Consider the following 72,089-nt stretch of genomic DNA (forward strand, 5'->3'; position numbering starts at 1 on the left):
CCTATTGGCATTGAACCAGGGTCAGGATTCTGCAGAGTTATACTGTCAAAAATTCCAAAAGTGGGCGGTCCTTACTGCATGGATTGACGGTACCTTAGCAGCGCTCTTTCGGAAGGGTTCGGCAGAAACCGTAAAATATGTTATGGTGGGATTTCCTGTTTCCTCTGGTCTTGATGATTCTATGAAATTAGCCATTCAAGTTGATTGGTGTTTACGTGAACATAAAACTACACAAGAGGCGTTGCCTCCTTTTGAATGAACGTCTGAACCCATGCAATATGATAGGGTTTTGTCTAGGGCGCAATGTCAGGAGTTTTGAAGGCGTAGTAAGCTGTGTTTTTCTGTGGAGATGCCTCTCATACTATTTCTGTCAGCCTTAAACGAGAAAAACATTTTGTGCACATTTGCTGTGGGAAGTGTACAACCTAAGTTCCTTTTGGCAATTACTCTGATCTGCTCCTTGTCTACATTTTCTGCTAAGGCTTTTGTAGATTCAGGAGGAGCTTTGAATCTGATGGATTTAGACTTTGCTAAACGTTGTGGTATTCCCATGATACCCCTGTGGACTCCTATCCCTTTGAGGGGTATTGATGCTACTCCATTGGCGGAGAATAAACCCCAGTTTTGGACCCAGGTGATGATGCGGGTCGCCCCGGACCACCAAGAAAATTGTAAATTTTTGGTGTTGCACAATTTGCATGATACTATTGTTCTGAGTTTTCCCTGGTTGCAAACTCATAATCCTGTTTTGGATTGGAAATCTGTGTCTGTGATGAGTTGGGGTTGTCAGTGTGTTCTTAGTGACACTCCGGTTTTCTCCACCTTTCCCCAGTCTCATGATATTCCTGATTATTTGGCTGATTTTTCTGATGTATTTAGTGAGAGTAAGTCTGCGTCTCCTCATAGGAGTTATGACTGTGCAATTGAGTTGATGCCTAGGTGTAAATTTCCCAAGGGTCGGCTTTTCAACTTATCAGTATCCGAACATGATGCTATGTGATCCTATATTAAGGAGTCGTTGGAGAAGGGTCATATTAGACCATCCTCTTCACCTTTAGGTGCTGGGTTTTTTGTGGCCAAGAAAGTTGGTTCATTATGGCCTTGTATTGACTATCGTTCCCTTAACAAAATCACTGTTAAATATCAGTAGTACCCGTTACCCCTGATTTCTGATTCATTTTCCAGAGTTAAAAGTGCCTGCTGGTTTACCAAGCTTGACCTCAGGGGGGCGTATAATCTTATTCGCATCAAGCACGGCGATGAATGGAAGACGGCGTTTAATACTCCGGAGGGACATTTTGAGTACCTGGTGATGCCTTTTGGGCTCACTAATGCCCCTTTTGTCTTCCAATCTTTTATGAACGATATTTTCCGGGACTTTGTGGATACGTTTTTGATCATTTATCTGGATGATATTTTGATCTTTTTCAGTGATTGGTAATCTCATGTGGAACATGTCCGGACTGTGTTCCGGATTTTGAGGGAAAATTCCCTGTATGTTAAGGGATCGAAGTGCCTCTTTGGTGTACAGAGGATTTCATTTTTGGGATTTATTTTGTCCCCTCAGCTATTGAAATGGACCCGGACAAGGTACAGGCCATTTATGATTGGGTTCAGTCAACTTCTTTGAAGGCTCTCCAAAAGTTTTTGGGTTTTGCTAATTTCTATCGTAAATTTATAAGTAATTTTTCTGGTATTGTCAAACCACTGATCAACAAAAGAAGAAAAAAAAAGGGCCCAGCATATAAAGCGCACACCCAAGGCAATAAAGTATGTGATCAATACATATAAATTTTATTGAGAGACAAACAGGTATACAGAATAAAAACATGTAAAAAGGAAGGCACACCCCCAGATGTCCCAAACAGATCTAATAATAAATGCTGATAGGCAAAGACCACTTATGGAAAATTACACAAAATTCACCAAAATGTACATAATATTACATAGGGCATGACCCAACAACCCTGAATCTGGGCGTCCCCAGAGAAATGTATCTATTTACTCAAAATATTTATATTTATAGATAGACTAAAAGGTACTATAAGCAAGGTGACCATCCATTATAAGAATAGAGGGGATATCATACCGACACTCACTCCGGAAGACCCCATAAGATCTGAGGAGCCCTGCCAATAGCCCTGATATAGGAGGAAGCAGGGAACCATCCAATATGAGGATGGTTAGGAGATCTAGACCCAAATAGAATATTGAGGGCAAGAAAAAAAAGAATTTGGAGATAAATGCCACCGTATATAGTAGAAAGTAAAGAAATGGTCATCATAAAGAGTAGTCCAAAATGGAACATCGGGGGTCAGGTTATCAAGAAAAGATGGTCCTAGGACAGGGGAGGTGTGGGGAGCCCCACGCGTATCGCTGCTGGGTGTAGCTTCATCAGGGGACTCCCCTTCTTTACTTTCTACTATATACTGTGGCATTTATCTCCATTTTTTTTTATTTTTGTTCTTGCCCTCAATATTCTAATTGGGTCTAGATCTCCTAACCATGCAGTCTTGGCATTTCAGGAGCTTAAGCGGAGATTCACTTCTGCTCTGGTTCTACGGCAGCCTGATGTCTCACTCCCATTTCAGGTGGAGGTAGATGCTTCTGAGATTGGTGCAGGAGCCGTTTTGTCCCAAAAATATCCGGTGACTTCTAAAATGAATCCCTGTGCCTTCTTTTCTCGAAAATTCTCCCCATCTGAACGTAACTATGACGTGGGGAACCGGGAATTGTTGGCCATGAAATGGGCATTTGAAGAGTGGAGACATTGGTTGGAGGGAGCTAGACATCAAGTTGTGGTCCTCACCGACCACAAGAATTTGATTTATCTTGAATCAGCCAAACGCATGAATCCTAGACAGGCTAGGTGGGCCTTGTTTTTCACGCGTTTTAATTTTGTGGTCTCTTTTCTTTCGGGCGCTAAGAATGTTAAGGCGGACGCCATTTCTAGGAGTTTCTTTGCGGATTCTCTTGATGTGACCGAGTCTACTACCATTCTAAATGAGGGGGTAGTTCTTTCCGCCATCTGACCCGATTTTGAGATGTGCCCTGGAGGAATTTCAGGAGGACAAACCTGAACCTTGCCCTATGGGAAAATTGTATGCTCCTGACCAGTGGAGGAAGACAGTAATGTCTGAAATTCATTGCTCCGTGTTGGCTGGTCATCCAGGTATTTTTGGTACCAGAGATTTGGTGAGTTGGTCTTTTTGGTGGCCTGCCTTGTCTCGTGATGTCAAGAATTTTGTGCAGTCCTGTGGGACTTGTTCTCGGTCTAAACCCTGTTCTCGTTCTAGAGGCCATGGACCCATATCTCAATGGATTTTATTTCTGATCTTCCTGTCTCTCAGAGAATGCTTGTTATCTGGGTGATTTGTGATAGATTTTCTAAGATGATCCATCTTGTACCACTCCCAAAGTTGCCATCTTCTTCAGAGTTGGTGCCCTTGTTTTTACAACAGGTGGTTCAGTTGCATGGGATTCCTGAGAACATTGTGTCGGACAGAGGAGTCCAGTTTGTTTCCAGATTTTGGAGAGCTTTTTGTTCCAAACTGGGAAGTCAGTTATCTTTCTCCTCTGCATTTCATCCACAGACCAATGGGCAGACTGAGAGAACAAACCAGACTTTGGAGTCCTATTTGAGATGTTTTATATCTGCTGATCAGGATGACTGGGTCTCATTTTTGCTCTTGGCCGAATTTGCGCTAAATAATAGAGCTAGTTCTGCCACTTTGATGTCGCCCTTTTTCTGTAACTTTGGGTTTCAGCCTCAATTTTCTTCAGGGCAAGTGGAATCTTCGACCTGCCCAAGTGTGGACACTGTGGTAGAGAGAATGCAGCAGATTTGGGACCAAGTGGTGGATAAGTTGTCCCTCTCTCAGGAAAAAGCCCAACGGTTTTCCAACCGGCATTGGACCATTGGTCCCCGGTTTAAAGTGGGTGATATGGTTTGGTTGTCATCAAAGAATATTCCTATGAAGGTTGTGTCTCCAAAGTTCAAGCCAAGATTCATTGGACCTAAGATTTTGGAGATTCTTAATCTTGTTTCTTTTTGATTGGCTCTTCCAGTTACGTTTAAGATCCATAACGTGTTTCATAAATCTCTGTTGAAGAGGTTTGTGGAGCCAGTAGTTCCTATGGCGGCGCATCCTGACCCTGTATTGGTTAAAGGCAATGTGGATTATGAGGCAGAGAAAATATTAGATTCTCGTTTGGCTAGACGGAGACTCCAGTACTTGGTCAAATGGAAGGGTTATGGCCAGGAGGATAATTCTTGGGTCTCGGCTTCTGACATTCATGCCGATAGATTGGTTTGTGCTTTTCACCGGGCCCATCGTGATCGACCTGGCGGCATGGATGAGGGTTCGGTGACCCCTCCTCAAGGGGGGGGTACTGTTGTGAATTCGCTTTCTGTCCTACCTCTGGTTACTAGTGAAGGTAGTGGAGCTGGCTATATTGACAGAGGGGTCGTGAGTTCTCTTTCCGGGCTCCCTCTGGTGGTTACTGGAGGTAATGGAGCTTATCTAATTAACAGAGGCCTGCTGTCATGATCTCAGTGCGGGTTTGACTCGCACACGTGGGGTTAATGTTTGGAACCAGTGCTGATGACTGGCATTTCTGGGGTTAAAGGTTGTGATCCCGGTGCAGGCTTACCTGCACACCTGGGGCTATGATTGTGGCCTCTCCCTGGTTCTGGGGGAGGCTTCTTATAGCCTCAGGACGTTCCCATCCCTGTCAGTTATACTTTCGCCCTTGGCATTGTGTGGTGACCCCTGAGTGTGTTTGTGCTGTGTTCTGGTTACTTGATTCTCTGTGTATGACTCGGTCTGTTCCCTGGATATCGCTTTGGATTCTGCCTGGTACCTCCTATGTCTGTTTGGTTTTGATCTCTGCTTGGCCCTGATTATCCGCTCTGTCTCCTCCCTGGTACTGTACTGTGATCCTGTGTATGACCTTTGGCTTTGTCTGACCTCCCATCTGTTTATCTCTCCTGTACCTCGCTGGTCTGTACTGTGCATAACCTCTGCTTTGCTTGGACTCTGAGTTCTCTTCCTTCTCTGTGTGCAGGATGATAAGCCCCGCCCCCTTGCAGTCACATGACCATTCACATGACCATAGGTCCTATGCTGGCTTCCTAAACTTCAGCATCCACAGGTCCTGTGCATCGGTACTTTCTGGCTGTACCTGACCCCGGTACCCCTACATTGCGGGTGAGTCACTGCTCAGCGGAGGCTGCACGCCGGCGCTGACACTCAGGACACGCGCACTGGCTCAGTGAGCAAGTACAGTGCGGTGTTCCTGACATTTGCCACCTGATAATGAGGAGTATGATTGGAGATCTGGAGTCTCTGACTGGATTTAAGACAGCCGACTCCCTCTATCCCTGCTGGTGATTTTTTCCTGCCTCCTGAGGTCTTGGTTTCCAGCTCAGTCCCTGCATGTTCAGCTAAGTGTTCTTTTGCTATTGTTCACATTTGATCCGGTTTTGTCTATTTCAGTTTTGTGTGGTCAGCCAGCTCCGGATGGGGCTGTGCTGAATTTACATCCTTATGTTACTGCTTGTGCCAGTTTGTTTTTGTCCCTTATTAGATTGGCCTCTCTTTGCTCTGCTTTCAGAATATACCAGAGTGCTGATATAGTGGGCAAAGTCGAGTGACTTCAGTATTTTTCTATCAGATGAGTTGGACATTTTTTGCAGGGTTTTGTGCATGATTGCAGAGAGTGTCTTTCCTTTCCTGTCCTGTCTAGTTAGTGTGGGCCCCATCGTTTGCTCAATCTATTTTCCTACCTGCGTTTGTATTTTCATCTTTTCTCACCGACAATATATGTTTGAGGGCTACCTATTCCTTTGGGGTCTGCTCTGGGCAGTTTAGATTTACCCTTTCTTGCTTTATGCTTATTTAGTTCTCCGCCTGTGTCGAGGCATCTAGGATCTAGACTAGGGTAAGCTAGTGCATCCTTTGTAGTCATTAGAGGAGGGCAATATTAATATAGAGTTCATAGATATGGGTAAGTGTAGTTGGTAGTGTGCCACTAGATGGGGGTATACAAGTGGGCCTTGTTAGGTACAGCTGATAGGAAATTCATATAGGGTTAATTGTAGGAGGCGCTGCTATGGGTTAAGTAAGTGTAGGAGATAGAAACAGGTCAGAAGGAAAGCACGTTTGACAAGTCCACAAGGGCTCTAGGCCCAGGACACCATAGTAGCTATGCAACGGTTTGAAGAAAAGCATGGGCACAGTCAGATGGGTGCTGGATAAGACCGGAGCACCCGAGAAATTGCAGATTATGACAGCAGCAGGAGCGGAAAGGACACGTGGTCCAAAAGTCATGCAGGGCGCAGAATATTCACCATGTGGCAGCTCTTAAATAGGGATGAGGCTTATAAGTCCAAGGCAAAACGGATGAACGGGATCCCCTATGTCCTGAGGTCCTACAGAAGTGATGCTGCGGTACTGCCAAGGGCGCTACTACCCTGTAATGTGTGTGAGGACAAAGAAAGCAGGAAAGGGAAAGTGCAGGAGGAATGCTGTGTGGACTGTAATGTTACTGATGTGCCCGGGACCATTGAAGAGAAAAGTAAAATCGTTGGTTTGGCATCTGAACAGGTATCTGTGTCCGTTCATTCAAGCCTATGCACCGAAACTGAGTGTACAGGAGCTGTGCAACACTGCTGTAGAATCCCTGATGGTGAACTAGGACCGCAAACAGGTATGCCAGTAGAAGCTGACAATTTTTCTGTGGGAGGAGTTCAGGATGACAAGGCCCTGGTGTCCTCGACCACAACTACCGTCCTGGCCCCCTCTTACAGCAGTCTAAAGAAATGCCCCTAGGAAATATGAGAGACACATCCCTTTGGTAACAAAATCATAAAAAATAGCCCTGGATAGAAAAAGGCCTCTTTAATGGAAAGGTGGAAAAAAATTTAAAACAAACATAAAAAACAGCATGCTCAGCGGGGATAAAACAAGAGAAAAAAATTGTCACTTTTGACCTGGTCACAGGTCCTCTTTAGTGTTGAGTCCTTACAAATGTAAAAAGACAAACCTGACATCTTCATTTTTTTGTAATTACATGCATATACATTTGAATATATTTAGAATTATTAAATTTGTTAGTTTATGCAAATATATCACAATATCAGCAGGGAGGACAGATAAAATGTGTACCCTCTAATGTTGACAATTATTCAAACTTATTCTATTATGACATGTAAATAGAAAAACGGTTCTCATGTGTAAAATCCATTTTATTTCAGTATTCAATCAGTGTCATAATAGAGAAACCTTTTAAACTGAATTATTTGAGCAGCAAGCAACCTTATTATCTTTGCTTCTGTAGTTCTTTAAAAAGACTACAAAACAAAACTGTTGGTTGTGAGATTTTCTGGGAGATAAGCTCTCTTGTTTTGTGATCAATATTTACCTGTGTAAAATGAAATTAAATGTCAGTTTAATATGTAAGACATTTACAATTACATTTTATGAAGGAGAGAATCATAATCTCACACAATAGCAGTTACATGTGGAGAAGTTTAAAAAAGGCAAGTAAATTGCCAAGAATTCTGAAGAAAACATGGGGTTACCAAGAACAGCTGAAGTTAGATTGAATGATAAATAGTTTGTTTAGTATAGCAAAAAAATAAATGCATTTCAGCCATGTATGCTATTAATATAAAAACATGTGGCATACTCAGCTTCCAATGCCCATTCAGGTCTGGAGTGGCTCCTGAAGTGGTGTATGCTCTATTCAGACATCAGACCATGTGAATAGCTGCAGCAGTCAGATAACTAGGAAACCACTCCATAAGATGTTTTCAGATGGTGTGCTCAAAGTTACCACTGCAATCACTGTGAGATGGATACAAACATAGCAGGGTTGAGTTGAATAAATTTACTCAAAGTGAGGCAGAGAAGCAAGTGGTTAAAGTCTTTTGACAAGGGCACAAGTGCAGTTCTTGGTGGTTACACCTTTCAGTATGTAACACTTGGAGCTGATGCAGATCAGAGACTTAGGCCGGGGTCACACTAGCAGACGCAAAATACGGTCAGTAGTTTACATGCGTAATATGGATGAATGACCCCTAAATAGTGCTCCGTATGTCATCTGTAAGCATGGTGTGGTCGCGTATTTTGCGCATGTCAGCATCCGTTTGTAATCCGTATGGCATCCGTATGCAATCCGTATGATGAGATTTTCTCGCAGCCTTGCAAAATGGACATTTAACGGTTTTGAGGCCTGCTATTTAAATCATTAGCCTGCACCCTATTTATTGCCTCAGTAACAGGTGGCTGCCTTCATTCTGTCCATTTGTGACCTTGCCTTCACTAGGTGTGTTGCTGTTGTCAGGGCTGCCACTAGGAATTTCGGGGCCCCATACTGGCAATTTTTCGGGGCCCCCTTGAGACTCCGCCCAGGCTCCACCCCAGCCCCGCCTCCACCCCTCAAACTCTCCACAGTCCCACTGCCCTCTCTTGGAAAAACTCTTCTTCTCACCAATCACACATTAACAGTTCCAATCACCAGATCCCACATATAGCCAGCAGCTTTTGTTTTGGCCAAAAGATTTTTTAAGCCGCCACCATAACACGGTAGATACTTTTGGACGAGCTCTACTCTACTGTAACCTATAAAATATTTGTTAAAACATACAATACAATTTAGGTATATTTTTATTTATTTTTACATTTTTAAAATGACCAATAATATCACATACAAGGCACAAATACCATCGCACCATGACCAGACCACATATTACCACCACGGTGATCGAATAATATCACATACAAGGAACAAATACCACCGCACCATCAGGGCCGCCATTAGGGCATGACAGGCATTACAGCTGTATGGGGACCCGTCATTAGGGGGGCCTGCCCAGGCCTGGCGGCGCCTGAGCACGCTGGGCGCGCCGCTGGCAACCCGGTCTGCGCTCGCCACTCGGGTCCCAGCCGGCCGGGCCCCCCCTACAATTTGTTAAGCGTCCCGGGCCCGCCCAGACCCCCCTCAGCCTGCCCTGGCTTCTTCTTCACTGTCAGGGAAGGACATCGGCATAGTGCCTGGCTCCTCCTCCTCTCTCCCTCCCCCCCAGTGCACCATGGTCCAGCACCGCCCCCTGGCTCACGTGACATCACACGCTGCTCTTCACTTCCTCATTCCTGAGCAAGAAGGAGAGCGGTGTGCACGTGGAGTCGGTCTGACGGTGCGGTGGACAGCGAGGCTGCGCCCGGTGAGCGAGCAGGTAAGGTGAGCATTCTTTTTATGTCTCTGTCTGTCGGGGGGCCTGGCGGCTGATCATGGGGAATCTGGGGGCCCGGGGCCCGGTTGTCATCTGGTCTGATCATGGGGGTGGGGGAGCCAAGGGCCTGGCTGTGGGGATGGGGGGTCCTGTGGGGAGCCAGGGGCCCAGCTGGCATGTTCATGGGGCTCCTGTGGGGGATCCAGGGCCTGGCTGTTCATGGGGTTCCTGTGGGGACACAGGGGCCCAGCTGTTGGTGGGGGACCCAGGGGCCCGGCTGTTGGTGTGGGACCGAGGGGCCTGGCTGTTGGTGGGGGACCCAGGGGCCCGGCTGTTCATGGGGGACCCAGGGGCCCGGCTGTTTGTGGGGGTCCTGTGGGGAGCCAGGGGCCTGGCTGTTTGTTGGGGACCCAGGGGCCCGGCTGTTCATGGGGGACCCAGGGGCCAGGCTGTTCATGGGGGACCCAGGGGCCAGGCTGTTCGTGGGGGTCCTGTGGGGACCCAGGAGCCCGGCTGTTCATGGGGGTCCTGTGGGGACCCAGGGGCCCGGCTGTTGGTGGGGGACCCAGGGGCCCGGCTGTTGGTGGGGAATCCAGGGGTCCAGCTGTTGGTGGGGGACCCAGGGGCCTGGCTGTTGGTGGGGGTCCTGTGGGGACCCAAGGGCCCAGCTGTTCGTTGGATAAAATGAAAACCTGGCACTCAACTTAATGCTTGGTGAGGCAGTTTATTGTAGTACCAGAAAACGTTTCGGTCGATATAGACCTTCATCAGTTACTACAGTGTGAAAAGAAATAAATAAATAAACAAAAATAAATAAAGTATGTACAAAAATCACATAAAATGCAATTCGGTCGATATATACAATATTATACAAGAAATACTACAACAGAGACCAAAAAATATATCTTGGGTGCTCAGATTGAAGGAGGATAGGATCTCGAAACATAAATCCACCATTCGGTGCAAGAACCTTCTGCTTCCCATTCCTTCTCATTTTATCACCTTTGGCCATAATATCTCCCAGTTACAGTTCCAGGTCATTGAACACGTCCCTCAACCCAGACGAGGTGGCAATAGGATCACCACTCTAAAACGCCGTGAGGCCTTTTGGATACACACCCTCGAGACACTTGAACCTAAAGGTTTAAACCGAGATTATGATTTATTATCTTTTGTATAATAATTTTGTACCATTATCTCATAAGAATGTTGATTATGATTACGTTTCAAGCATGACTAACTTTTATCTCTTTTTTATAGAGTCACTTATATCAGGGTTTCCCAACTCCAGTCCTCAAGGCACACCAACAGATCATGTTTTCAGGATTTCCTTTGTATTGCACAGGTGAAGCAATTATCACCTGAGCAATACTAAGGAAATCCTGAAAACATGATCTGTTGGTGTGCCTTGAGGACTGGAGTTGGGAAACCCTGACTTATATTGATGTGATCTGCACCTATGGTACTGTTGGACTGCACCCATCCTATACTATATGCTTTCCAAGGAAAATGTCATCTCTATTCTTGGATCCATCCTCAGTTTCCTTGTTTGGTGTATTTATTTATTCATCCTCTTTCCCACTTGTTTCCATATGTAATAATGTCTCTCATGTATTCATGTACATATATTTTCTTTCCCCACATAGTGATACATAATCACCCATCATATGGATAAAAACAGTGTCACATAATTAATATATTCTTATGTATGCACATTCCTCATAGTCTCCCCACCTATACCACTATGAATTTCACACAGAAAAACAGTGCATCCTGACTCTATAACCCTTTATTACACTACAATGCATCCTATTTTGCTTCTGAGTGCGCAGCCATCTTAGTTCAGCTGACGTCACCACCCAGCTCTCTCCCATTGGCCCTACACTTCTGTCCGTCAAGGCCATAGACCCGCCCTTCCTCCACTTAAGCTCAGCTCGCCTCTGTCTCCACTGACAAGTGGTGTTTATCACGTCCAGGAGGAACAGGCTGCGCTGATATTTTCAACTATTAAGGTAACTACCGCGCCATTTATAGCGACACTCACAACTTTGATATACTGCATACTTTACCGCTGTCTTATGTCATCCTACATGACGTTTACCTTAGGCTACTTTCACACATCAGGTTTTCGGCGTCAGGCGCGATCCGGCGTCGTGCCGGAATGCCGGATCCGGCAAATGTTTTGTAAAACCTGATGTGCCGGATCCGGTTTTCTGCCGGATCCATCTTGTTCTTGACAGACAAAACCGGATCCGTCTCATCCGGTTCATCCGTTTTTCTATCCGTTTTTCGACGGATTACGCCGGATCCGGTTTTTAAAATTGACCCTTGTGGCCTTCCGAACGGGATTGGCTACTGGAAAACTATATATAGCGTGTTCCTACAGCCCTTCTTTGACAGGTTGTAGAGGAGAAAGTGCAGGTTGGAGAGAAGAGCAAGTTACTGGCGAAGATGGATGTTGTCATTGGAAATATTACCACTAGAAGTTCTGTGACGGTTTCAGTAATGAGGGACAATTTTGCACTATACTTTATGTCACCTCAAGGCAGAGTACACTGGCAGGATGACAGAGTGTGAAAGATTTGTGCCCTAACCAAACTTGTGTACCTTCTGGACCAACAGTATATACCTTTTCCAACCAAAGTTGGCTATCTTGTCATGGTCTTACTATTTTTAGCTTTAGGCCACAGGTGTGTACCTGGTTGTGTTTTATGCAAAGTATTTCACCTTTTAACAAAAGTTGTGTACATTGTTAGGAAATCACCAACAATAAACACAACTTTTCAGGTGAAATACTTTGCTTCAAACACAACCAGGAACACAACTGTGGCAAAAAGCTAAAATTTACCCACAGTTATATATCTGGTTTTGAAAACCTTTTTACCTTTTAAATACCCTGTATTTAACCTTTTTTTTAAACATATTTCGCCACAGAAAGAAATGACAGACAACCAGTGTAAACAATAATTTAACTTTTATTTAAAATATTTTTTTTGTGTAAACTGTTTTTAAAGTTAAAAAAACTTTTTTAATAAAGGTTTGAAACCAACCAAATGGGCATTTTTATTACAAAAAAAACATTATAACTCGGTGTAGTGTGGGGTGGAAATACTGCTGGAGGGGCTGCGGGACACTTCGACAATGGGAGTGTGGAGAGAGGACTGGGATCGTGGTGGGGAAGGAACAGTTAGAGGTGATGGTGTGGAAAAAGCTACAGAATGGACATGTAGTCCCCGCAGGTGTACTCTAGTACCCGCAGGTGTACTAGAGGTGGCAGGGGCAGAAGGGTGGGGTAAAGGGAAAGCGATCTCCTCACCAAGAGGACATGTGGGAGGCAGAAGAGGTGGTGGGCGGTGGAGTGGAGGGTTGGGCAGGGACTGTAGGAGCAGATGATGTTGATGGAAAGTTGTACGGGGAAGGAGTTTGGTACGGGGAAGGAGTTTGGTACGGGGCAGGTTGCTGGAAGTGGGGAGATGTCTGGTACTGGGGAGGTTGCTGGTACTGGGAAGGTTGCTGGTACTGGTGAGGTTGCTGGTATGTAATAGGAGGGGGAGGATGGAAAGTGGCTGGAGGGGGTGCAGATGTAATAGGAGGGGGAGGATGGAAAGTGGCTGGAGGGGGTGCAGATGTAATAGGAGGGGGAGGATGGAAAGTGGCTGGAGGGGGTGCAGGTGGAGGAACTACAGTGGTGGGAGGTGGAGGTTGGGAGGTAACCTGCTGTAGAGCACCGTGGCATGAATGCATTACATGCATCTGCTGGGTAGGAGATAGTGTTGCCATGCGCTCCACAACAGACCTGAAAAAGGTGTGGTTTGGCGAAGATCTTGCTTCTGAATGCATGGTTTGCAGAAGTGTCTTCACCTCCAGAATGCTGGAGTTGATCTGCTGAAAGCCTGCGGAGATTTGCTCTGACAAGACTTTTAGACAGTTCTGGAAAGATGCATTCAGATGCAAGAACTCTGGCGCATAACTCTTTTCCTGACCCCTCTGCCGCTGCCGCCCAGTACCCGCAGGTGTACTAGAGGTGGCAGGGGCAGAAGGGTGGGGTAAAGGGAAAGCGATCTCCTCACCAGCAGCTTCATGTAATGTAGGCGGCCACGATGCTCCTGTGCTGGTGGATGGGACAGATGGGTCGAATGTGTGGGAAGGCTGGGAAGGTGCAGATGTACCGGGGCGGTCGAAGTGTCCCTCGGTGCCGGTCTCCTCAGGGATCGCCTCAGAAGGGTCCAATCGTGCAGGCTCCCGAGTGCTGCTCACCGTGCTGTGGAATAAAGAGAAAAAAAAACAATTAAAATACTGACATGGTATGGCCCTGGCTGAAAAAAAAAAGTTACATCTAACATTTTTTTTCACATGTGGTGTGTAATATTTACCTTCTAGTGACCATTGTTTCCCGGAGGAACGACAGGGCTTGTGCGTACTTGTACTTGCTCCTGCGTCCTCCAGATCCACTCGGGGCCCGCATCTCTTTATTGAACTCCTTCTTGAAACGATCCCTCACAGACCGCCACCGATTCACAATTCTGTTCCCTGAAACGAGAAAGGAGTGGTTAGTATACAACATCAGTGTTTCACAAACTCCAGTCCTCATGGTCCCCAGGGGTCATGTTTTCAGGATTTCCATAGTAAATAGAAATCCTGAACACATGATCCGTGGGGACCACGAGGACTGGAGTTCGGGAAACACTGGTTTACATCAAGCAACCGGTACTGTATATACTTACGCTCTTTAATCTGGGCCCGAACATCGAGGTCCTCCCAGCGGCCCACAAGGAGCGAACAGATTTCCTCCCAGAGTCGTCGGGTAATGATAAGGTCAGCGTGGCGGCGGTCATCCATATTCCAGAGCGGCTCCCTTTCTCTGACGAGATCGATGAGGTGGTCCACATCGAGTCCTCCATCCTCACCGTCAGAGTCGGGAGCACGCTGTGAAGGCTGTTAAAGAAAAAGACAAAAATAACATAATTAGCCTCCACAAAAGAAATGAAATAAAAAGTGCAAAAAAACAAAGCAAAAATATTTATACTTACACGCTGGTGACCGCCGCGTTGCTGTCGCCGACGACCCTGGGAGGCACTGCGAGGACCTCTTGGCCGAGCACCAGATTGGGAAGACTAGAGAAGAAAACAAAAAATGTTATGTCTTTGGATGTAGGCATTTGTTTGCTGTGTGTGGTCTGCAGAACATTGTTTTCTATGTGTTGTGTGTAGTGTGATGTTGTGTTTCTGCGTTTGATGCAAAAAACTTACCAATTGTGAGCCCACTCCAAGTGTCTGTCCACCCCTTCCTTCTTCTTCTGGGAGCTCCTCTTCATCTTGTGAATCCTGTTTTGAAATAAAAGGCAATGAATAGACATATATTACAGAGATGATGGATTTTGGGAATAAAAACTTACCGTCAAACGCTGACGATGCGAGGGAGGGCTCCCAGAAGATGATGTGCTGTCTTCCTGGTGTCCACACTCCATGCCTGTGGGTGGTGTTCCAGCTGCTGCCATTGCTGCTGCTGCTGCATCTATTGGGTGGCTGTTGAATAAAGAGAAACAAAGGGCCAATGAATATCTTGATATTCAATAGCCCTAGTTTGGAGGAATGGGGGATTTGATAATTACCGTCTCTCATCTGCTGCTGGCCTCCCCTCCTCAGCATGTTCCATTTGCTGCTCCATTTGGGGTGGTGGTGGTGCTGATGGTGCTGCAGTGGTCTCCTGCCTTCTCCTGCTGCGCTTGGTTGCTTTCTTGGGTGGCATGTTGGGTGTGGCTGTGGGTCCCACTGTCTTGCTTTTATATATGTCTTGTGGGCAGAGCTACTGAGCATGCTCAGACCAAAAAAAACGGATCCGGCCACCGGATCCGGCTTTCGCCGGATCAGACGCATTGCGGCGCTCATAGGCTTTCATTGTGTGAAAAAGCCGGACGCGCCAGATCCGGCGTGTCCGGCTTTTTCGCTGGAGACAAAAAACGTTACAGTAGCCGTTTTTTCCAGACGCCGGATCGCGACACATTGCCGGATCCGGCGAAAACCCGATGAAATGCATGGCCATCCGGCGAGATCCGGCGCAAATGGAAGTCAATGGGGGGGAAACCGGATCCGGCATTGCATTTCGGCGGATACGGTTTCTGTCAAAAGCGCCGGATCGCGCCTGACGGCGAAAACCTGATGTGTGAAAGAGGCCTTACAGATTATCCTGCGTTACAGCAGCTTTCTGACCATTTGATTACTGGTATGTACCATCCTGTAACACCACCTCATTGACCTTATGTATACACTTTAACAGCGCTAATCACTTCTTTTTAGGCGTTAGCAGTGAATAACATAAAAAGCGCCCTCCTTCAAGCTACTTTCAAACATACTAGCACGGTATGTCTTATCCTTTTCTCCTTCAATCTGAGCACCCAAGATATATTTTTTGGTCTCTGTTGTAGTATTTCTTGTATAATATTGTATATATCGACCGAATTGCATTTTATGTGATTTTTGTACATACTTTATTTATTTTTGTTTATTTATTTATTTCTTTTCACACTGTAGTAACTGATGAAGGTCTATATCGACCGAAACGTTTTCTGGTACTACAATAAACTGCCTCACCAAGCATTAAGTTGAGTGCCAGGTTTTCATTTTATCTTATATGGTTTGGGAACCTAACTTGGCACCACTACAGTAGTGCACATGGTGTTTTCTACTTAACGTATCTCCTTTACGTGTTTGCACACTGCCTGGTCATGACCACTTCCTCTACCTTCTCTTACAACGTTGATGAGACCTCCAATATCTTGGCTCAATCCAAATTTTCTAGTGAATTTCTTAAGGTACCAACTCGCGAAACACGGGGTAGAAACCTGGAGCGAGAGCTACGTCACCACACCAACTTAGAACTGCGCTACTCTTTCTGAGTACCTTCGGGTACAAAGAATCCCACGGGGCCTACGAGTTTCTCTCCGGCCAACACTATTTCGGGACACCCCTGAATATTGCACCAGATATGAGCAGATTCTTAATAAATGTTCGTTTGATTTAATGACCCTCACCATAGAACATCTACAGAAGAACATTGAAACCAGCACAGAAAAAATCAAGAAAATTGAATCACAGCTATCTACTCTTGGCACTCCCGACGAACTGAGTTCCCTGAAAGCTCAGATCAAAACTCACGTGGACCAACATCGCAAAGAAACAGAGAATAGAAAACGCATCAGATTTACCAGAGACACTGAGGACTACCAATCCAACAGAGTTTACAGATGGCAAGATTCCTTCTCCTCCCGCCGAACCACTGGTCGCCCAAACACACGTACCTCCACAGACTACTCCACGTCGGGGTCCGACCAGGATCAAGGACTTTTCCCTTCCAGTTCTACGAATTTTTTATCACAGAGACGTCGCTTCCCCCACAGAAGAGGACTAGACGGGGGCAGGGGCGAACAACAAAAGAACCGAGATCCAGGACGAGTAACGAGATCACAGGTACTTACCCATTGGTGATCAACATTTCTTCTAGACCATTGGGTATTTCTGAATACCACGTACTTCAAAAAGGACTCTCCTTTTGTCCTACATACCGGTGCCGCACCTTTGATCTTGAAATGGATTTGCAATGTTTTTTTCGCTCCTTAAGATTGAAAGTTCATTTCTCTAAGATTCCTCCCCCGATAGTGTCTAATCCCTCTGCTTGTGACCAGTCTAAATTGTTGTCATCTCAGAGTTTAGGCCTACGCACTAAAAGCCACTTTCGACCGCCTCATGCATCACATGCAGTGGAGACGTTCATAGATTTTGTGCAAGACTCTTTCCAGACCCTAAGGACTGACATTGATAAAGGTAGATTACATTATCCACCGAACCTGTCTTCTACTGAACGCCAAGCCCTACAGTCCCTTCAGGACGATAAGAATATAATTATAAAACCAGCGGACAAAGGTGGTGCTATTGTAGTTATGGATAAATCCGACTACCTTTCTGAGATTCTACGCCAACTTAACGACAATACCATCTATCAATCACTGACCAGGGACCCCACTAGTTCCATAAGAAACAAGATTTCTGATGTACTCCATAAATACTCACTTCTAGGTGTTCTTGATACTAAAACTTGTGACTATCTCACCAATACCAACCCAGTCACACCAGTTTTTTATACATTACCAAAAGTTCACAAAAATTTACAACATCCACCCGGGAGACCAATTGTAGCTTCAAGCGACTCTATCCTGTCACCTATTGCCATCTTTCTAGAAAAAAAATTTTTTGACTCCATTAATCCGCAAAGCCAAATCTTTCATACTAGATACAGGAGCTTTCCTAAATACTTTAAAGGAATTGGGCACCATCCCTACAGACGCCATTTTGGTTTCACTAGATGTGAAGGACCTATATACTTCTATTCCACATATTGAAGGCATCAACTCCATCCACCGTCTACTATCCAATTCTGACATGGACCCAGACCAAGTGAACCTCTGTATAGAACTTTTAACACTTGTTCTAACTACTAACCATTTTTTATTCCAGGACACCTTTTACTTACAGATCCGTGGCAACGCGATGGGCTCGAACGTAGCACCCCCGTATGCAAATTGTTACATGGCAGATTTCGAAGAAAACATCATCTACAAAAATGACTTATTCAAATCCAACACTCTTCTGTGGAAACGCTATATCGATGATGTATTTTGCATATGGGGGGGCACGTTGGAGTCCCTTCTCTCCTTCTTTGATATACTCAATTCCTCCTGGCCAGGTATTTCTTTTACAATTAGTCACGATTCACACAAGATGAATTTTCTGGACACCATGATCATCAAGGATCCTAACGGCATACTGTCCTCTGACCTATATACTAAATCCACAGACCGTAACAGTTTGTTACATTATCAGAGTCTACACCCTTCATCCACAAAAAATGCGATTCCAAGATCACAATTTCATAGGGTGTCTAGGATTGTCTCTGATAATACTAATCGTTCAGTACGGCTTAATGAGATGTCTGCACGATTTTCAGAAAGGGGTTATCCCCCTTCAGTACTAGATGAAGCAAGGTCTGAAAGAACCTCCTTCCAAAATAGACCCACCAACCGGATCCCGTTTGTCCATTCCTTTCATCCTTTCTCATATATCATCCACAAGTCTATCAGGAAAAATTGGCATCTTCTCTCTACCGCCCACCCTGACATACCAGAATTCCAGCATCCTTTTCTACCCTGTTTTCGGAGAGCACCAAACATCAGAGACAGCCTAGTCAAAGCTGACATAGGCACTACTATTCATAACACACAGCGTTTTCTACAGAGACCAAAGACAGGTACTTTCCCCTGTCTGCATTGTATGCAGTGCAGCAACGTGCTTAAAGGCAATAAATTCCATCATCCCCTTACAGGAAAAAGCTTCCCTATAAATGGATTTTTCACATGCGACACCTCATTTGTCGTGTACCTTATAAAGTGTCCGTGCGGACGACTATGTTGGCGAGACTACCCAGGCCATTCGGGATAGGATCTCGAAACATAAATCCACCATTCGGTGCAAGAACCTTCTGCTTCCCATTCCTTCTCATTTTATCACCTTTGGCCATAATATCTCCCAGTTACAGTTCCAGGTCATTGAACACGTCCCTCAACCCAGACGAGGTGGCAATAGGATCACCACTCTAAAACGCCGTGAGGCCTTTTGGATACACACCCTCGAGACACTTGAACCTAAAGGTTTAAACCGAGATTATGATTTATTATCTTTTGTATAATAATTTTGTACCATTATCTCATAAGAATGTTGATTATGATTACGTTTCAAACATGACTAACTTTTATCTCTTTTTTATAGAGTCACTTATATTGATGTGATCTGCACCTATGGTACTGTTGGACTGCACCCATCTTATACTATATGCTTTCCATGGAAAATGTCATCTCTATTCTTGGATCCATCCTCAGTTTCCTTGTTTGGTGTATTTATTTATTCATCCTCTTTCCCACTTGTTTCCATATGTAATAATGTCTCTCATGTATTCATGTACATATGTTTTCTTCCCCCACATAGTGATACATAATCACCCATCATATGGATAAAAACAGTGTCACATAATTAATATATTCTTATGTATGCACATTCCTCATAGTCTCCCCCCCTATACCACTATGAATTTCACACAGAAAAACAGTGCATCCTGACTCTATAACCCTTTATTACACTACAATGCATCCTATTTTGCTTCTGAGTGCGCAGCCATCTTAGTTCAGCTGACGTCGCCACCCAGCTCTCTCCCATTGGCCCTACACTTCTGTCCGTCAAGGCCATAGACCCGCCCTTCCTCCACTTAAGCTCAGCTCGCCTCTGTCTCCACTGACAAGTGGTGTTTATCACGTCCAGGAGGAACAGGCTGCGCTGATATTTTCAACTATTAAGGTAACTACCTCGCCATTTATAGCGACACTCACAACTTTGATATACTGCATACTTTACCGCTGTCTTATGTCATCCTACATGACGTTTACCTTACAGATTATCCTGCGTTACAGCAGCTTTCTGACCATTTGATTACTGGTATGTACCATCCTGTAACACCACCTCATTGACCTTATGTATACACTTTAACAGCGCTAATCACTTCTTTTTAGGCGTTAGCAGTGAATAACATAAAAAGCGCCCTCCTTCAAGCTACTTTCAAACATACTAGCACGTTATGTCTTATCCTTTTCTCCTTCAATCTGAGCACCCAAGATATATTTTTTGGTCTCTGTTGTAGTATTTCTTGTATAATATTGTATATATCGACCGAATTGCATTTTATGTGATTTTTGTACATACTTTATTTATTTTTGTTTATTTATTTATTTCTTTTCACACTGTAGTAACTGATGAAGGTCTATATCGACCGAAACATTTTCTGGTACTACAATAAACTGCCTCACCAAGCATTAAGTTGAGTGCCAGGTTTTCATTTTATCTTATATGGTTTGGGAACCTAACTTGGCACCACTACAGTAGTGCACACAGTGTTTTCTACTACAGCTGTTCGTTGGAGACCCAGGGGCCCAGCTGTTCGTGGGGGACCCAGGGGCCTGGCTGTTCGTGGGGGACCCAGGGGTCCGGCTGTTCGTGGAGGACCCAGGGGCCCGGCTATTCATGGAGGTTCTGTGGGGACCCAGGGGCCCGGCTGTTCGTGGGGGACCCAGGGGCCCAGCTGTTCGTGGGGGTCTTGTGGGGGAGCAAGGGGCCCGGCTGTTCGTGGTGGAGCCAGGGGCCCGGCTGTTTGTGGGGGACATAATGGTCCGGTTGATGATGGGGGGAGCTAGGAGGCCCAGCTGATAATGGAGTGAGCCAGGGGGCTGATGGGGTGAGCCAGCATGTTGACTGTCTCCACCTGTAGCTCAGCCTGTAGTCCTATCCTTTTAGTCAGCATAGACTGTGCTGACCAGTATCAGCATGTTGACTGTCTCCACCTGCAGCTCAGCCAGTAGTCCTATCCTTTTAGTCAGCATAGACTGTGCTGACCAGTACCAGCATGTTGACTGTCTCCACCTGCAGCTCTGCCCGTAGTCCTATCCTTTTAGTCAGCATAGACTGTGCTGACCAGAACCAGCATGTTGACTCTCTCCTAGCTCCCCCCATCATCAACCGGACCATTATGTCCCCCACGAACAGCCGGGCCCCTGGGTCCCCAACAAACAGCCAGGCCCTTGGCTCCCCACAGGACCCCCACCAACAGCCGGGCCCCTCGGTCCCACACCAACAGCCAGGCCCCTCGGTCCCACACCCCTCGGTCCCACACCAACAGCCGGGCCCCTCGGTCCCACACCAACAGCCGGGCCCCTCGGTCCCACACCAACAGCCGGGCCCCTCGGTCCCACACCAACAGCCGGGCCCCTCGGTCCCACACCAACAGCCGGGCCCCTCGGTCCCACACCAACAGCCGGGCCCCTCGGTCCCACACCAACAGCCGGGCCCCTCGGTCCCACACCAACAGGCGGGCCCCTGGGTCCCCCACCACAGCTGGGCCCCTGTGTCCCCACAGGAACCCCATGAACAGCCAGGCCCTGGGTCCCCCACAGGACCCCCATGAACATGCCAGCTGGGCCCCTGGCTCCCCGACCCCCATGATCAGACCAGATGACAACCGGGCCCCCAGATTCCCCATGATCAGTCGCCAGGCCCCCCGACAGACAGAGACATAAAAAGAATACTCACCTTACCTGCTCGCTCACCGGGCGCAGCCTTGCTGTCCACCGCACCGTCAGACCGACTCCACGTGCACACCGCTCTCCTTCTTGCTCAGGAATGAGGAAGTGAAGAGCAGCGTGTGATGTCATGTGAGCCCGGGGGCGGTGCTGGACCATGGTGCACTGGGGGGGAGGGGGAGAGGAGGAGGAGCCAGGCGCTATGCCGATGTCCTTCCCTGACAGTGAAGAAGAAGCCAGGGCAGGCTGAGGGGGGTCTGGGCGGGCCCGGGACGCTTAACAAATTGTAGGGGGGGCCCGGCCGGCTGGGACCTGAGCGGTGAGCGCAGACCGGGTTGCCAGCGGCGTGCCCAGCGTGCTCAGGCGCTGCCAGGCCCGGGCGGGCCCCCCGATAGACGGGGCCCCTGTCATGCCCTGATGGCGGCCCTGGCTGTTGTATGTGCAACATGGCAGAGGGTCTAAGTTTCAACACAACTGAGCAGGTTCTCTTCAACTGGCTTTTGTCACGCCGCTTTGGTCACCCATACCCAGTGATAGTGGATCCGCGGAGGAGGAGACGCATTTGGGTCCATCCAATTTTGAGGCAACGACTCACAAGAGGTCATTTTCACCACCTCTATTCTTCTCTGCGGGAGCATCCTGTTAAATTTTACCAATACTGTCGCATGAGCATTGCCACATTTGATCGACTCTTGGAGACCGTGCGCCCTGGGATAACCTTTCAGGACACAAGGATGCGCAAAGCTATATCTGCAGAGGAGCGACTTCTACTCACAATACAGTACGTACTACAAAACCACATTCTCTATGTTCATAATGTGTGGGCCAAAGTATGTATTTTTGGCTTATTGGACTAAGTTTAATGCCCTCATCTTAGTCCACATATGTTTAAACTTATGTAAGATAAATCCAATGATCATAGTGGGTATATAGTAAATTACAAATAAAAATTACCAAAATTTCACACCCACAATAAGTACAGACAAAAGAGACCAACTGTAATACTAAGATCATAGACAAAGGGCAAACAGTCATAAGGTCAAGGATAAAAACTAGAGAAATTTTATTAATACAAAATTACATACAGACAGACAAATGGAGATGGGCCTGGAGGATGTAAAGGTCATTCAGACCGCATATATGAGGCCCAGGGTAGGTTTGTAGGAAGGCAGATATATCATAATATCATAACACAAGAATCATATGTGCACAGTGGCAGGAGAGAAATAAACCGCAGGTACATGACATCATTATCAAATTCAAATAACCAGCACAGCAACCATATGTGCATAATAGCACGAAGAGAAGCCTGACATGAGTAGAATCAGCAGGGCCTGGCTATGGCCATATGCGCCAGGCACATGAGTGATAAATAAATGTGCTTAGAGAAACATAATGAAAGCTCAAGTACCTGCAAATGGAATGGCTGCCTTCCTCCACGTCCCACCCGCCCCGACGCGCGTTTCGGCGTGCCTTTATCAAGGGGCATAAAGTAGTAGGCATAAGAATGGTCCTTAAATAACCCCGAACCCGGAAGCCACCATTGCGGCCGCGCGGCACTCTGGTGACGTCACGGACGCGAGATCGCGCTCACGCGGGCGGCCGAGAACCGAGTCACGCGGGCCCCACGTGACCCGGAAGTCGGCGCACCGCTGAGACGCGAGCCAGCGACGCGCATCAGCAGAGTGCAGGTGCATAAGAATGGAGGGCCAGGACGCGCCATAGTCATTACTGGCAAAAGAATGGGCAAACACCGGAGACATATATGGCATACATCGATAAACATTGTGTAACAAAGAAAAGTGCCATAGCATAGTGGAAATAGAATTAGTAATATAACCCATTTAGAAAAAGGGGGGTAAATTACATTCACAATGCAGCCTTAAATGAGGCTGATAATGGTTTCTATATGAAATTCCGTAACCATCACCTGACGTGTACATATACCGTCCATATAAATAACAGCCCCCCAAAAAAATAAGATGTACAAATGTAAGAAAAGCGACCCCAAAATAAAATACAGATGTACATGCATATGACAAAAAGCATGTATGTAAATATACAAAAATATAATTTTAATAAGCAGCAATACATGCATCAAATTGTACATATAATGCAGACATATTGTTATCTAATGCCAGAGTACAGATACAGAAAAAAAAAAAAATGTACAAGAGAGCATAATACATAATAAATATGCATATACAAAAACATATATACCCCCAAACAACACAAAGGAGGGGAGAAAATTATTTGGGGAAGGGGGGGATTTTATTTGGGCGGCTGTAGACATAGCAACCAATGCCATGTCCGTGAACCGGCGTTGAGCGTCCATAGGAATAACCAAACACGGGGAACAATATTCAGAGGTCAAACACCTAAAACAACGACAAAAAAGACATGTTAAAACCATATAAAATAAATATATGCAGGAGAAAAACCAACACAGTAAATCGGCGACTAAAGAAATGGCGAAAAGCTGAGATTCTCGTTCAATCCTAGTGGCTGGACAGTATCAATAGTCCAGATCCATCTACTCTCTAGTTGACCAAGGTGTTTGGACAAATTTCCACCTCTAATATTGATGTCTAAGACATCGATTCCCCGTATACGTAAAAGATCGCTGTTAGATTGGTGGAACAGCTTGAAATGTTTAGGGATGGTTTTGAGGGTGGCTGTTTCATCGTGACCGCTGGCGGCCTGCATACTCAAAACGTGTTCTCTAATCCGGACTTTTAGTTGTCTAGTTGTCATTCCCACATAAATTAACCCACAGGGGCAAGTGGCAAAATAGATAACATATCTTGTGGTACACGTAATCCATTTTTTAATTCTGAAATTTCTTGTACCGCCGGAGTTGAAGAAATCATCGCATCTATCCACGTTAGGGCATGCCACACAGCGGCCACAAGGAAAACAACCACCCCCAAAAGAAGCGGTATCCAGAAACGTTTGTGGCTGTGACCCCACGTGTTGGCTCCTAGTCAAGAGATCACGTAGGTTTTTAGCACGTCTAAAAGTGATCATTGGACGTTGGGGCAGAAACTTCCTAATTATAGGATCTACTTGTAGAATAGGCCATGCCCTTGTTAGTACAGCACGAATATGGTCCAAGCATGGATGGTACGTGGTGATGAATCTACACTGATTCTCATCCTCAGATGACTTAACCTGTTTTTTATATAGCAGATGGTAACAGTTAGAGTACCTGGCCCTATGATAAGCCTTCTTAATAATCCGCCTACTATACCCACGCTCCAGGAAACGTAGCCTTAATTCTTCTGCCCGCCTTTCAAAATCCACATCCGACGAACACAACCGTCTCAAACGAAGGAATTGTCCTATCGGAATGGATGCTATCATATGATGTGGATGGCAGGATGAGGCATGTAGTAATGTGTTAGTAGAAGTTGGCTTACGGAAAATGTCCGTATTAACATTGCCACTCGTATCTTTGAAGATGGAGATATCCAAAAAATTGATTTTGGTACTATCCCATTCACAGGTCAAAGAGATATTCAGTTCACTGCTATTGAGGCACTCAATAAATTGCGCAAGATCGATGGCCGTGCCCTGCCAGACGAACAGGATGTCGTCGATAAACCGCGTCCAAAAGGGGACACGGTCTATCGACACCATCCGATCCGACTGGAAGAGATCCCTTTCCCACAGCCCCAGGAACAGATTAGCATAGGCCGGCGCAAAGGCCGCGCCCATGGCTGTCCCCTGGAGATGCAGGAAAAAGGACCCCTTAAACACAAAGAAATTGTGTGTGAGAGTGAATTCAAGGAGTTCCAGCAAGAGTCCCTTCAGACCACTCGACAAATTAGAGGTTTGGAGAAAAAACCGAACCGCGGCAATACCATCTTTGTGTCTGATATTCGTATATAGTGACTCTACATCCGCTGAAACTAGCCAGGATTCACCCTCAAGGCATAGGCCATCGACCTTGCGCAAAAGTTCCCCTGTATCCTTCAAATATGAAGGGAGAGTCATAACCAGGGGCTGGAGGTGGAAGTCAATCCACCGATTGACATGCTCCAAGAAGTTACCCCTCCCTGACACAATGGGCCGCCAGGCGGTGATCTCAGATCCTTATGGACCTTTGGCAATAAGTAGAATGTGGCCACTGTGGGCTCACTAACCAGTAGTGCTGAAGCCAGCTCCTTGGTGACAATGCCGTCCTGTGTTGCCCTTTTGATAATATTCTCCAATTGATTAGAGTATGCGCTGAGGGGATTATACGTCAGTTTTTTATAGCATATGCTATTGTTCAGCTGGCGATAAGCTTCCCTCTCATACAACTTAGTTGGCCACAGGACGACATTGCCACCTTTGTCGGCCGGCTTCAGCACCACATCTGGGAGATTCTGAAAATATGTAAGTCTAGCACGTTACTCCCTAGTCAAATTATCATTCCTGATAAATTTAGGGATCTGAGAGTGTTCACGAGTCACCACCTGAACAAAAAGGTCGACACTCGTGCAGGTAGCCAGGGGGGGGGGAACTTCCTGGATCTTGGACGGATAGACGGGGGGATCTTACCTCCCTCATGTTCCACCGCCAGCTCCTCCAAGGCTCTCAGGGCCTTTTGTTCCTCCTCTGTGGGGAAAAGAACACTATTAACATCATTAAAGAAATGCCTCTTTAGCAGTAATGACCTGGCAAACAGATTTAGATCTTTGACGGTGGCAAAGGTATCAAATACCGGAGTGGGTGAGAAAGAAAAAACCCTATATGTTTAATCTTACAGACCAGAATGTTATGTCTAATATGTACTGAATATCACTTAGTCATTGTTCAACCAAATACGTGTGTGTTAGTCTATCTCAATTCCTACCAAGTTTGGTCGGCATGTAACTGATTTTTTTGGACTTTCTGCATTCTAAAATTATCCATTTCTGTTGTTCTTCAGCTTCCTGTCCACTGGCCTGTCTTATGCCGCCCTCCACCATGAGTTTCTCATTGGAAGATCTACCATTTCTGTCATAGTCAGGTCAACATGTATGGAAATCTGGACAAGACTCCATCAAGTCGTCATGCCTGAGCCCAGGATGGATGACTGGTTGAGGATATCAAGGGACTTTGAGGAGGAATGCCAGTTTCCTAATTGTATTGGGGCCCTTGATGGCAAACATATCCGGGTGCGTAAGCCGCCGAACTCTGCCTCCCAATTCTTCAATTATAAGCAATACTTTTCTGTTGTATTGTTGGCTCTGGCAGACCCTCAATACAAGTTTATAATTGTTGACATTGGGGCCTATGGAAGGACGGGAGACTCTAGAGTCTTCAATACTTCCATAATGGCTCAGCGGCTATGCACCAACCAGTTGGATCTACCACCACGCCGGCTACCAGGCTCCACTGAAGAATCAGTCCCTTATGTCCTTGTGGCAGATGAGGCATTTCAGTTAATGTGCAATGTCATGAGGCCATATCCCCGGCGCAACCTTGAGCACAGGCGCAGAATTTTTAACTTGCGCCTATCACGTGCTAGGCGACTGGTGGAGTGTTCCTTTGGCATTCTTCGTGCCAAATGGTGGGTACTCCAGTCTGCCATTCAGCTGAGTGAAAAAAAAGTTAATGAAGTTGTTAAAGCCTGGGTGGTTCTTCATAACTTCACCAGGATACATGATTGTTCCTCCTCGGCTGGTGTTGTGCGTAGGCCGGACAATGTGCATAGGGTGAGACCACCTATCAACCCTCAACATAGACCGCTCTCTGGGCTCCAAGTGCGTGATATTTTCACTAATTACTTTATCTCACCTGAGGGGGAAACTTCTTGGCAAGAGCATGCTGTGTCTATGTTATAATTTTTGGTTTTATGTGTGTCTAAATATATACAGCCCTTCTGATTCTATGACTGTTTCATTGCATTGCTAAGCGTATGTTAGTAAGCTGACACTGTTTTTGAGAAATCACACAGATACGTAAACTGTAGTAGACAAATTTTTACTTTTGCCTTTTTTATTTGTTTTTTTAAAGGCAAACATATTATTGCCATATGAAAACTGTGACAATGGACAAAATTGCCCTTTTTGCATAAGAAAACTTTTTTGAAAAGTAACATTTTCAAACAGAACACAAAATAACATTATGCAATTACAACATTGCTACATTAGAAATTTTCAATCCAAAGGAAAAAAGAGGTGGTCTCCAGCACCAAAATTATTGATAAAAGATAACACTCACATTTCTTCTGAATGTTTTCCAATCATATTAATAATCCACCATGACAGGCAAGGCTACCTTACGCCTTTCAGACAGATATTACATGTCTGTACAAAACAGAATATTTCACCACGCTATACTGTAAAGTCAAAGGATGAAAATACACTACTCACTTGCTAATGCCTAGAAAAGGCGTGCTGGCCTTAGTGAAGTAGTCACTTTTTTGCCAGCTGTCTATAGTCACAAATCAAGGCAACCAGCCTTAAGAACATCACGCTCTGTTGTGAGTTCATTTTTCCCTTCACCATTGAGGTCTGATGAACTCCCTCCTCTAGTGAAGGAAGGTAGTGAGACTGATTACCAAACACCTGGGCAGCTAGATGATGACTGGGTGGCTGGAATTGAGGACTGGATATAAGGCTGCCGACGCCCTTCTTCCTGGCTGGTGATTTTCCTGCTGGATTCTTGGAGACCAGTCTGATTCCTGCATCTCAAAGCTAAGTGTTTCTGCTCTGCTTTGTACTCTTCAGTTTTGTTTTTGTTTTGCCTTGTTTTTTGGGAGTTCTGCCTTCCCCGGCCGGGGGTGAGCTGAATTCCATTTTTATCTCTGATCTGTTGATCTTTTGCTCTGTCTTCAGAATATGCCTGAGTGCTGATATAGTCTTTTGAAGCCTAGCGACTTCAGGGCCAGTTTTTCCTATCAGTCGGTTGGCTCATTTTGATAGGGTTTTTGCGGATGGCAGACAGCAGCTTTCCTATCCTGTCCTATGTAGTTAGCTTGGGCCCCATCATTTGCTCAACCTATCTTTCTATCTGTGTTAGTGTTTTCATCTTGCTTCACCGTCATTATATGTTGGGGGCTGCCTATTGCTTTGGGGTCTGCTCTGGGGCAGTTTAGTTTTTCCCCTTTCTGTCTTTAGGCTATGTAGTTCTCCGGCTGTGATCGAGGGGTCTAGGGCACTGTAGGAACCCCCCATGGCTACTGCTAGTTGTTGTGGATAGGTTCAGGGGTCTGCAATCTGATAGCTGCCAACCTCTCTGGTTTTTCTGGACTTAGCTGGTATTTTGTTTTTTCCTCCTTCGGTGACTCATCATAACAACGCTCTCTCTGTCTTAACAAGTGAGTAGTGTATTTTCATCCTTTCACTTTACCAGTATAGCATGGTGAAATGGTGAAATATTCTCTTTTGTACAGACATGTAATATCTGTCTGAAAGGCGTAAGGTAGCCTTGCCTGTCATGGTGGATTATTAATATGATTGGAAAACATTCTGAAAATGTGAGTTTTCACTTTTTTCACAAAGTTTGGTGATGGAGACCACCTGTTTTTTCCTTTGGATTGGTATTTGTAGCACCAGTGAAACCGCACTGGACATCTCCTGGCATCAGACTGATTGTGGATACAGAATTATAAATTCTCATACGTTGGGGAAAGAGAAGGCGGAAGAGCAGCCTGTGGTTGCTGCTGGCTACTCTGCCCAACATCGCCCTGTGTGGGGCCATACTGTTGCCCATGATGTGGGTAGTGTCCTGCCTCCTGTGATTGCTGGGGGTACTGGCCAGAGTAATAATGAGGAGGGGCATCTTGTTGGCTGTGGTAGGCACGTGTCTCATACCCATCAAGATAGCCATATCGTCCCCAACCAGGTTGGGACCAGCCTCCAACACTGGGTGGGAACAAGTGGCCATATTGGTGTGGTTGGCTAGAGGCAGACATTTGTGGCTGCTGTATTGAAGGTTGGGTAGTGGGAAGAAGAGGGTGAGGTGTAGGCCAACGTATTTGAGTATCCTCAGATCCTGCTTGAGCATGCATTTGTGGGGGGTGCCTAAGGCGCATGAGATTTCTTGGGGAAAGCTGCCACCTCTCAATATATTCAAATAATTCGTAGGGGGTATTGGGGTATGTGCACGCATCAAGCAGGATCTGAAAACATCCTCGAATACGGAGCCTGACCTCACGGGAAAGGGCACGGAGATAAAGGGCCAGGCTGCGTGAATATGCCTCCTCCCCATCATCACTATTTACTCTGGATAAATAATTTAGGACCCCAGTATCCACATTAGCGCGGGTATCAGTGGCAGGTATTTGCCGCCTTCGGCTTCTTCCTCGCCGGGATGTGGCAGCAGGCTGTGGGGAGCCCCGGATGTGGCCAGTTGGGCTGCTGCTGATGTTGCCCTGCTCTTCTGCTCTTGCTGATGCTGCAGCAGTACCACCAGATGGTCCTGGTGGTGGTCTTTGAATCTTCATCCATGCTCCTAGTAGGGGGAGAAGATGGGCCAGCCACCTCTTCCCCTGCAGACACAGGATCAATGATGGGGTCAGTTTCGGAGCCAATTCCTCTGTCTGTAAGGTTGGACTGAGTTCTGTTATGAAATAGAACAGAGCCAAAAATAACTAAATATTTTTGGCCCTGCAAAGTATCTGTGTAATGTGGTGTGAGGTATCTACTTACGGTCTGAGATCCAGAATTGGGGCGAGGAAGGAGAGGCGGTCATAGTATATGTACTTTCTCTTGACGTAGCCCGCATCCGCACTCCTGGACCGCTGCTGACGTTCCCGGCGGTATTGGTCCCGGAAGCTTCGCCAGCGTCTCATCACATCTTCCACTGCAATGTGACAGGAAATATTGTCAAATTCACATATTTGATAGGTCACATTTGCTACCAGTAGTCTAGGCATGGGGCCTTCTGGGGTGTGCTTTCTACCCATGGTGGCATATCTAATTGCGGCATACAGGCCAGATACATATGGTCACATTAGTTGATGTATCAAGTAACTACACTTAATAACTTGTTTGGCTAGGAGGATGAGGAGCTTGTGGCCTGGCCCAAATTATGGCAGTGTCAAACCATGTGTCACATCAAAATCTAACGGCCTCATGAGGAAAAAAGTACAAGCACAGGAAGGGAGTGCTGATTCTATATTCTTTTTTTGTTGTGCGGTAATTTTACTAATTTTTTGGCTTGTACTTACTCAGTTTCTGCTGCTCCTCACGTGGCCGATCACCAAAGTCATGGAACATCTGCCTACATATGCGCCTCCATGACGCCTCCTTTCTTGCCCGGTTGGCATAATGGGCATCACGTTGGTCCCATAGTTCGGGACGTTCCTGCACCAGGACAATTAGCATTTCCACATTCAGAAAAAATGTCGCCATGACGCTGCTGTACTCCGTTGAGGCTGACTTCCTGGATGTCTGGAGCGCTATTTGAGGTGATTTGCATGTATCAGCTTCCTGATGATGGATTGGGCCATTTCCTGGCAGCAGCCAAAAGACCTGCGTATTTCTCGCAGGTCACACGTGTGGTCCGTGTGTAATCCGTATTTTTTGCGCACCCATAGACTTGCATTGGCGTACTACGGCCGTAGTACGCTGACAATCGCAGCATGCTGCGATTGGCACGGACCGTAGAATACGGATGAGAAATATACGGCTGGTGCGAGGTACCCCATAGAGAATCATTTGTCCGTGTCTAATGCGTGCTTTTAACGCCTCTCACTCGTCCGTATTCCTCGTCAGTGTGACCCCGGCCTTAGGCTACGTTCACACGTAGCGGAACTCTTGCGAAAATTACCGCGAGAATTCCGAATTCCATTCCGCGGGTAAATCGCATTTTAAATTCCCGCGATTTTCCCACGGAAAAACTAGCATTTTGCAAGCGTTATTAGCTTGCAGAATTGCTAGCGTTTTCCAAGCGATCTGTAGCATCGCTTGGAGAACTGATTGACAGGTTGGTCACACTCGTCAAACATAGTGTTTGACGAGTGTCACCAACTTTTTACTATTGAGGCTGCCTATGCGTCATCAATAGTAAAAGATAGGATGTAAAAAATAATAAAAAAAAATATATATTGTTATTCTTACCTTCCGGCGTCCCGCGCAGCCTTCCTGCCTCTCTCCACGCTCCCGGTCCCAGTAATCCTTTGCGAGAATTACCGCGATGACGTTCGTTCTCGAGCGATCACGACGTCTCGCGGTCATTCATGATGACGTCGCGCGAATGACCGCGAGACTTCACGATCCCGCGCAAACGGACGTCATCGCTTGCAAAGGATTACTGGGACAGGGAGCGTGGAGAGAGGCAGGAAGGCTGCGCGGGATGTCGGAAGGTGAGAATAACAATATTTTTTATTTTAAATTCTATTTTTTACAGGGATATGGTACCCAAAGCCCGGAAGACAGTCTCCTCTCCTCCGGACTGTGGGTACCATCCGCAAATGTTCTGCTTACTTTTGACATGGTGTGCACAGCCACATGCGGAAAGTAAGCAGAACAATGCATTCCTATGGGTGCGGGATCGCCGCGATTCCGCTAAAATAATGAGCATGCAGCGTTTTTTACCGCAAAGCGATTCTGCCACGGTAAAAACCACAGCATTAGCACAGCATTGCAGAATCCCATAGGAATGCATGGGATGCTTATTTTTCGTGTTTTCGCGGCAAAATCGCGTGGTTAAAACCGCCGCGAAAATGCGAAAAAACCGCCACGTGTGAACATAGCCTCAAGGGGGTTTTACACATAGCGATATCGCTAGCAATATCGCTGAAGCATCACCGATTTTGTGACGCAGCAGCGATATTGCTAGCGATATCGCTATGTGTGATACTTACCTCCGACCGGCTCCCCCGCTGTCTGTCACTGATCGCGCGAGATCGCGCAGCTCCATTTCTCGTCAGGTGCTTCCTGGTGGGCTTCCTGTTGGCGCCGGACGAGCGACGTGTGGACACGGGCGGGAGGACATCAGGATTGCGGCATCTGAAAGGTAAGTAATGACCGCTGCTGCGTCGCTACTTCGCTGTGAGATCTGCCTGTGTGGCAGCTCACTAGCGACCATTTAGCGATGCACCAGCGATCCTGACCGGGTCGAATCGTGGTCGGGATCGCTGGTGCATCGCTAAATGTAAAGGGGCCTTTAGGCTATGTGCATATACGCAGCAGATTTGGCCCTGCGCATACGCAGCAGAACTGCATGTGATGTACAGCACCATTGTAGCCTATGTGAAGCAAAATCCGCTGTGCACATGCTGCTTTTTTTTCTGCGCGGATTTGGTGCAGAATGAAAAAAGCAGCATGTCACTTCTTTTGTGCGCTTTTGGTGCAGTTTTCCACCTGCTCCATTCTGGAAATCTGCAGGTGGAAAACCGCAGGGGAAAACTGCACAAAACATGCAGTGAAACCGCACAAAAAAAGCTCTAAATACGCAGGAAATATGCAGGTCATTTGACGTGCAGATTTTGTGAAATCTGCTCAGAAAATTCCAAAGCAGAATACGCACCGTGTGCACATACCCTAAGGCCGGGGTCAGACTTGTGAGAAACTCCCACGAGTTTCGCATCTTAATACCCGGCACTGCCACCGGCACCTGGGACCGGAGTGCGCAGCTGCATGTATTAGTATGCAGCTTGTAGGGTTGAGCAGGTTCGCAGGATGCAGTGACGAGACACTAGACGAATGGTGGTTTGCAAAATAACTTTTATCTAACTGTAGCCACTGGGCTTGGCTGAACAAACATAAAATTAAGGACAAAAACAAACAGTCTGCGCAGGGACTCAACATTCTTAACAAAAATTTATAATGCCACTTAGCTTTCCAGGGACAGCTGGTTTCGTGAGCGTGGCTGCGTAGAGGTCGCTGTGGCGGCTGTCCTGAAGTCTTGCTACTCCGGGAAGGGATGGGGCTCAACAGGCCCTGAAGAAAGCGATGCCATTGGGGCGCAACAGGCCCTGAAGAAAACGATGATGGTGGCGCGCGGTGATGACGCAGTACCCCAGATGACCTGTAGCCGTCCTTTATAAAGGAGTCTCTCCCAAAGCCGGGGCAGCGGGCCTTTTATCTCGCCTGTGACGAGTTAGCGTATCTTCAGGCCGGTGACGGCCGGGTCGGCGTGATGGGGAAAGGCTGGGGGGAAGTGTCCAGGTCTCTGTGACCTGGTTACGTGTACTCACGGCCACAACCTGAGGTAAAGTTCCTCTCCCACCAAGGCGGGGGGCAGCGGGGATGATTCTCTCAGAACGGGGGCGGGAAGCAGTCTTTGGTAACAGTCTTTCACGTCTCTCTAGTCGGTCACTGCGCAGCTTTCTCCTCTCAGGCTCCTCTCCGTGCCCCTGCAAGTCACCCTGCTTCCTGCCTTCTCTGTGGCTCTCTCCCAACTGCCTCCTTAGCGCGCCCCCTGCTCCTTGTGTCCTAGCCCCGCCCCCTGTTGCCCTGACAACTTCAGTCGCATGTCTCCCTTTGTAATCCCCCTGGTGTAGTTCCTTCAATAACCCTGATGGCGGTCTCCCTGGTTCCGGCCCTAACACTATAAGGGGGTCCTCCTCCCTACACAGCTGAACACTCCGATCCAAGTGCTGGCGGCAGTGCTGGGTATTAAGATGCGAGACTCGTGAGAGTTTCTCGCAAGTCTGACCCTGGCCTTACTCCCTGTTCATGTCACAGGAGCTCATGGTTCAACCCACAATTAAAGGGGATGTCCACTAGTGGTGAGCAATCACTAAAATGCTTGGGTAGTTGTTACTCGTGTCAAGCAAATTATAATGCTTGGGTGCTAAACTCTAATAAGGAGTATAATGGAAGTCAATGAAAAACTTAAGCATTTTTCTGGTGACCTACCCGTGGAGGTCTAAAAAAAATTGATGAAAACGATGCAAAGACTGCTGAAATGGCATGGAAACAGCATGGGGAACATCCCTGGAAGCATCTCTAAATCATAGGTTGGTGCTAAAAACAATGTTGTCAGAATATTACGCCACTTTTACACTGTCATTAAAACATACAATATCACACTTAAAATGGATTTGAAAAAGTTTAAGAAACATTCTTTCCTGGATAATAACTTGTATATAATGCAAATTAAATAAGAGAAAAAAAATTATCCATCACATCTTGGACTATGTTCATACATAGTGTTTTTGCTGCATTTTTGCACGTTTCCATAGCTTTCAATGGTAAAAAAAAAAACATTCCACAGGAAATGTAATTTTATCATTTTAAAATCTTATCTTGCCATGTGGTGTGTGAGACATGATCAGACACATTGAAAGTTATTTTTTTTCCAGGGTTATCAGCTGGCCATCATTAAGGGCCTGTCACACTAAGTGATATCGCTAGCAATATCGCTATAACGTCACAGGTTTTGTGACATTATAGCGATATTGCTAGCGACATCGCTATGTGATACTTACCTCCGACCCGCTCACCCGCTGGTTATCGCTGATCGCGCGAGAACGTCCTGGACCATTTCTCGTCGGGCACTTCCTGCTGGGCTTCCTGTGGAGAGACGAGCGACGAGCATGGACGCGGGCGGGAGGACGTCAGGATCGCCTTGTCTGACAGGTAAGAAGCGACCCCCGACCCCTGCTATGTCGCTGGTGAGATCTGCCTGTGTGGCAGCTCACTAGCGACCACTTAGCGATGCACCAGCGATCCTAACCGCGTCATATCGCTGGTCGGGATCGCTGGTGCATCGCTAAGGCCGGGGTCACACTAGAGAGGAATACGGACGAGTGACAGGCGTTAAAAGCATGCATTACACATGGACAAATGATTCTCTATGGTGCAGCTCCCAACAGCCGTATATTTCTCGTCCGTATTCTACGGTCCGTGCCAATCACAGCATGCTGCGATTGTCAGCGTACTACGCCCGTAGTACGCCAATGAAAGTCTATGGGTGCGCTAAAAATACGCATTACACACGGACCACACATGTGACTTGCAAGAAATACGCACCCGGTGTCTTTTAGAAAAGCCGGCAATTCAGTGCGCTATACAGTAAACTCACACTGACAGGTTTAATAAAGAAACGAAAGAATAGATATATACACATCGAATACATATATATATATATATATATATATATATATACATGTCATTGTGACAAACATATATATATATATATATATATATTTATATTTCACAGAGTTCTTCATAGCAGAATAGCCGCTAATTAAATTGTCGGCTTCTATCAAATCATTCCCCAACCCGACATGAAATGACACATGGTTTACAGTCAGTAAAGCATTTCATTTCATGTTTTTTTATATGTCCCTGACTAATAATTAGATGAGGGTTTGTGTGCAAAGTTTGGGAGTTGTAGTTGTTATTTTAAGGGGTTAATTCGTTGTTAAAAAATGCGTGGGCTTCCCATTGCCCTATAGTGGTGGCGAGTGGGTTAATCTAATAAAGGGTTAATGTCACCATTCGATTGTAAGGTGATTGTAAGCATCGCCGCTGACCTCCGTGCGGCAGGAGATGACTCACGGCAACCGTCGGGAGATCAGCGGTTAGCGCCACAAATCTCCCGACGGTAGGGGTGGTGTGCGTCATTCAAATTCCACGCCAATTCGCGGCCGGACTACATCTGTCGCTGGTCGCGCCCGGCGACTAATCAGCGATATTGGCGTGGAATTTAAAGGTCCCATTTCACATAACGAGATCGTTAGCGAGATTGCTGAAACGTCACAGGTTTTGTGATGCAACAACGACCTCGCCTGCGATCTCACTTCGTGTGACACATAGCGGTGACCGGCCCCCCGCTGCAATCTTGATGATCGTGCTCAAATGTCCTGGGCCATTTTTTGATTGTCTGTGACCTGCTGGCCAGCATGCATCGCTGTGTTTGATGCCGTAACAACGACGAGTGACCTCATTGAAGCACGTGTATCGAGGTCTCAGTCGTCAGAATAGCTGCTGTGTGACAAGGTCCCAACGACCGACGAGGTCGTTATACAGATCGCCGGCTCGTTGCTGCGTCGTTGAATAAATCTGCCTGTTTGACAGCTTACTAGCGACCATGTAGCGACGCTCTAGCGATCCTTACCAGGTCGTATCGTTCTTGAGATCGCTGGTGCGTCGCTAAGTGTAATGGTACCTTAACCCTCACTCACAGCGCGACGTAGTTCACTCATCTTTACTGAACATATTCTAGAATACCTGATGCGTTAGAATCGGGCCACCCTCTAATATATATATATATATATATATATAAAAAAGAATGTTCGATGTAGGCATCTAAAAATTGTTAATGCGGGCATCATAAACACCTTTAAAAATCTGATAGCGAGGATCACCCTTTTGATATGGTGGTGGTGGAGGAGGAGAAGGATATAACAAAAAAGATGAAATCCTGACATGTATACCCATGTTTGGGTGGGGAGAGGTGCATACGAGTAGACCATAAAAAAAACAACAACACTGAACTTGAGTGTTTGTTTGCCGCTGCTGTCATCCGGTGGTGTACAGAAGTCTTGCCCAATCCATCCCATGTTGGTTTTGATAAGTCTGTCTGTCAGAATTTTCAGTTGATAGGCACATTTGCCTATCAGTTATAATACCCCCAGCAGAACTAAAAACCCCTCTCTGATGCAACACTTGCTGCAGGGCAATGATTGTTATTTAACTGTGTTTATTGATTTAAAAAAAAAGTAAAGGGGAGGGATGAGGATTGGAAAAGGAAGGAAGCAAGGAAATAGGAAGGGGAGGTATAACTAGAGGGGAGGGAAAGGAAAGGGAGAGGAGAGGGGGGATAACAATAAAAACAAGAAAACTAAAGCAGTTGTAGAGTGTATCTACCTTAAAGTTATATTATGATTTAGAAGTTCTTAGTGACCAGTATATAAAGGTAAACCAAGAAGAATACAAAAATCGTGTGTTGACCAGATCGGCAAGTAATATCCATCAGCCAGACATTGACTCTAAGTGTCAAGAAACAGTTTAAGCACCAAGATATTTCTTGAATTTAGAAAATAGCAGAAATTGATTTCCATTTATCCCATTTCTTAGAGTGTTTTTTAAGTTGCCATTAATAATGGCAAAGCATAGTTCTAATAAGTAGGGTAATGTTAGTTTTTCCAAAATATCTGAAAATTTAGGTGCATCTACTCTTTTCCAGTGAATATCCAATGATTGTAAGACACAGAAGCATCACGGAGAATGGTGGTACGGTTGGTAAGGTACCTTTTCAGCAAGTTCCAAAACTTTTCCCTCTTTGTCAGAGTACCTTGCTCATCAAGGCCTTACACCTGCTGCTGCTGCCCTACCAGGGTGGCGGCAGCTGTAGCCAACTTGTGGAAATGGGCTTCCGCTGGCTCTGAAATTGTCGGGACTGTCACCACTGTAGTCCGGGGGAAAGCTTTGCAAACCGGACCAACCCGGACTGTCCATACTGGGAGGTTATTTCTCCAATTTTGATTGGTATGTTAATGTGCATATTGGACTAATATTGCATTTACATCCTTAGTACTTATATACAATGGGTACGGAATGCAATCAAACCCCTTTAAATTTTTCACTTTTTGTTTCATTGCATCTGTTTGGTAAATTCAAAAACTTCATTTTTTGTCATTAATGTACACACTCTGCACCTTTTCTTGACTGAAAAAACAAATGTAGACATTTCTGCAAATGTAATAAAAAAGAAAAACTGAAATATCACATTGTCATAAGTATTCAGACCCTTTGCTCATATACTCATATTTAAGTCTTATGCTGTTCATTTCCTTGTGATCCTCCTTGAGATGGTTCAACTCCTTCATTGGAGTCCAGCTGTGTTTAATTAAACTGCTAGGACTTGATTTGTAAAGGCACACACCTGTCTATATAAGAGCTCACAGTGCATGTCAGACTAAATGAGAATCATGAGGTCAAAGGAACTGGACAAGGTGCTCAGAGACAGAATTATGGCAAGGCACACATCTGGAAAAAGGTTACAAAAGAATTTCTGCAGTACTCAAGGTTCCTAAGAGCACAATGGCCTCCATAATCCTTAAATGGAAGAATTTTGGGACCACCAGAAGTCTTCCTAGGCCTGGCCGTCCAGCCAAACTGAGCAATCATGGGAGAAGAGCCTTGGTGAGAAAGGTAAAGAAGAACCCTAAGATCACTGTGGCTGAACTCCAGAGATGCAGTAGGGAGATAGGAGAAAGTTTCACAAAGTCAACTATCATTGCAGCCCTCCACTAGTCGGGTCTTTATGGCAAAGAGACCAGATGGAAGCCTCTCCTCAGTGCAAGACATATGAAAGCCCGCATAGAGTTTGCTAAAAAACACATGAAGGACTCACAGACTATGAGAAATAAGATTCTCTGGTCTGATGAGACAAAGATAGAACTTTTTGGTGATAATTCTAAGCGGTATGTGTGGAGAAAACCAGGCACTGCTCATCACCTGCCCAATACAATCCCAACAGTGAAACACGGTGGTGGCAGCATCATGCTATGGGGGTATTTTTCACCTGCAGGGACAGGATGACTGGTTTCAATTGAAGGAAAAATGAATGTGACGAAGTACAGGCTAGATATCCTGGGTGAAAACAGTGCCCTGGACCTCAGACTCGGCCGAAGGTTCACCTTCCAACAAGAAAATGACCCTAAGCACATAGCTAAAATAACAAAGGAGGGACTTCAGAACAACTCTGTGACCATTCTTGACTGGCCCAGCCAGAGCGCTGACCTAAACTCAATTGAGCATCTCTAGAGAGACCTGAAAATGGCTGTTCACCATCCAACCTGTGTGAAAAACTTGTTGCATCATTCCCAAGAAGACTCATGGCTGTACTAGCTCAAAATGGTGCTTCTACTCAATTCTGAAGAAAGTGTCTGAACACTTATGACCATATGATACCAAATGGCTGCAAACAAACAATTTAAAGGGGTCTGAATACTTTCCATACCCACTGTATTCATGTATTAATGTGTTAATTGATAAGTATCAGTGCCTGTACTTACAGACACTAACCACACATATCTGCATATATAAAATATTACTTCTTGGAGGCATTGAGGCATTGCCAGGATTCTTTACCATTTTTGGGTGTACCCACCTTCTCTTTTCCTGTACTTGTGATATTTTGTGTTAGGCATCAGGTTTCTGCGTCTGCTCTGCAGGAATCCAGACCCTTACATTCTGCGGTCTCTTGCTGTTTATCTACCGCAGAGGAGATTGCCTTGCAGCAAATCTCTCCAGGGGCTAAGTCCCTCTGTCCTCCTACTGAGCATGCTCATGAGACGATTTCCAATTGGAGATCGGGAGTCATGTGCTCAGGTCCTGCTCCAGATCTCATTGGTCCATATCGGAGATCTGGAAGTTTCCGGAAGGTCCCGGCTGCTATAAAAAGCGCACATGGCCGTTCCGCCATGCCCTAGTATAGACTCTAGCTGCTACTGTGTGAATGATGATGGATATATGAATCTGGTGAATGACTCATTTGAAACCCCTTCCCTCTGATATTACATATGTGGACAGGGACTAAGCTTAGAGTCAGTGCCACTACTACATCATCCACAGTTGCTAGTGTCCGACATTGCGCTTGTGTACTAGCTTTGTCATCTAGTGGCAGTGTCCTACGCCGCGCTGCAGTTGCAGCCCTCCTTGGCGTCCGCCGTTGCGACGTCGCACGCACGGTAGGTCTAGACGGATGCAGTTCCGCTGTCTTTGGCTCTGCTCCTGTGACCAGATACCGTGTGTGCATTTACTCTGAGTACTGTGACTCCAACAGGCTCAGCCTTTTTGTATTTGTCTTTGTTGGCACCTCTGTGACTTAACAGAGATTGCTCTGCGCACCGGTGTGACATTTAACCCACGTGCACATATTGCTTGCCTGCCACCACTTAGCAGCAGTCATATCATCTACTGCACAGTGGACCTCGAGCGGCGAACGCACTTTATTATCATTTTTATTTAGTGCGGTCCGCCGTTCCTAACATTTTGTCTGATTTCTTACTATCCATGTTTTATATGAAATCTGCAATAAACTTATACTTATTTTAATTGTTACTCTGGCCATGTATAAAGCATGGAGCTTTATTTATGTTTTTGCTTTATGGCCCATTGCATGTAGGATAAAATGGTGTGTCTATGTTTATAGTTTTACAGTTTATCCACATGAAGTGGTCTTGTAAACCAGGGTGTCTGTTCTCATGGGATACACTTGGAAAGTGGTGGGCATCCTTCCTAATCTAATGATGCGGGCATCACTAAAAGGCTGTAAGCCAGATACTGTGCATTACCTGTGTGTGACCAGCACCCTATGCAATCCGCTTTTGTTCATTTTAATACTAAGCAATCACCCCCCTCCATAAATTGGTAGGTTGTGAGTGGTTGTTTCATCAGTAGTTTCCACCATCTTTACTACATGGGATTGATGCATCCTGAGAGTGCATTAGTTCTGAGACCTGGGCAAGTAAACACTACTGCCTCATTTTTGCTGTATTAATTCCTGATCTAGAGGAAGGTAAAAACTTCATGAGACAGATGCTAATTGCCCCATATTAGTGGAGAAATTCTTCCCCATTCTAATAAATTCACTCACTGCTCTTACAAAACAGCATTGTCGTATGTTATGATGACTGAACCCTCTTTCCTCTAAACATAGTCACCACTGCAGACTTAAGTGAGAAAGGTCATTAGAGAGATCTCTGTCCATTCACATACACACCTCCACATTGAAACTGCAACACCAAGAAAGAAAAGTCATTAAAATTATGAAAATCACAAGATTGATAGACATGTTAATCATATGCAAATAGTGCAAACATGTTCTTTTATGCGGAATGGCAGCCCCCTATGCAATTACTGACTGCCAACCAATGATGCTCTAGATATGCTAGACAGAAAAAAAGTCAAAAAAAGCCATTGCAGCATGTTTAAGCCATGTAAGCTCCTCACAGTTACACCAGCAACATGTGGCATGATGTTGTGTTGAAAAGCAACTTTTGAGACATGGATTCCACAACAAAATCATTGTAACGCCGAGCTGTTAATGTACTTGGTTTGAAGATTAGGATGGTCTAGCTACTGTACATTACGCCAAAACACACCATAAACCTGGGATATGACCAGTGAGCCTTTCCATCATGAATGCCTCTTCATAGCATTATAGTAGTAAGGGGGATGGATGTCTCGTCAAAAGAAATCTGACAGGAGCCCCACCCCCTATCAAATTGATATCAAAGTGTATCAAATTGATATTAAAGTGAATTAAATAGATACTATATGGAAATCGTAGTGTATTAAAGGGAATTAAATAGATATCATACAGCTATTGTAGTGCATCAAAGTGTATTAAATAGATATCATACGAATATCATAGTGAATCAAAGTGTATTAAATTGATTACTGTCACGAATCCCAGTAATCAAAGTGAAACAAAGTGCGATATCTCTTTTATAAGCCAATTGATACGTTAATCAGAATTGTTTCATTGTGCCTATTATTTTATAGGGACAATAATTATTCTCTTTTATTTACAATTTGATACAATAAACTGTGTTGATTTTTGAAAAATAAAGAACGAGAGACACCTTTTTCAGATAAAAGTTCTAATGTTTATTGAACAAAATCAGTTACATTTTATTTGAAATCCACAATACACCGCAAATAAACCTTTTTCAGATAAAAGTTATAATGTTTAGTGAACAAAACTAATTACATTTTATAAAGACGTATGAATAAATTTCATTGTTCAATTAGATTCAATCAGTTACATCATATTTCTTGAAATCCACAATACACCGCGATTAAACAAAGCAAATCAATTATCACTGAACACTCCCTATTAGGGCTCATACTCACTTGCGAGAGACTCGCATCATTCTTGTGCGAAACCTGGCACTGTCGCTGGCACGCAGACTGGAGCATGCAGCTACATGCTTTTCTATAGTCGCACACTCCGGTCTGAGTGCCGGCAGCAGTGCCAGGTTTTCATCTGAGAGACTCACACTAGAGTCATGCGAGTCTCTCGCAAGTGAGTATGAGCCCTTACAATGATAGTAGGTTCGTTAAGAAACTGCAAATTAATACACTTTGTAGATAGCAGCTAATTATGTTTTAGAGTTTCCTCAAGGAATCACCTGTTGGCTATTGTAGGGTCTGAAGACTAAAGTCAGCTGTTCTCAGTTCAGTAATTAATGTATTCATATATTCATGGTGAACAAAGAGCCCTGCATATTTGGTAATTATTATGAGAGTTGCAATTATTAAAGTTTCCGAAAGGAGCCAGTCCTTGGCTGGGTCCTTCCCTGGAGGAAGATCTGGCAAGGCCCGTGTTTTAGACTCTTAAATGAGGCTCCACGGACTTTATTTGCATATTCGTATTTTCCAGGGTGCAATGCACCTAGGATTTCACTGATTGAGCGCCTTTGCCAGCTGCCACAGTGCTTTCTTTGACTGGTCTCCCTGAGGTCAGTGATTGTTTCGTGATGTTGGTCTACTAGGCATTGCTCCCACCTAGCCAGAATCAGACTCCACAATGATGAGGGGCAACACACTGAAACAGCTGTCTGTGGATGGATACCTGGCCTTGGTATTTCCCTTGTCATATCTGTAAACTTGTAAAGAGCTAGATATTGACTTAAGGGGCCACTTAATATGGTGGTAATGGTGGTTTCCAAAAGGAGCCACTCCTTGGCTGGGTCCTTCCCTGGAGGAAGATCTGGCTAGTCCCGTGTTTGAGACTCTTAAATGAGGCTCCACGGACTTTATTTGCATAATTATTAAAGCTTGAACCAACTGAATTGTGAATTACAAAGTCATAAACTATATTATCATTCTTTTTTAAATTATTAGTAAATTGGTATAATATCTCACTGTATGTAAATTCCCCTTGCCAGATGATTCAGAATAAACACACAATAATGGCCGCAAACTGTACTATACGTTTCCTGGAGTTGCTTATCTTGATAGCAGTATAATGCACTATTTCTCTTTAAGAACATTTCAAACTCGTCAGGAAAAAGTACGTTGTCCGGGAGAAGCCATAACTGTCAAAAAATATAGCCTTCTTATCATCACATAGAAAAAATCAATATCCAATATTTTCCAGTATTCTTCCAGTTGTCAGTATTCGCTATATATGCTGCAGGTCTCTGAGTCACTCTTTCTTCCGAAGCAAATCACAGGGAAACACCCCAGAAAATATTCGTTCTGTATAGCAATTCGCCTTCATCAGTCTTGTGATTTGCAGGTAATCCATCAGTAGAAATCATACAAGACTTCACAACGGTTATTAATTTCTAGAATGGATGAGTTCAGTGCATACACCACCATATTTACAGTATGAGGCGTAGGTAGAGCAAACCTTACTTCAGCACGCAGGATACCTGTTTTAATGAGAGAGCAGTAACCTCCAGGTTCTTGATCTGCTGATAAATCAAATGCAAAGAATGTGAAACCATCCATAAATTCTTCTCGATCAATCTCTAGAGCGCAATCAGACTTATGTTTACCAGATATATGGGCTAGGACCATACACTCTCTAATGGCTAGATCAATATTGAAATTGGGTTGATACAGCTGGGTTGGTATCTGCTGTCTGTCCAAAAATAAAGCCGCATTATTCACCTTATAATGACGAAAGTATTCACTTAATCATAACGAAGTTTAAATCCGTTGCTGGCAACCTTCAAGGTGTCAATATGCTCATTAATCGCTCATATGAGATCTGCAATATTTGAATAATAGCCCAACGTTACAAAATATTCCCTTATTACATCCCCGCATTTACCAATAAAGAAATTGCCTTCATTCTGCTCAAACATATACCATGTATGGGGATACTGAATTTCTGTGAGGACGGGTTTTGCCAGTTTTGTCGTATAAGTAGCTATTGTATTGTCTGGAAAAATTGTAGATGAGGCGTTACTTGGTAATGTAATGTAAAATCAAAATACGCTATTGATAAGGTATACAAAATTCACACATGGGAAGAGCATGCTGCCCAATGTAAATAAACATCAAAAAGAGTTAGATTAAAAAATCCTTTTATTAGACATCACATAAAACCACAAAATCATAGTAATAGTAAATGAAGTAGTCAGTGTTTGGGAAACAAAAACAGATTCCCCAGAACTAATTCATAGCCTAGGCACAAACGAAGTACACCATGAGAAAAATTCCTAAAAAGAAGGAGGGCAGTAAAATGCCCATATCAAAACCACTCCCCATGTATACAAATAACACGTCTCTTTGAATCCCATAAATATCCGAAATATATGTATATCTAAATGAAAAAGAAAGAGACTGCTAGTAAGACAGCACTGTGGCCAGCATGCATGGAGAAGCCTACCAGTGGGGCTATGCCTTCCCTTCTGAATAAAGTGACGGTGCAGATCAAAGTGCCATATCGTGCTTACCCATGTGGGTGAATATCTGAGTTCCAGGAACGTGCCCCAACGCACGTTTCGCCTATCTGGCTTCCTCGGGGTGAATTTTTCTCATGGTGTACTTCGTTTGTGCCTAGGCTATGAATTAGTTCTGGGGAACCTGTTTTTGTTTCCCAAACACTGACTACTTCATTTACTATTACTATGATTTTGTGGTTTTATGTGATGTCTAATAAAAGGATTTTTTAATCTAACTCTTTTTGATGTTTATTTACATTGGGCAGCATGCTCTTCCCATGTGTGAATTTTGTACTATGTTTAGAGTGGCCCATCCCCTTTGGGGACTATGGAAATTGTTGATCACCCAGAGTACCTGATATATCAAACTTATTGATAAGGTATGCATGAAAGTGTACAGCAATTCCCGCAAGGACACAAACCTCCAACCATGAGAACTTTTGTTTAGGTGCTCTTCCTCACTGGATTATATTGGGTTTTGTAGATAATGGAGCGCTCAGCGGCGCATATAATAAAAATCCATTTTACTTTCATCTATATAACGTGAATAATGAGGCTTTATTTTTGGATGGACAACAGATACAATCCCAGCCGTACAAACCCAATTTCAATATTGATCTAGTCATTAGAGAGTATATGGTCCTAGCCCATATATCTGGTAAACATAAGACTGATTGCGCTCTAGCGATTGATCGAGAAGAATTTATGGATGGTTTCACATTCTTTGCATTTGATTTATCAGCCAATCAAGAACCTGGAGGTCACTTCTCTTTCATTAAAACAGGTAACCTGCATGCCGAAGTGCCGTTTGCTCTTCCTATGCCTTACACTGTAAATATGGTGGTGTATGCCCTGAACTCATCTATTCTAGATATTAATAACCTTCGTGAATTCGTTACTCGCACGAGTATCACAGTACTCGGTGTACTCGGCGAGCATCGAGCGTTTTCGGATTACCCGGCGGGAACTCGAGTCTCCACCCAGCTTTTTTGGCGGTCTTTAGAAACCCAATCCCCATGCAGGCATTGTCTGCTATGCAATGAAACGCCACAGCCATCTTTGTTGTGGTCGTGCAGTGATTGACTGGCCGCACAGCATCATCAGGGGTATAAGAGACCGAACGCTGCCTTGCTCGTTGCATTCAGCTCTGGACTTAGATAGTGTAGGGAGAGCTGCTGCCAAGATAGGGTCAGATTTGCGGATTTATTAGTGTGGGGTCTACCATCCTAAAGTACTAAAATCCATCTAAACCAACAGTCCTTCTAAGAACTACTTCCGGAGTACATAAGTTGCAGTGTTAGGTAGGCAGGGGATTGTACGTCGCTCTATACATATCAGTGCAAAACCTGCAGGCACTGTATGTGTGTATATACTGTACATATCATTGCATACATCAAGAGGGTGCATTCCCTTCCTGTCTGCTGATGCTGCTACCTATAGGATATATTGACCGTATATACCTAGCCCCAGGTCAAATTGGCTTGGAAAATTTTTTTTGCCAGGTTAATAGAGCTTATTTTATTGCAAAGCAATCTAGAGCCCTTTTGTCACGTGGAGCCGTGCTGTGTGACGCGACCAGCAGGCCGGTAACTAGAACAACAGGACGCGGCATGTGATACTGTCCTGTGTGACACGGCCCGCAGGCCGGTAACTAAAACAACAAGACAAAGGGAAGGGAAACGGTTACAATGGTGGGCCCTGTGATAGGGAAAGGGGACGTGGAGACCTCCTGCACTCCCCTGAGTCAGTGTCCCTAGCGCTCCTAACGTTCCCTATGCCGGTTCCGCACCGGGCGCCGATCAGGAACCTGTCGCCCTAGCACACCCTACACCTATCCCTTGCTAGGGAGCTGGATAGCGCAGGCACTGGCCCTACCGCTGTACTAATACACACTAAGGAAAAACACAAACAGGGAAACACCACTTAGCTTTACTCTGTTGCACTTGCTCCTGGCAACAGAGTCCACCACCAGCATGCAGCTCTCCTCCTGAGTCGCTGCCACCAAGCTCTGTCAGAGCTAAGAGGAATCCCCTATGACTCCTTCCACAACAGGGCTCTGACTGAGCTGCCAGGACCTCTCTCTAGATCCTTCCTTCACCAAGGATGATTGAAATGAACACTATCACCAACACTGATTGCAACACCTGTGACTCTTTTATAGCAGAGCCAGCAATCACACCTGCATAATAATCATGTGCACTTAGCTAAAGAACTTAGCTAAAGAAACTAGAGTGCAATGATGCTCACCACCACCGGGGGGTAAACTTAGAACAAACGACACCACAGTGCAGTAATCCTAATGGCCACTGGGGGCAAAAACCAACCTTAAGCATAGCTTAGGAAAAAAAAAGGTTACCTGTGCTTTTTATGTCCTGATCCAGCATGGATCATGACACCTTTATTTTCTCCATTTGCTTTTTGACACTGCACTATTCCAGATCCTTTTCCTAGCACAGCGTGAAAATACTGTAATTTTAAAGGGGTCCAAAAATCACTTTTGAGTGAGCAGAGAAATCTTTAATTTTCATGTGGTACGGTAGAGTAGAATTTTTTTGAGTGTCTTACACAATTTCTTGTAGATAAACAAAACAAAACAGGGCGCATCCACTGTGTGAAACCTTTAGGCTAAGTTCAGACGTACTTTTTTGCCCTGCGGATTTTTCAGCGCAGAATTGAAGAAATCCACAGGTCAAATGACCTGCATTTTTCCTGCGGATTTCTTCCTTTCTTCTTGCGGCTTTCTTGCGGTTTTTGTGCGGGTTTTCCCCTGCGGATTTCCCCCTGAGGATTTGGAGAATGGAGCAGGTGGAAAACCGCACAAAAGAAGTGACATGCTGCATATTTTGAACCACAAGAAAACCGCGGGGAAAAATCCGCAGCATCTGCACAGCGGTTTTTTTTTTCTATTGACTAACATGATATTGTATATCCCAAAGCAGATATGCAGGGTTTCTGTGCGGTAAAATCCGCTGCGGATCCGCTGGATATCTGCATCGTGTGCACATGGCCTTAAAACACAATTGTAATGGTGAGGCAAGGAGAGACTCACCTGATAAGGTTGTGAGATTTCGGTCACAACACCTATAAACGCATGAAACAGCTGCTGCAGTCCGCACGAGGTCCAAGGACTTGTAAGTGGAGATGGCTTTAAAGTGCAATAATACATTGTGCTGCTGTAGGTATATTTCAAGAAGCTTTATTGGTGCTTACACATTTCCTGAGCTGTCCCAGCTCACTTCATCAGGGCATGGATCCAAGATGGGACGGGGACCTTCGGGGGCCTGTAGAGAGCTGACTTCCTCACTGCCTGCAAAGCGCAGGCATGAGGAAGTCTGCAGCAGTGCCTGTGACAGATCGCTGATCTGTCACAGTGATCTGTGATGTGACAGATCAGCGATCTGTCACAGGAAAGTGATGTCCCACCTGGGACAATGTAGTAAAGTTAAAAAAAAGTGTGAAAATAATTTAAAATAAATAGCTAAATAAATTAGTAAAAAAAAAAAATATTCCCCAATAAATTCTTTTTTTGAAAAAAAATAAATAAAAGTACACATATTTGGTATCGCCGCGTCCGTAATGACCCACCCTATAAAACTTTCCCATTAGTTGACCCCTTTAACAAACCCCTTAAAAAATAAAAATAAAAAACGAAGCAAAAAATAATGATTTATTATCATACCACCGAACAAAAAGTGCAATAACGCGCGATCAAAAAGACGCATATAACTATCCATGGTACCGCTGAAAACGTCAGCTTGTCTCGCAAAAAACGAGCTATGACACAGCGTAATCCGCAAAAAAAGAAAAAAGTTATAGCTCACAGAATAAAGCGATGCAAAAATAATTATTTTTTATATAAAATAGTTTTCATTGCATAAAACTGACAAAACATAAATGAGGTATCGCTGTAACCGTACTGACCCGAGGAATAAAACCGCTTTATCAATTTTACCGCACGAGGAACGGTGTAAGGCTGTGTGCACACGATGCAGATTTGCAGCGGTTCCGCAGCGGATTTTACCGCACAGAAACGTTGCATATCCGCATTGTGATGTACAGTAGCCTTAAAATCAATGTAAAAGAAAAACCGCTGTGCAGACGCTGCGGATTTTTCCGTGCGGTTTTCCCGCGGTACAAAATCCGCAGCATGTTACTTCTTTTATGCGGTTTTCCATCTCCCCTGTCATCAAATCCGCAGAGGGAAAACCGCGATGGAAAACCGCACAAAAAACGCATGAAAACCGGAAGAAATCCGCAGGAAAAATGCAGGTCATTTGACCTGCGGATTTCTTCCATTCTGCGCGGAAGAATCCGCAGGGCCAAAAAGTACGTCTGCACTCAGGCTAAACGCAGCCCCCCAAAAGAAATTCACGAAAGGCTGGTTTTAGTTCATTCTGCGTCTCAAAAATCGGAATAAGAAGCGATCAAAAAATGTCACGTGCCCGAAAATGGTACCAATAAAAACGTCAACTCGTCCCGCAAAAAATAAGACCTCACATGACTCGGTGAGTCAAAATACGGAAAAATTATAGCTCTCAATATGTGGTGATGCAAAAACTATTTTTACAATAAAAAGCGTCTTTTAGCGTGTGACAGCTGCCAAACATAAAAACCGCCATAAATAGTAAATCAAACCCCCCCCGTTATCACCCCCTTTGTTAGGGAAAAATAATAAAATAAAAAAATGTATTTATTTCCATTTTCCCATTAGGGTTAGGGCTGAGATTAGGGTTAGGGGTGTGTTGGGGTTAGGGTTGGAGTTAGAATTGGGGGGGTTTCCACTGTTTGGGCATATCAGGTGCTCTCCAAATGCAACATGGCATCTGATCTCAATTCCAGCCGATTCTGCGTTGAAAAAGTCAAATGGTGCTCCTTCCCTTCCAAGCTCTGCCATGCGCCCAAACAGTGTTTTACCACCACATATAGGGTATCAGCCTACTCAGGACAAATTGCAAAACAACTTTTGGGGTACAATTTCTCCTGTTACCCTTAGGAAAATAAAAAATTGGGGGCAAAAATATCATTTTTGTGGAAAAAATGATTTTTTTATTTTCACGCCCAGGCGTTATAAACTTCTGTGAAGCACTTGGGGGTTCAAAGTGCTCACCACACATCTAGATAAGTTCCGTGGGGGGTCTAGTTTCCAAAATGGGGTCACTTGTGGGGAGTTTCAATAGTTTAGGTACATCGGGGGCTCTCCAAACGAACATGACACCCGCAGACCAATCCATCAAAGTCTGCATTCCAAAACGTCACTACTTCCCTTCTGAGCCCCAACGTGTGCCCATACAGTAGTTTTCTCCCACATATGGGGTGTCAGTGTACTCAGGACAAATTGGACAACAACTTTTGGGGTCCAATTTCTCCCGTTACCCTTGGGAAAATAAAAAAATGGGGACTAAAAGATGATGTTTGTGGAAAAAATATGATTTTTTCTATTTTTATGCCCGGGCGTTATAAACTTCTGTGAAGCACTCGGGGATTCAAAGTGCTCACCACACATCTAGATAAGTTCCTTGGGGGGTCTAGTTTCCAAAATGGTTTCATTTGTGGGGGGTTTCTACTGTTTTGGTACATCAGGGGCTTTCCAAACGCAACATGGTGTCCGATCTCAATTCCAGCCAAAAACGTCAAATGGCGCTGCATCCCTTCTGAGCTCTGCCATGCACCCAAATAATGGTTTACCCCCACATGTGGGGTATCAGCGCACTCAGTACAAATTGAACAATATCTTTTAGGGTCCTGTTACCCTTGGAAAAATAAGAATTGAGGGTGAAAAGATCATTTTTGTGGAAAAAATATGATTTTTTAATTGTACCGCTGTACGTTATAAACTTCTGTGAAGCCCTTGTGGGTTCAAAGTTCTCACCACATATCTAGATAAGTTCCATGGGGGGTCTAGTTTCCAAAATGGGGTCACTTGTGGGGGGTTTCCACTGTTTAGGTCCATCAGGGGCTCTCCAAACGCGACATGGCGTCTGATCTGAATTCCAGCCTATTTTGCATTGAAAAAGTCAAACGGCGCTCCTTCCCTTCTGTGCTCTGCCATGCACCGAAAGAGTGGTTCCCCCCACATATCAGGTATCAGCGTACTCAGGACAAATTGCACAATATCTTTTGCAGTCAAATTTCTCCTGTTACCCTTGGTAAAATAAAAAAATTGAACCTGAAGTATTTTTTTTGTGAAAAAAAGTTAAATGTTCATTTTTTTTAAATATTTAAAAAATTCCTGTGACGCACCTAAAGGGTTAATAAACTTCTTGAATGTGGTTTTGAGCACCTTAAGGGGTGCAGTTTTTAGAATGGTGTCACTTTTGGGTATTTTCTATCATATAGACCCCTCAAAGTGGCTTCAAATGTGATGTGGTCCGTAAAAATAAAATGGTGTTGCAAAAATGAGAAATCGCTGGTCAATTTTTCACCACGCCTCATCCATCCATCTGCTAACAATATAGGTAATTTTAACCCTAAATTCCTTTTTTCTGCTGTCTGTCACTGTAGTTATATACAGCACTATTTAGCCTAAAAAAGCAAAAAATACAGGCCACAGATTTATCAGTGTGGTATCTCGGTGCCAGCTCATATATCTGCGTGCTCAAAGTTTGGCCATTTTAGGCCGGCTTTCAATGTATTTCCTGTGTGTTACTGTAGTTATATACACCACAATTTAGCATAAAAAAGCAAAAAATACTGGCCACATATTTGTCAGTGTGGTATCGCCGTGTCAGCTCATATCTGCATGCTCCAAGTTTGCCCATTTTAGACCGGTATTCTATTTTTTTCTTTTGTGTCACACTAATTATATACACAATTTAGCATAAAAAAGCAAAAAATACATTCCACATATTTGTCATTGTGGTATCTCCGTTCAGCTCATAAATGTGCATGCTCTAAGTTTGGGCATTTTAGGCTGGTATTCCATTTTTTTCCTGTGTATCACTCTAGTAATATACAGCACTATTTAGCCTAAAAAAAAGCAAAAAATACAGGCCACAGATTTGTCAGTGTCGTTTCTCCATGCCAGCTTATACAGCATGTCTGTGTGTGATAACTCCGTTCAGCCCATATATGTGCATGCTCTAAGTTTGGCCATTTTAGGCTGGTTTTCCATTTTTTTCCTGTGTGTCAATGTAGTTGTATACAGCACTATTTAGCCTAAAAAAGCAATTAATACAGGCCACTGATTTGTTAGTGTGGTATCTCCATGTCAGCTCACATATCTGCGTGCTCAAAGTTTGCCCATTGTAGGCCCGTATTATTTTTTTCCTGTGTGTCGCTGTAGTTTTATGCACCACAGTTTAGCATAAAAAAGCAAAAAATACAAGCCACATATTTGTCAGTGTGGTATTATCCGTGCAGCTCATATATCTGCGTGCTCCAAGTTTGCCCATTTTAGGCTGGTATTCCATTTTTTTCCTGTGTGTCACCGTAGTTATATGCAGCACTATTTAGCCTAAAAAAGCAAAAAATACAGGCCACAGATTTGTCAGTGTCGTATCTCCGTGCCAGCTTATATATCTGCATGCTCCAAGTTTGGCCATTTTAGGCCGGTTTTCCATTTTTTTCCTGTGTGTCAGTGTAGTTCTATACAGCACTATTTAGTCTAGAAAAGCAAAAAATACAGGCCACAGATTTGTCAGTGTGGTATCTCCGTTCCAGCTCATATATCTGCATGCTCCAAGTTTTGCCATTTTAGGCCGTTTTTTAATTTTTTTACTGTGTGTCACTGTAGTTGTATACCGCACTATTTAGCCTAAAAAAGCAAAACATACAGGCCACAGAGATGTCAGTGTGGTATCTTTGTGGTAGCTCAAACATCTGCGTGCTCCAAGTTTGTTGATTTTTTTTAAATAAAATAGTCCAGATCTTTAACAGTGTGGTATATCTGTGACACGCCTTATACATCTGTGACACCCCAGAGTCCGGTTGTCACAGTAACATTGCCTCCCTCTAAGAGATGAAGTCATGCTTGGAGGCAGAAAGGGGACCCCCATGCCAGGTAACATAGATGAAATCACAATTCCTGCTGCAGGTCAGAAAAGGGAGTTGCCTTATAAATTCTGGCCAGCAGAGGGGGTTGGTGAGTCAGCTAGAAGTGAGCTGAGGGAGTTGTCATGGAAATGAGAGCAGCTGTGAGCAAATGACAGGACAGTTAAACGTGAGGTAAAAAGATCTTTCTGGAAGGTCCAGTCAGTTCAAGACAGGGAGCTGATCTGTGAGGAGCTGGTGAGGGGAAGTTGATCTGTGAAGAGGGAAAGGACACAAGCAGAGACAGAGAGGCTCTGGGGAAGCTAAAAACTGCCTATAGCAGACCCCAGAACGAAGCGCTAATAGAGAGAAAGGGACACCAGAGTCCTGGGTGGGCAGGAGCTGTATGTCCTGCCACCGAATCTGAAAGTACAGGGGACTGTAAGTTCCTGTGCGACGTTGAACACCTGAGGGCATGGCAGCAGATAAGGAGCCCGGGGCTGACAGTGAAAAGGGCGGTACCCGTGGAATAGGCTCATGGTGACAGTCGTACAGGTTAGTGAAATCATCACACAAATAGAGGGTCTCGGCTTAGTTGCAAACAGCAGAGACCCACCCACAAAGTGCAGAAGGAAGGTCCTAAACCCACACCTGGCAGGGTGGATCCCCTGAATGCCTCCAGGCGAGCCAGACTCATTCCATCACCTGTATGTGGTACTCCAGATTGCAACCAATTGCTAGTAAAATGTAAAGAAACTGCACCTCTCTGTGTCCTTTATCATTTCTCTGCACCCCAATGTTCACAGCCATCTTAACTATTAATCAAACATCTTTGCCCTGGGACTATTGCTCTACCTGTGGAGAGCTATTTTCACCTCAGCTGCGACACACTAACAGTCTCAGGGGAAGAACACCGCAGCGCTGGTCACCTCTGACCAGAATACCACAGGTGGCGTCACGTATTTAATCATCTATAAACTTTATCTTCATTTTTACCACACTTCAACATCACACAACAAACCCCCCTATTTATTATTTAATGGACGCCCCAGGGCCACGGACCGGGTCACCGCCGCCATGACAACATCCCCCACGGAAGTCGATGGGCCCGGTACCGAGTACCCCACGGCCCTGCCTATGCTCCAATTGGCGTCACGAACAGGATTTAGCGAGCCTAGCAAAGCTGGGTACTGTGTGCCATAGACTTTATTAAATTGAGGGCTAAAGACTTTATTGAGCTTTTAAATAACCACCATAACTGCGTCACACAGTGCGTGCGAGCAGAGAGAGGCGTGCAAGTGAAGCTGGAGCTGCGCTCTATTGTGAGCAAGTGAAAAACAGAAAGAAAATGCCCAACACGGGTGAAGATTCAGCGGCAGTCGCAGCCGCAGCCTCCACAATGCCGCTATCAATGCCATATATACCAGGAGCAGCCTGGTTACCACAGTACTCCGGGGAGTAGCACACCCTGAGCGATTTTAAAGAAAGACTATGCAGTTTGTTCAAAGTGTACCCCCTGTCAGAGTGCCAAAAAGTCAGTATCCTCATTGGCCAGTTAACTGGTGCGGCCCAGAGGGAAGTAAAGTCCTGGCCGGACACTGATAAAGGGACTGTCCAGCAAATCTTGGCCAGACTGAAAGACACTTTTGATACCCACACTGCAACAGAGATAAAAATGAGATTCTTTGGGCGCAAACAGAGAGTGCAGGACAGTATGCGGGACTATGCCCTCAATCTTCAGGAGGCACTACGAGCCGTAAAGCAGGTTGACCCTGAGAGCGTGCAAGATAAAGATAGATTACTAACAGAGCAGTTCATAGAGGGACTCCAGTCTAACTACCAAAGGACACAGCTGTGTATAATGGCACTACAAAATCCTGAATTGGACTTTGCACACTTTAAGGATAGAGCCATCCGAGTGCTGCGTGAACCGAATCCTAGCAGCACAGAGCCCTCTAAGCATCCTGCAATTACATACCAGCAGGAGGCAGCATCCTTTCCAAAGACCTCTATTGAGACTGACAAGCCAGCCCAATGAGGATGATTCTGCTGCAGACTTACGTCTTCAAGTCAAGGAACTAACCAAAAGTGTGGCTGCACTCACAAAAACTGTGCAGTCCCTGCAAGTGACTCCAAAGAAGAAGATCCAGCTGATCTCCAGTCCAGATGACGTCCCATGGCGACAGCAGAAGAGGATCCCACTGACCAGAGGGAGAGACAGCGATCGTTACGACGAGGACGGACAGCCCATCTGTCGCTGCTGCAATAAGGCGGGACACCTAGCAAGATCCTGTCATTTCAACAAGAAACCCCTGGGGCAAAGGACCAACCCCCAGGAGTAGGACGACCAGGCCCACCAAATTGGCGAGACAAGTACGTAGGAGGACGACCAGTCCTGCCTGTCATGATTGACGGTTTTCCGATGAACGCTTTACTGGAAACCGGCTCCCAGGTGACAACGATGCCATATGGTCTTTTTAAACAGTACTGGGCTGATTCAGACATTACTCATAGCCCAGATAAAAACCTTGCCATCTTTGCCAGTAATGGTCAGCCCTTGCCTCAGATGGGATATAAAGAGGTGACCATGAAGATTGGCCGAGTAGAATTGCAATCGCAAGATTTGATTATAGTAGATATTGACAAATGAGAATGCCATCCTATGATCACTTTAGGCACTAATGTAATTGAAAATTGTCTTGGAGAAATTATTACTTTGTTACAACAGGTAGCTGAGACCGCCAGCTCCAGTCAACAAAGGGTACTGCAAAAGGAGATCAGAGCCCTGATGCAGAGATAACAGGTAGAGCTGTCTGGTGGAGAAATTGGCAGTGTCAGAGTACGTGATCCTTTCCCCATTGCAGTACCTCCCAGAAGTGAAATGTTAATTTGGTGTCGGGCAGCAATAGGCCTCAGGGGTCAAGATTACCAAGCCCTGGTAGAACCCATGTACTCTGATAGTAGGCCCACTATCCTGACAGCCAGAGGGGTAGTTGATGTCCGCAAGGGAAGAGTACCAATACGAATCTTAAATTGTGGGGAGAGAGGTCCATTTACCCCGGTATGCCACCCTAGCTAAGTTGTTCACTGTCAGTAACAATGCAATAGAGGCACTAGAACCCTTGCTTCCCTCTGACAAGGTGGAAGAGAATGGCTCTGAAGGGCAGCAGGAGGATTGGTGTCAGCAGCTACACGTAGGCATTGACTCCACCCCTTCGCACCAAAAGCATGGGGCTTACCGGGTGGCTCAAGAATTTGAACGGGTCTTCAGCAAGCATCCTCTAGACTTTGGGCAGGAAAAAGGGGTCCAACATCATATCCCCACCGGAGATCATCCAACCATTAAAGAGAGACACCGGCCTGTACCCCCAGCACACTATCATTGTGCCAAGAGTATGTTACAGGAGATGAAGGAGGCTGGGGGAATCCGAGAGAGTTGTAGCCCCTGGGCAGCTCCATTAGTCCTCGTTAAGAAGAAAGATGGTACTATGAGAATGTGTGTAGACTACAGGTGGATTAACAGCATTACACATAAAGACGCTTACCCATTACCTAGAATTGAGGAATCACTAGCTGCACTGAGAACCGCTAATTATTTCTCTACCTTAGATCTCACCAGTGGGTATTGGCAAGTTCCTGTGGCAGAGGCAGACAAAGAGAAGCAATATAAAAAAGAAAAGTCCAGCTGACAAAAAAAAGGCTATTTATTGAAAAAATTCAAGTTAAGATCAGCATCCCGCAGACAGTTAGCGGCAACGCAGCTACGCGTATTGAACACTACATGTGTTCTTTGTCAGAGCTGCACATTGACATTTAGAAAAACAATTTATACATACTCAGTAAAAAAACACTCCCCCTCATGAATAACACGATTGGAATAACAATTGTAATGCACCTGAGCAATTAATTAAAAACATATGTGATGCAAGAAAACACAGGTAGACAAGAAAAAAAACAAAACAAAAAAAAACAAGCAATTGTAACAGAGAATCAATAATGAAATAATAGCTCTCTCCGAAGATTAAGTCCACAAGGATGGCAGGTGTCCAAATTAAATATCCAGAAAGCCTCACGATCGCGCAGATATTTACGGATGTCACCTCCTCTTGCTGATTAAACAATTTTTTCTATTGCAAAAACTTGAAAAGATGCAGTGTTGCGCTCATGGCATTGTATAAAATGTTTAGAAGCATGTGACATTGTGCGAGAAGAATTAGAGATGTTACAAATATCGTTTAAATGTTCAGAAATACGTTTCTTAAAATTACGAATGGTACACCCAACATACATTTTATTGCATATGGAACAATTAATTATGTATACCACATACTGACTTTTACAATTCATAAATTGTTTTATACTAAATTGTTCAGAGGAATTTGAGTTAGAAAAATTCTTAGTGTTTGTCACGAATCTGCATATTCTGCACCGGCTTTCACCACTTTTTAAAAAACCTTTGCAATCAAGCCATGTAGGACTATCATTTTTTCTCCTATTATTTGGAGCTGATAAAAGACTGCCTAATGTTCTGGCTCTTTTTCTGGTAGTAACCGCACAACCCGGTTCTAAAATTTTGGATAATATCCTATCTTCCTCCAAAAGGGGTAAATATTTAAGTATAATTTTTTTGTTATTACAAATTTGTGGACTATATTGCAAGGATAATATGGGCTTAGTTTGCCATTTTTTCTTTTTTTTGGATGAATCCTCCACTAAAAGTTCAAAACGATCCTTTTTCTCAACTATATTTTTTGCTCTATGTAGCATCCAATTTGAATAGCCCCGATTAGAGAGTTTTTTTTCACTTTCTTCCAATTCCCCCTTTAATTTTACTACATCATTTCAATTCCGTTTTATACGGGTGAATTCCCCCACAGGGATCGACCTGATCGTGTGCTTGGGGTGACAGCTGCATGCATGCAGTATGCTGTTGCCTGACATTGGCTAAGAAAAGGTAGAAGTCATTATAACATTACCTTTACCCTCCAAAAAAAATCTAAAAAAGAAATGGAAGATATATGAGTGTACTGGATGTAAAAGAAAGACCAAATGTATTATTATTAATGTAGTTTACAAAGTCTGGTACAGTAGCAATATCACCCCTCCAAATAAACAACAGATCATCAATAAATCTTGCATACCACTGTATATTAGAAATGAATGGATTAGCGCTTGTATATAAATAATTTAATTCCCAATAGGACATCTAGTAAGATTTGCTACTGATGGAGAAAATTTTGCCCCCATTGAGATGCCCCTGCATCTAATATATAAAGCTCAATGTGTGTATGTATGTATGTATGTATGTGAGTATGTATGTATGTCCGGGATTGGCATCTGCACCGTCGCAGCTACAGCCACAAAATTTGGCACAGTCACACGTCTGGACCCGGAGAGCGTCCTAAGCTATGTTGTGAGGCGAAATTTTAACCCCGCACGTTCCAATTCACCAAACAATTTTGCCCCTATCTACATAATGGGGAAAAAGTGTGTGCGCCTCAAGCCCCCCCTTAATATGATGTCATAATGCCCCTATCTACATAATGGGGAAAAAGTGTGTGCATATCAAGCCCCGCCCTTTATTATGATGTCATAATGGTTGCCATGGCGGCGCTAATTCATCATAGGTTGCAAGCCACGCCGCTCATTATGATGTCATAATGGTTGACTATGGAAAGGAGGATGTGTGATGGGTATATGGGCACTGGACTATGGAATGGAGGATATGTATGACGGGTATATGGGCACGGGACTATGGGATGGCGGATATGTATGATGGGTATATGGGCACTCTACTATGGGATGGAGGATATGTATGATGGGTATATATGGGCACGGGCCTGTGGGATGGTGGATATGTATGATGGGTATATGGGCACGGGACTATGGGATGGAGGATGTGTGATTGGTATATGGACACTGGACTATGGGATGGAGGATATGTATGATGGGACTATGGGATTGAGGATATGTATGATGGGTATATGGGCACGGGATTATGGGATGGAGGATATGTATGATGGTATATGGGCATGGGACTATGAGATGAAGGATGTGTGATGGGTATATGGGCACTCGACTATGGGATGGCAAATATGTATGATGGGTATATGGGCATGGGACTATGGGATGGCAAATATGTATGAAGGGTATATGGGCATGGGACTATGGGATGGAGAATATGTATGATAGGTATATGGGCACTCGACTATGGGATGGAGGATATGTATGATGGGTATATGGGCACGGGACTATGGGATGGAGGATAATTATAATTTGCTATAACTAACCAAAGTTAGTTACTATGCCCGGGCAATGCCGGACTCTTCAGCTAGTTGTAAATAAAATGTTTGTCAAAAATGAAAAAATTGTGCGTCATCAGAAAAAAAAAAATCCAATATGTAATTACATAAATCTGCTGAGTAATTACTATAACAGGACAAATGAAATGTTAATACTTCCAAGTCAACCTCATGAGGGATGCAAGTGTACAAAGACACTACATCACAACTGACCCAGGAATAACTGGGATTCCAGGGACAGCTGTTGTAAAACATCCCGGGAATCTTTAAATAAACCACATGCTCTTTCTACTAGTGGTTGCAGCATATGGTCAAGCCATTCTCCTGCACGTTCGGTTACTGAACCGATCCCGGAGATGACTGGTCTCATGGGAGGGGAAAGATCGCTTTATGAGTTTTTGGTAAACCATAAATATATGAAATTGTAGGTTGATCAACAGTCATATATTCTTTTTGTTGCTGGGTTAGAACCCCCAAAATGAAACCTTCATTGATAATGGAATGGGTTTCTTTCATATACGTTTTTATCGGATTCCCTGATAATTTGGTGTAAATAGATGAATCGGATAATAGCGCATACATTTGGGAGTTATACATATCCAAATCCATAACAATAACTAGACCCCCCTTATCAGACATTTTGATAATGACATTGTCTAAGGATCTAAGCTGTTTCAAAGTCATGGATTCAGACCCTGAGGGGCCCCGCCCACCAAATTGGACCCTGAGGGGCCCTGCCCACCAAATAGGACCCTGAGGGGACCCGCCCGCAAATCGGACCCAGAGGGGCCCCGCCCACTAAATCGGACCCCAACACACCCCTAACCCAGAGGGCAATACAGAGATCTCTCAGATTCAAAAAGAGCCATGAAACAATTAGCATAAGGAGGGGCCATGTGTGATCCTATGGCTGTGCCTTGTATTTGGAGAAAGAAAGAGTCCTCAAAGAGGAAAAATTTTTCCGTTAATACCAATTTTAATAACTCCATCAGGAAATTAATAGCATCTGGTTCTATTTGGGACTCTTCTAACATGAGTCTAGTCGCTCTCATACCCTTCTCATGTTGTATTGAGGTATATAAACTATTGACATCAAAGGTCACAAGTAAGGTGCCCTCAGGTAACGGACCAATGTTATGAATAACGTCCAAAAATGCCCCTGTGTCCAATAGGAAAGAAGAAGTGTTCTTAACAAGTGGAGTAAGTACTTTCTCTAACAGCCCCAACCACAAAATCGGACCCTGAGGGGCCCCGGACACAAAATCGGACCATGAGGGGCCCCACGCACAAAATCAGACCCTGAGGGGCCCCAACCACAAAGTCGGACCCTGAGGAGCCCCACCCACCAAATTGGACCCTGAGGGGCCCCGACCACCAAATCGGACCCTGAGGGGCTCTGCCCACCAAATCGGACCCTGAGGGGCTCCCCACCAAATTGGACCCAGAGTGGCCCCGCCCACCAAATCAGACCCAGGGGACCCATCCACAAAATCGGACCCTAAGGGGCCCCGGCCACTAAATCGGACCCTGAGGGGCCCTGACCACAAAATTGGACCCTGAGGGGCCGCGGCCACAAAATTGAACCCTGAGGGGCCCCACCCACCAAATCAGACCCTGAGGGGCCCCACCCACCAAATCGGACCTTGAGGGGCCCCGGCCACAAAATCAGACCCTAAGGGGCCCCACCCACCAAATCGGACCTTGAGGGGCCCCACCCAAAAAATTGGACCCTGAGGAGTTCCGGTCACAAAATCGGACCCTGAGGGGCGCCGACCACAAAATCAGACCCTGAGGGGCCCCAACCACCAAATCGGACCCTGAGGGGGCCCGGCCACAAAATCGGACTCTGAGGGGCCCCAACAAAATCGGACCCTGAGGGGCCTCACCCACAAAATCGGACCCTGAGGGGCCACACCCACAAAATCGGACCCTGAGGGGCCCCACACACAAAATCGGACCCTGAGGGGCCCCGGCCACAAAATCGGACCCTGAGGGGACCCAGCCACAAAATCGGACCCTGAGGGGCCCCGGCCACAAAATTGGACCCTGAGGGGTCCCGGCCACAAAATCGGACCCTGAGGGGCCCCGCCCTCAAAATCGGACCCTGAGGGGCCCCACCCACCAAATCGGACCCTGAGGGGCCCCACCAACCAAATCGGACTCTGAGGGGCCCAGCCCACCAAATAGGACCCTGAGGGACCCCACCCAGCAAATCAGACACTGAGGGGCCCCGCCAACCAAATCGGACCCTGAGGGGCCACGCCCACCAAATCGGTCCCTGAGAGGCCCCGTCCACCAAATCAGACCCTGAGGGGCCTCGCCCACCAAATCGGACCCTGAGGGGCCCAGCTCACCAAATCGGACCCTCAGGGGCCCTGCTCACCAAATTGAACTCTGAGGGGCCCCGCTCACCAAATTGAACTCTGAGGGACCCCGCCCACCAAATCGGACCCTGAGGGGCCCCGTCCACTAAATAGGACCCTGAGGGACCCCGCCGAGCAAATCTGACCCTGAGGGGCCCCGCTCACCAAATCGGACCCTGAGGGGCCCCGCTCACCAAATCGGACCCTTAGGGGCCCTGCTCGCCAAATTGAACTCTGAGGGGCTCCGCTCATCAAATCGGATTCTGAAAGGCCCCAACCACAAAATCGGACCCTGAGGGGCCCCACCCACCAAATCAAACCCGGAATGGCCCCCGCCCACCAAATCGGACCCTGAGGGACCCCGCTCACCAAATCGGATTCTGAAAGGCCCCAACCACAAAATCGGACCCTGAGGGGCACCGGACACAAAATCGGACCTTGAGGGACTCCACCCACAAAATCGGACCCTGAGAGGCCCCAACCATAAAATCGGACCCTGAGGAGCCCCGCTGACCAAATCGGACACTGAGGGGCCCCACCCACCAAATCGGACTCTGAGGGGCCCCACCCACCAAATCGGATTCTGAGTGGCCCCGCCCACAAAATCAGACCCTGTGGGGCCCTGCCCACCAAATCGGACCCCGAGGGTCCCTGCCCACCAAATCAGACCCTGAGGGTCTCCGCTCACCAAATTGGACCCTGAGGGACCCTGCCCGCCTAATCGGGCCCTGAGGGGCCTCGCCCACCAAGTCGGACTCAGAGATCCCGCCCACCAAATCAGACCCTGAGGGGCCCTGCTCTCCAAATTGAACTCTGAGGGGCCCCGCTCACCAAATCGGACCCTGAGCGGCCCCGCCCACCAAATCGGATTCTGAAAGGCCCCAACCACAAAATCGGACCCTGAGGGGCCCCGGACACAAAATCGGACCCTGAGGGGCCCACCCACAAAATCGGACCCTGAGGGTCCCCGCCCACCAAATCAGACCTTGAGGGGCCCCGCCCACCAAATCAGACCCTGAGGGGTCCCGCCCACCAAATCAGATTCTGAAAGGCCCCAACCACAAAATTGGACCCTGAGGGGCCCAATACACAAAATCAGACCCAAAGGGACTCCACCAACAAAATCAGACACTGAGGGGCCCCAACCACAAAATCGGACCCTGAGGGGCCTCACCCACCAATTCTGACCCTGAGGGGCCCCGCTGACCAAATCGGACCCTGAGGGGCCCCACAGACCAAATCGGACCCAGAGGGGCCCCACAGACCAAATCGGACCCAGAGGGGCCCCACTCACCAAATTGAACTCTGAGGGACCCCGCCCACCAAATCGGACCCTGAGGGTCCCCGCCCACCAAATCAGACCCTGAGGGGCCCCGTCCACCAAATAGAACCCTGAGGGACCCCGCCCAGCAAATCGGACCCTGAGGGGCCCCGCTCACCAAATCGGACCCTGAGGGGCCCCACTCACCAAATCGGACCCTGAGGGGCCCTGCTCACCAAATTGAACTCTGAGGGGCTCGCTCCGCTCATCAAATCAGACCCTGAGCGCCCCGCCCACCAAATCGGATTCTGAAAGGCCCCAACCACAAAATCGGACCCTGAGGGGCCCCACCCACCAAATCAGACCCGGAATGGCCCCCGCCCAGCAAATCGGACCATGAGGGACCCCGCTCACCAAATCGGATTCTGAAAGGCCCCAACCACAAAATCGGACCTTGAGAGGCCCCAACCATAAAATCGGACCCTGAGGAGCCCCGCTGACCAAATCGGACTCTGAGGGGCCCCACCCACCAAATCGGACTCTGAGGGGCCCCACACACCAAATCGGATTCTGAGTGGCCCCGCCCACAAAATCAGACCCTGAGGGGCCCTGCCCACCAAATCGGACCTCGAGGGTCCCCGCCCACCAAATCAGACCCTGAGGGTCTCCGCTCACCAAGTTGGACCCTGAGGGGCCCCACCCACCAAATTGAACTCTGAGGGGCCCCGCTCACCAAATCGGACCCTGAGCGGCCCCGCCCACCAAATCGGATTTTGAAAGGCCCCAACCACAAAATCGGACCCTGAGGGGCCCCGGACACAAAATCGGACCCTGAGGGGCCCCACCCACAAAATCGGACCCTGAGGGGCCCCGCCCACCAAATCAGACCCTGAGGGGCCCCGCCCACCAAATCAGACCCTGAGGGGTCCCGCCCACCAAATCAGATTCTGAAAGGCCCCAACCACAAAATCGGACCCTGAGGGGCCCGGGACACAAAATCGGACCCTGAGGGGCTCCACCCACAAAATCAGACCTTGAGGGGCCCCAACCACAAAATCGGACCCTGAGGGGCCCCACCCACCAAATCTGACCCTGAGGGGCCCCGCTGACCAAATAGGACCCTGAGGGGCCCCACTGACCAAATCGGACCCAGAGGGGCCCCACTCACCAAATTGAACTCTGAGGGACCCCGCTAACCAAATCGGACCCTGAGGGTCCCCGCCCACCAAATCGGATTCTGTGTGGCCCCGCCCACCAAATCGGACCCTGAGGGGCCCCACCCACAAAATTGGACCCTGAGGGGCCCAACCCACCAAATCGGACCCTGATGGGTTCCGGCCACAAATCGGACCCTGAGGGGCCCCGCCTACCAAATCGGATTCTGAAGGGCCCCAACCACATAATCGGACCCTGAGGGGCCCCGGACACAAAATCAGACCCTGAGGGGCTCCACCCACAAAATCAAACCCTGGGGGTCCCCAACCACAAATTTGGACCCTGAGGAGCCTCACCCACCAAATCGGACCCTGAGGTGCCCCGGCCACAAAATTGGACCCTGAGGGGCCCCACCCACAAAATCGGGCCCTAAGGGGCCCCACCCACAAAATCGGACCCTGAGGCCAAAGTCGCCCTTGAGAGGCACCCACAGTTAAAACGGATACTGAGTTGAAAGTCTTGCAGGGGCAGCAGGCAAGTTTCTCTTAAAGGGGCAGTCCGGGCACCTTTTCAAACCACTATCTGTACTTCCTTCAGGAAATACACATCTAGTTATAGTGGTTTGAAAAAACCACTATATTGTAATCCAAACGCTGCTAACTTATTATAGTGGTTTGAAAAAACCACTATATTGTAATCCGAACGCTGCTAACTTATTCTTCTTCTTATTATTATTATTTTCCAGTTGATTTCCGCAATTAATGCGGCCCGAACCGCTACACGCACAGACTCCGTTGAGGTGTCGTTTCGAAGCCAGCGTCCATGAGAGGTGTGCTAAGTATTTTTCGTGTCGATCGGGTTTGTAGTTTTTGCGCAATTTGCGTTTGAAAATTTTTTTTCCCGTCATTGGAATGCACTGTCTCAATGCATTTGAATGGGGAAATTTTGCTATAGACAAAACGTGCCCTGAGGCGATTGAAATGGCAGTTAAGCTCATTGATATGCGCAGGCAGACCCAGTTACTATGCCAACGCCTACGAACGTCACATGACCTCTCCAAGACAGAGCTTCTGCCACATAATATCAGCTCTTAAAGCAAAACCCACAGCACAAATGCAAATCTAGCTTCATCACATGACGCATGCCCCTGAGAGAGAATGGGCGCCAAAGTGGATTTAGAAGCCCAGTGAGCCACCCTGGCTCTTAAAGGGCCGACGCGCCAAAGTGATTCTTAAAGAGCCGGCGCACCAAAATAAGTCTTAAAGGGCCGGCGCGCCAAATCGAAAGCTGAGTGACCCAAGGCTCCAAATCAGAGGCTGATAGACCCTGGCCTACAAAAAGGAGGCTGAGCCACCCTGGCATCCAAATCGGACCCAGAGTGGCTCTGCCCACCAAATCAGACCCAGAGTGGCCCCGCCCACCAAATTGGACCCTGAGGGGCCCCACCCACCAAATCGGACCTTGAGGGGCCCCACCCACAAAATCGAACCCTGAGGGGCCCCAACCACAAAATCGGACCCTGAGGGGCCCCACCCACAAAATCGGACCCTGAGGGACCCCGGCCACAAAATCGGACCCTGAGCGGCCCAACCACAAAATCGGACCCTGAGGGGCCCCGGCCACGAAATTGGACCCTAAGGGGCTCCAGCCACGAAATTGGACCCTGAGGGGCCCCACACACAAAATCAGACCCTGAGGGGACCTGGCCACAAAATCGGACCCAGAGAGACCCCGGCCACAAAAACGAACCCAGAGGGGCCCCACCCACGAAATTGGACCCTGAGGGGCCCCACCCACAAAATTGGACCCTGAGGGGCCGCGCCCATCAAATCAGACCCTGAGGGGCCCCGCCAACAAAACCGGACCCTGAGGGGCCCCGCCCACAAATTCGGACCCCGAGGGGCCCCGCACACAAAATCAGACCCTGAGGGGCCCCGCCCTCAAAATCGGACCCTGAGGGGCTCAACCAACAAAATCGGACCCTGAGGGGCCCTGGCCACAAAATCGGACCCTGAGGGGCCCAGGCCACAAAATCGGACCCTGAGGGGCCCCAGCCACAAAATTGAACCCTGAGGGGCCCCGGACACAAAATCAGACCCTGAGGGGCCTCGGCCACAAAATCGGCCCCTTAGGGGACCCATCCACAAAATCGGACCCTGAGGGGCCACAGCCACAAAATCGGACCCTGAGGGGCCACACCCACAAAATTGGACCCTGAGGAATCCCGGCCACTAATTCAAATCCTGAGGAGCCCAGGCCACCGAATCGGATCCTGAGGGGCCCCACCCACCAAATCAGACCCTGAGACCAAAGTGGCCACTGAGAGGCACCCACATTTAAAACGGATCCTAAGTTGAAAGTCTTGCAGGGGCAGCAGGCAAGTCTCTCTTAAAGGGGCAGCCCAGACACCATTTCAAACCACTATCTGTACTTCCTTCAGGAAATACACATCTAGTTATCGTGGTTTGAAAAAAACACTATATTGTAATCCGAACACTGCTAACTTATTCTTCTTATTATTCAGTTGATTTCCGCAATTAATGCGGCCCGAACCACTACACGCACAGACTCCGTTGAGGTGTCGTTTCGAAGCCAGCGTCCATGAGAGGTGTGCTAAGTATTTTTCGTGTCGATCGGATTTGTAGTTTTTGCGCAATTTGCTTTTGAAAATTTTTTTTTCCCGTCATTGGAATGCACTGTCTCCAATGCTTTTCAATGGGAAGCTTAAAACATGCCCTGATATGCACAGGCAGACCCAGTTACTATGCCTACGCCTACGAACACCACATGACTAGAGTTGAGCGACTTTTGGTTTTTTAGGGTCGCGTTTCGTTTCGTGAAACCCGACTTTTCCAAAAGTCGGGTCGAGCAAGATCGTCCGATTATAGGGAAAAGTCGGGGTCGTCCCGAAACCCGAAACCCAATGTAAGTCAATGGGGAATAAAAGTCGGCAGTGAGAGGAGGACAGGAAACACACCTACAGTGCCCATTTGAATGCCAAAAGCATCAATTCTTGTTACTTAAGTTTGTCAACCTTAATTAACTTCATAATATAAGTTCCGCACTGAAAAATGGGGGCTATTTGGCTAAAGTTGTGGGGGGGGGGCTGGCTGCAGGTTTTCATGTGCCCTGGGCGAAAGAGCGCCCCTTTAACACATACCACAACTCATCATGCTCCGATACGGCAGATAAATAGCGGTATAGTACAATGAAAAATACCTCACTTTTTACATCTCATGACGAGGCCCATCTATTTCTCCATAGAGAATCATTGGTCCCATATAATGTTTGAAACAGTATATGATGAGCTCCACATAATGCTACAGTATATGTTGGTCCCCATGGATGAAGCTCCACTGTCTTATGGGCCCAAATAATGCTCCAAACATAATGGGCCCCATTTCTAATGCTCTAGTGTATAATGGGCCCTGTAAATGCTGCTCCAGTGTCTGATGTCCACCTTTGGAATGTTCCAGTGTATGGTGGGCCCCATCTATCATTCTCCAGAGTATAGTGCTCCCCAAAAATTGCTGTCCCAACATTGAAAACAATCAAATAAGTCTCCTCGCTAGGGAATCCCTGTACTTGTCTGGACAGGTGCTGTAGCTTGCTTAACAGCTCGCCAGCCGTTCTCACGCCCAGTATGGATTGCACATGATTGCACAAAGGTTAGAAAGGGTACCGTATCCCTGGATAACATGTATGGATAGAGTACACATTCAAAATATATGTCTATACAGCATGAGGCAGGCTCAGACGGTGTTAGGCCCAGTATGGATTGCACGTCATTGCACAAAGGTTAGAAAGGGTACCGTATCCCTGGATAACATGTATGGATAGCGTACACATTCAAAATATATGTCTATACAGCATGAGGCAGGCTCAGACGGTGTTAGGCCCAGTATGGATTGCACGTCATTGCACAAAGGTTAGAAAGGGTACCGTATCCCCGGATAACATGTATGGATAGCGTACACATTCAAAATATATGTCTATACAGCATGAGGCAGGCTCAGACGGTGTTAGGCCCAGTATGGATTGCACGTGATTGCACAAAGGTTAGAAAGGGTACCGTATCCCCGGATAACATGTATGGATAGCGTACACATTCAAAATATATGTCTATACAGCATGAGGCAGGCTCAGACGGTGTTAGGCCCAGTATGGATTGCACGTGATTGCACAAAGGTTAGAAAGGGTACCGTATCCCTGGATAACATGTATGGATAGCGTACACATTCAAAATATATGTCTATACAGCATGAGGCAGGCTCAGACGGTGTTAGGCCCAGTATGGATTGCACGTGATTGCACAAAGGTTAGAAAGGGTACCGTATCCCCGGATAACATGTATGGATAGCGTACACATTCAAAATATATGTCTATACAGCATGAGGCAGGCTCAGACGGTGTTAGGCCCAGTATGGATTGCACGTGATTGCACAAAGGTTAGAAAGGGTACCGTATCCCTGGATAACATGTATGGATAGCGTACACATTCAAAATATATGTCTATACAGCATGAGGCAGGCTCAGACGGTGTTAGGCCCAGTATGGATTGCACGTGATTGCACAAAGGTTAGAAAGGGTACCGTATCCCTGGATAACATGTATGGATAGCGTACACATTCAAAATATATGTCTATACAGCATGAGGCAGGCTCAGACGGTGTTAGGCCCAGTATGGATTGCACGTCATTGCACAAAGGTTAGAAAGGGTACCGTATCCCCGGATAACATGTATGGATAGCGTACACATTCAAAATATATGTCTATACAGCATGAGGCAGGCTCAGACGGTGTTAGGCCCAGTATGGATTGCACGTGATTGCACAAAGGTTAGAAAGGGTACCGTATCCCCGGATAACATGTATGGATAGCGTACACATTCAAAATATATGTCTATACAGCATGAGGCAGGCTCAGACGGTGTTAGGCCCAGTATGGATTGCACGTGATTGCACAAAGGTTAGAAAGGGTACCGTATCCCTGGATAACATGTATGGATAGCGTACACATTCAAAATATATGTCTATACAGCATGAGGCAGGCTCAGACGGTGTTAGGCCCAGTATGGATTGCACGTGATTGCACAAAGGTTAGAAAGGGTACCGTATCCCCGGATAACATGTATGGATAGCGTACACATTCAAAATATATGTCTATACAGCATGAGGCAGGCTCAGATGGTGTTAGGCCCAGTATGGATTGCACGTGATTGCACAAAGGTTAGAAAGGGTACCGTATCCCTGGATAACATGTATGGATAGCGTACACATTCAAAATATATGTCTCAGGAGGCAGGCTCAGACGGTGTCAGGCACAGTATGGATTTGACGGCCCAGATTACACAGCGGAGGAGCAGGGAGAGGTAAAGATTGCAAATGCTGGGGCCCTGCCCAAGCAAGGGGGGCCCACTCGTGGGCGTCGGTACTGGCACTGGGCCCCTCATAGTACAGCGGTGTGTCTGACGGCGGGTGTGCACCACTACCGTCGGAGACACTTGATTGCAATATGAGGGACCCTGTGCCAGTGCCCGCGCCCAAGAGTCGGCCTACCCACCTGTCCAGGGCAACGGCACTCGCACGGTGTCATGCGCTAGGTGGTTACCCCGGCCATGGGGGGGGAGGCAGCACAGTTAGGGAGTTTTAGAAAGTGGCATATGTTGATGTTGGACATTCAGCTGATGCAAAAGGCGAAATAGGTGAAGTACCAGGAAGAGGTGGACCAAAGCAAGCCATTTTTCTGTCACCCTATGTGTCATCAGGGGAAGGTGGGACAAAATCCTTGGAAACCCATGCGTGGTTCATTTTAATGAAGGTTAGATCATCCACATTTAGGGTTGACAGACGGGTCCTTTTTTCTGTCAGGATTGATCCAGCTGCACTGAAGACTCTTTCCGATAGCACACTTGCAGCTGGGCAAGCGAGCTCCTGTAAGGCATATTGGGCCAATTCAGGCCAGGTGTCCAGTTTAGCGGCCCAATAGTCAAAGAGGAATGACCTGTGTGGGAGAACATCGATATGGGAGGAAAAGTAGTTTGTAACCATAGTTGACAACTGCTGTCTCCTGTCACTTTCCATCGATGCAGTATTACCAGTTGTGTGAGCGGTATTTGAAAAATCAGTCCACAACATTGTCATGAAACCCCTGTCTCCAACGCCACTTCTGCTGTGTGCACCACGAACACCTCTGCCAAGCTGCCCCCGGCCCGTACGGCTCGTGTGAGAACCATCACCGCTGCTGTGTGCTGGGAATGCCTCAAGCAACCGATTTACCAGAGTTGCTTGTTTATTAGCCAATATTAGGTCAAGGTTCTCCTGTGGCATGATGTTTTGTAATTTGCCTTTATAGCGTGGATCCAGGATGCTGGCCAACCAGTATTCGTCATCGTTCATCATTTTGGCAATGCGGGGGTCCCTTTTTAGGATCCGCAAGGCATAATCTGACATGTGGGCCAATGTTCCCGGTGTCAATGATGCACTGCGAGTGCTGGGTGGAGGAGCACTTTCTGGCAAATCCACATCCCTCCAGTCACGCACAAACCCTGTACCAGACCTTGCCACGCCAACATTTTCACTTGCCCCACGAGATGCATCCTCCTTCCCTAAGTAATCATCCCCATCATCCTCCTCCTCCTCTTCTTCCTCCACCTCGTCCAGGAGAGGTCCCTGAGCAGACAATAGCTGAATGTCATCAAGGATTCCCTCCTCCTCTTCCTCCTCATCAACATTGGCTGCAGACGCCTGCTCCTTAAGGTGCATCAAAGTTTGCATGAGCAGACGCATAAGTGGGATGCTCATGCTTAGGATGGCGTCGTCTGCGCTTACCAGCCGTGTGCATTCCTCAAAACACTGAAGGACTTTACAAAGGTCTTTCAGCTTCGACCACTGCACGCCTGTCAACTCCATGTCTGCTCTCAAAGTGCCTGGCCGTGTATCCTCCCACAAATGCATTATGGCCTGCCTCTGCTCGCACAGCCGCTCCACCATGTGCAGGGTGGAGTTCCACCTTGTTGCAATGTCGATAATGAGGCGGTGGTTGGGAAGGTGGAGCAATCGCTGCAGCTTCTGCATACGAACGGAGTGTACAGGCGACCAGCGGATGAGCGCGCACAGTCTTCGCACCTTCTGGAGCAGGGCTGTTAACTCCGGATAATTTTTGAGGAAGCACTGCACCACCAGGTTCAAGGTGTGAGCCAAGCAAGGTATGTGGCTGAGTTTTGAAAGGGCTATGGCTGCCACAAAATTACGGCCGTTATCACTAACTACCTTGCCTGCCTCAAGATGTACACTGCCCAGCCATGACTCAGTTTGTCGCTTCAAGTACTCGGCCAGCACCTCGGCGGTGTGTCTGTCGCCCAAACACATCATCTGCAACACAGCCTGCTGACGCTTTCCACTAGCTGCTCGATAGGGGGACACATCGTGTGCAACAGTGGCAGCTGCAGATGGAGTGCTCGTACGACTGCGCTCTGTGGACGAGCTTTCGCTTCTGGAGGAGGAGGAGGAGGGTTGAACGCCTACAGCCAACTGTTTCCTATACCGTGGGCTAGGCAGCACTGTCCCACCACCGCTGTCCCCTGTGGACCCTGCATCCACCACATTAACCCAGTGCGCAGTGATGGACACGTAACGGCCCTGGCCATGCCGACTGGACCATGCATCAGTTGTGAGGTGCACCTTTCCGCTCACTGACTGCTTGAGTGCATGGACAATGCGGTCTTTCACATGATGGTGGAGGGCTGGGATGGCTTTGCGAGAGAAGAAGTGGCGACTGGGTAGGTCATAGCGTGGTACTGCATAGGCCATGAGTTCGCGGAAAGCTATGCTTTCCACCAACCGAAAGGGCATCATCTCAAACGAGATTAGTTTGGCAATGTGGGCGTTCAAACCCAGTGTACGCGGATGAGAGACTGAGTACTTTCTTGACCTACTCATAGTGTCTGGGAGGGTGAGCTGGACTTGAGAGCTGCATATGGTGGAAGTAGCGGTGGACAGGGCGGACTGAGAGAGGGTTGATGATGGTGATGGAGTTGGTGTTCTTTCTGATGGCCTAGAATCAGTCTTTCGTTGATATAACAGTGGGATTCCCTGACTGCTGTGGCCTTGCAACGACACCTCAACATTTGCTGCTGTGCTAACCGGTGGGCTTACAGTGGGGGAAACAATGTAGCGTTGCTGACTACCTTCGTTGTGATCAGTTGCACATGTGGCACTTGAGGTTTGGTGTTGTGTCCACACTTGCAAGTGCATGCTGGTTAAATGTCTAAGCATGCAACTGGTATTCAAATTTTTCAGATTTTTCCCTCGGCTAAAGGTCTTTGCGCACTTCTTACAGATAACC

The sequence above is a fragment of the Dendrobates tinctorius genome, unplaced genomic scaffold (assembly GCF_039654945.1).
Source record: "Dendrobates tinctorius isolate UK_male_01 unplaced genomic scaffold, ASM3965494v1 ptg000033l, whole genome shotgun sequence".
NCBI classification, from domain to species: Eukaryota; Metazoa; Chordata; class Amphibia; order Anura; family Dendrobatidae; genus Dendrobates; species Dendrobates tinctorius.